At 43.7% G+C, this 72,089-nt stretch overlaps 1 protein-coding gene across 1 annotated transcript; it reads left to right on the top strand.

Moving 5' to 3' along the window:
• The first annotated feature begins 36,824 nt into the window (after positions 1 to 36,824).
• On the top strand, positions 36,825 to 61,341 carry CNPY1 (canopy FGF signaling regulator 1). The gene is given in 5 exon segments (XM_075022519.1): positions 36,825 to 36,926; positions 37,855 to 37,941; positions 37,944 to 38,006; positions 39,732 to 39,899; positions 61,198 to 61,341. Coding segments are annotated over 5 exon segments (564 nt in total).
• Positions 61,342 to 72,089: the final 10,748 nt, after the last annotated feature.

The raw sequence follows: 72,089 nt of genomic DNA, 5'->3' as shown, positions 1-72,089 counted from the left end.
TTTACCAAACTCAGGGCACTGGCTGACAGAATAGATTTCCAGTATAACCATTAATATCTGATTGGTGCAACCATTGGACCTATATGGAGTCCTACCACAGAACAAATCTGGGAAGTAATGTAGACCCACTAAAAAATTTTAACCCCACCCAAACAACCTAACTATAAGATACATTATTAGGTGTACTCTTGTAGCATTATGTTTTGTAAGAAATATAATAGTGGATCATTCTGATGGTCAGAAGGTGCTGGAAGTGAATGAGAACAATGTAACAGATCTACCCTATCTCTTGCAGCAAAAGTACAGCCTACAGCTGCTACTCCATTTCTGCCATCAAAAAGCTGCTTGCAGGCAAACGAACTCCGTGGTTAAACTACTGAGGAGCTCAGGCATCCCGGCATGGCCACACAACTAAAGCCTTTTGGCTGCAGAGCTGCAGTCTGTGCCGCTGTGGCAGGAGAAGAGAAGTCCCTTCCCGAAAGCGCGGTGATCTGCAGTGCGGCAGACGAACCTCACAGGCTGTGTGGAGCGGTGAGACCAGAGGCACATCGTGGGTGTCCACGGGATCGCCCTGGAACAAGGCTTGGGCTTCTGAACAACATGTCATTTGCTTTAAATAACTTCCACGGAAATTCAGCCACTGTGGGAACGAAATGTCTCCATGCGTCCTTTGGGGCCGGGATTTTGTATGCTTCAAGGTATAACAAAGATTAAAGGCAATATTCTTAAATGAATAGGGAGATGCTACGCCAAAATATACATGAGTAATCTAGAGCATGATACAAAAATGCAAATGCAAGAATAGAAGGAAATCAGGACACTGTAATGCATATTGCTTTAATTTGAGGAGCAAAGGGATTTGAGTGGATTTCTAGGGTATAATGCAATACAGAATAATAGTGTTTATGTCAGATATAGCTGATGAAAGCTCCCAACAGATCAATGCAGGAAAAGGGTATAAAACAGTAGTATTGGAAGATGCCACTTGAGAGCAAATCTATTCTCAAGCTAAGGTAATATTTTCTGATACTCCCTGTAGTTGAATACAGTTAATGTGAAACAACGTGGGAGAGAGAAAAAATAAATCCAAATGGCACTTGAAGGGAAAATGGAAGTTTAAAATATCATCCCCAGGATCCATCTTCTGCGCAGAGGGCTTTGGGTGAGAGAGAGCACCCATCCCATTAGCAATCATGAAGATAAGGCTGCAATGGCCAACTTTGCTGCTGGGACAGAGGTGAACTTCTGTTTGCTCAGGGCAGGGGAGCAGCACCCTTTGCTTAAGCACTGCCTCATGGTGTTGCTCAGCTCTTGGTTCTGCAGACAAACCTCTCCTCTAACAGAGAGGCAGACACAGCGCAGCTGAAATGTCGGGGCTCCCTACAGGAGTGTAGGCAGGCGTTGCTCGTGAAAGGAGCAAAAGATGTCACCGCACATTTCCTTCGCCTTACATTATCTCATTCATTTTGACTGTTAAATCACTTCAAGTTAATGTGCTGTATACTAGTGTATGATGATGTAAAACACCGCTTACAAAAGTATCTGAAACAGTCTGCTTTCTGTTGAGCATAGACTTCACTATGAGCAAAAAGAAAATGAATAAACATAACTAAGAAAACTACTATTCCTGTCTCCAGTAATTGCTTCTGCTTCATCATCTGTTTAGTTTTAATATGTAAATGAATGGAGAGAGCCTTCTGGCTTTGCAGTTTCTGTGAGCAAAGGTTCTTGATGACTGTCATGGTTTAACCCCAGCCAGCAATTCAACCCCACACAGCCGCTCACTCACTCACCCACCCCACATCGGGATGGGGGAGAGAATCAACAGGGTAAAAGTGAGAAAACTCATGGGCTGAGATAAAGGCAGTTTAATAGGTAAAGCAAAAGCTGTGCATGCAAGCAAAGCAAAACAGGGAATCCATTCCCCACTTCCCATGGGCAGGCAGGTGTTCAGCCATCTCCAGGACAGCAGGGCTCCATCACGCCTAACGGTGACTTGGGAAGAAAAATGCCATCACTCCAAACGTCCCCCCCTTACTTCTTCTTCCCCCAGCTTTATATACTGAGCATGGCATCATATGGTCTGGGATATCCCTTGGGTCAGTTGGGGTCACCTGTCCCGGCTGTGTCCCCTCCCAGCTCCTTGTGCCCCCCCAGCCTGCTCGCTGGTGGGGTGGGGTGAGAAGCAGAAAAACCCTTGGCTCTGGGTAAGCACTGTTCAGCAATAACGAAAACATCTCAGCATTATCAACACTGTTTTCAGCACAAATCCAAAGCATAGCACCATACTAGCTACTATGAAGAAAATTAAGTCTATCCCAGCCAAAACCAGCACAATGACAAATATAATTTTGGAGAAAAAGGGAATTCACTGTATGGTGAGCCCAAGCTAGGACCCATTTATACTGGTTTTAAATTGCTGGACTTATTTTTGATCATCACTGGTATGAAATCAGACCAAGGGAGCACTGACAGAACACCTGGTCTTCTGCTTGGGCTGGGTTCCTCCCGTCTGTGCTGCACGCCTTCCTGCAACGTTTTTCCCAGGGTTGTTGTAATATTCTTCCTACAGTAAAAGAAAAGAGAAATATGAGTAGGTCATCATGGGTAGAAAAAGAGCTGGCTGCAGCGGAGACGTGTGCCATCCCAGCCCCCTGGGGCACGTTTGACTGCCTCAGCTGAGCACATCACTTCGCTCCTGAGGTTGTGCGTGTGAAGGCAGGAGACACAGGCTGGGTAATTGCCGCTTTTCTCTCCAAAACTCGGTTTAGTAGTACTTGTAGGGACATCCTGTTCTTCTCTGCCTGCAGGAATCATTTTACATGTGTCTGCCTGCTTTAGCTTGCACTTGATTTCTCTATCTACCTAGAGCTTGGAGTTGAATAGATAGGTAGATAGGTTTGAAGTTATCCTCTTGTGCATGAATGCCTGTTTTTTTCAGATAAAATTCTCTGACATCTCAAACTTCTATCTTGAACATATATTAGACAAGTTGCTTCATAATATATATATTTTTTTGCAGTGCTCACAAAGTGATAGCTCCATTGAAGTTTCTGTTAGAAAACACTTTTTTCCTGCACAGACTGGAGGCAAGGGGAGGGAACAGGCTTGTAAACCAGCCTCACAAGCTTGCTCTGACCTGGAATTCAGTTCACTCCAGGGTGAATTCTCAAATGCAGAGAGGCAGAGAAGATAGTCTCATCCTTGGGCCACCAACCCGGATTTGAGATGCATGGTTTCCACTGCCTCGCCACGTGCCTGCGCCCTCCTGTGCCTCCAGTGTCCCTTTTCTGGGGGGAAAAAGAAGCAGCTACCTGTCCACCTGCCCCATGCCACGATTCCTCATCTTTTTGTGGAGCTTCTCAGAGCCTCTCCTGCTCCATCACCTGATGGTAGAGCTGAGATGGTGTCCTGGAGGCAGTTCCACACCAGGGACCATAGCAGACCCACGCTGGGAGGTGATGTGACCTCCTTGCTCTAGTCTGCCATTCACAGATTTTCCCCAGGTTTTGCATTACCCATTTTGCATGCTGACTTGCGGCTGGTTCCAGTGCAGCCTGCGTGGAAGCTCATCCAGCATTCCTCGTCTGCTGAGGAATTACTTCGTGTCTGACCGCACCGATTGCCCACGTGCAGCTCACCAGGTGATGCAGATCACCCCACATCCGTAATCTATCTTTTTGCTGTTAATCACATATCCAAAGTCTGTGCCTTCTGATGATGATCTTGGTTTTTTCCTCAAATGCATAACATGAGAGACCAAGGACTTAGAACAGGGACTCTTTCAGAATTACTTTAATCTACTGGTAGTTTTCTTTTATCGTTACCTTTAAAGGCCTGTTGTTTAAACATTTTCCCTTCACCTATGATGTGCCAGGTTAATTTTTGTTTGTGTTCAGTACCTAAGCTGTCACAGAGTACCGAGCAATTTATTTTATAGAAGTCTGTTACACGTTAGAATATAACATCAAGTTAGCAAACAGGTACCTTCATGAACACACACTGCATTGCATTTGATGTATTATTTTTTATAACTATTATGAATTGAACCCTGAACCAGCACATCATCGTTCCCAGGAGCTGGGCCAGCCTAGGGTTTGGCCAGGTCATTTTACTTTTGAAAAATCAGTATTATGTTGACAGTCATCCAGCACCCTGCAACTTCCAAGACTTATTGAAAATTCACATTAACGTTCCAGTGTTACGGCTTTTGGGTAGGTTCTCTTACATTTACATAAATAAACGTTTAACATGGCTGAAACTGAGACTAGCTCTGAGGTGGGAAGGGAGCAAAGCATGAGTAGGGTAGACAGGAGTGCTCAGCGCTCAATAGAATCACTAACCAAGAGCCTTGTGGTGGCTTTGAGAAGGCATCAAGCACTCAGGTTCAGGGTAAAAGAGCTGCTAAAACTCGAAGGAAGACTAACTTGGGAACTTTGCTCCTCCGTCTCTTCCAGCACTGCAAACTGGGAAAAGACGTGCTGAAGGAAACCCTGAAGGAAACCCTGGGAAAGGAAATGGGGATCAGATGCAAAGTTGAGGGCCATGTCATGGTGTGACTGGGGAGCTCAGAAAGCCACGCACCAACTCCCCAGCCCTCAGACAGGGGCTGCAACTCCGTGTTCCTCTGTTGGGGGGGTTGGATCGTATGTGCATAAGCCCTCAGGGAATTTCGAGATTAAATGTCGCTCTCAGGAATGCGGTAACTTGACTTCTTTTAAATACATTTTCAGCCCTTTGCCGGTGATTAAAGTTCAAGGTCAAGATGCATCTTTCCTTGTGGACATTTGCTTTGATTCCTGATGTGCTTTGCTGAAAAACCTCAAACGTACAGCAAAGGAGGTGACAGCATGTCAGAGAACTACGTGTTTAGTTCTAGCAGTGAGTCAATCAGACATCTAGGCAATTACCCTCTGCTCAGGATGACAACTGAGAGATGTGTTTATTCTGTCTCCAGGAATCTCTGTTATTTTAGGATCCTTTCCAGAGTGCAACCAGTGCTAACTCGTCAGTATGTGGAGACTCTTGTTTATGCTTCGGTTTCCTATCTGGGTGGGATTATTCAGTTATTGACTTGCTGGCCCCCACTCAACCTTTTAAATTCATTTCTACCTTCCACACAATTTCTTGGCAGGAGCTACAGGCTGTCTAAGCCCTAGCCCTCATATCTTCATCTGTGCTGATGAATCTTTTATCTGCTTTTCAAAGGGTATTAGCTCTTCCATGAGCTGTTAGGTGGCACCTCGCTATCACTGCTAAGACTCCTGCGTTCAGCTGGGTTTGGCATCTCCCACAGCCCGACGCAGTGGTTTGCTGGTCCTTCCCAGAGCTTCTCACCACGATGGATGGCCCTTGCAGAGACAGGACTCACTCTGCTTGTGCGGTGGGATCCCCGTGTAAAACCCTGCTCTCCTTTACATCCCTATGAAGTCGTTGACCTCAGAGGCGTCGCTGCAGGTCTGTACGGGGACACCTGAAAGCCAGCTACCACCCGTCCCCTCTATATATACTGTAGGCACACTGCAGACAGCGGCAGCTACAACTCCTGCCTGAATCTGATTAGCAAGCTAAATATTTTCTGCTCCATGGGAGTACCCAGTGCCATATAAGCTGGAGGCTTCCCTCAGGCAATGAACAGATGAGTTTAGCTGGAACAGACTTTGTTATCTTTTGACACTTTATTGGGCGATCAGTTACTTCTGTGAAAGAAAAGGTGTTTCTGATGGTGTTTGCTTTTCTGAGCCATGCAAAGCCTCTGACAAGCTACAGAAGTGAACCCTGCTGCTCAGCTCAAAGGTGGGCCACCATTAGCCCCCAAAATGTCCCTAGCTGGGGCAGGAGTTATAAGCAGCCTACATACAGTGACCTCAAGCTCCCCCTTTTTATTTGAAGAGGATTCAATATAGTCACCTATACTGCCCCAACCAAGCAAGCCTCGGGACCCCCAGCTCCCACCGAGACCCCCCAGCGTGAACCCGGATCAGGTGCTGCAGCATCGTGGGTGGGATGGTCCCCGAACCACGCGCAGAGACAACCCTCTCCTACCCTGCTCAAACCTCTCCCTGCTCAAACTCTCTCCCCACACACCCGCTTCTCCCCCTGTGAGGCTGGAGGACAAAGAGGGGGTTTTGCAGGTTCAGGAGGCCTTTCTTTATTTCTCTTTCTGGAAGCCTGGTTATTATAGCAGTAGCCTCTAGCTACATCTGTGAAGAGGAGCACCTCCACCAGGCATCTCCTGTAATAATGACTTCTTTTTTCTTTGAACTTGCGAGGCACTGTTGTATGACATTAAGAAGGTGAATCCAAAGAGGACCATAGATGTAGGGTCATTCCAAGTAAACCCTGACGGGACACAAGAGAGGAGTAAGGTAACAGAAAAATGATATGACAGCACATAATTGCTGATATGTGCAATTACCAACCACTTATCCAAACAGCAGTTGGTCTTAATCTTACAACCTTTTTTCTTGCTAAGGGTATCAGCCACTAAATTGCTTCTGCTTCCTCTGGGACCCAAAGTAATCTTTAGGCTTGAAATTGAGGTATTTTCCTTCCTTTTCAGTACCTACATTTCTTTGCCTTTTTAATATTTGAAACAGTATTGTTCCATTGTTAATCCTGATAAAAAATAAATCAGAGCTACACGCATTATTAAGACAGAGAAAGAAAAAGGGAGAACGAGAGGGAGAGAATATATGTTCTACCTAGAGACAGACCATTATCTAATCAGGCATTGCACTGGAGGTCCAAATACTGTCCATTGCTGTCCATGGGCTTCTTGTGGGTGCTGGATACCTTCAACTTCCATTGCCCATGGTGGGAACTGAGGGTGGTCAACATTTTGCTGGATCAAGCCCTCACATTGCCAACTTCCAGGAGCAGAGCTTGGCTTACTCTATGTATTTTGCAGCATGGAAAATAGAGATCATACTAGACAAATGTAAATAGAAAAGCCTCTGGAAACATTTGGTGAGCTAGGTCATTCAGCAAATATTTCAGAGGATTGTTGTTGACTCAGATAATGGACTTTTCCATCATTGCTGTCTGTAAATTAAAAGGCTTAAGAGAGTATTTAAGGCATAATGAAGATGAAAGCTTCTTTGTAAACAGCAGCAGCCTTCTCGAGATGATGCTTCTCAGGCCCGGCTTTACATGTCTATTCCCAAGCTATCACTGAGAAGCACTGAGGACCAAGCTGTCCAAGGATACATCTGGAAAGAGGCCACAGCTTTCCAAGGCAGCAGGAGGTGAGATGAATTGGAAGCTAAGACGTCTGAGTCTTCTGAAGTCCAACTCCAAGACGTTTATCTTTACTGTCAGTGAGAACTTCAGGCTCAGGGTACCATTGTTGCCAACAGCAAGAGACCAACTTAAGGTCAAATAAGATTAATAGCTAAGAGAAAGTGAGAGGAGGACACAGTGGCTTGCCTGGCGTTACGTGGTTACTCTATAGCAGAACAAGCGATAGCTCCTGGGGTGGTCCCAGGTCAGCACCCCAACCCTTGGGCCTTGCTGCCTCTAACAGCATGGGTCGGTGTCAGCCTTCAGGAGTGGGCTGATACGTGTGTGCCTTCCTCACGTTGAGCAAGAAAGTAATTTCAGCGCACAAATGATGTCTGGATGCGGGCAAGAGAATGAATGGGTGCCCACACCTGCCTGTGGACACACAGACACACAGGACACGACTGCAGTAGATCTTGGTAGGGTAAGTAAAGCAACACAGATAACTAAGCGTACGTTAATAAAGTCTGACTCTAGCATTGCATACTGCCATTCTTGTTTATTCATATGTTGACCCCAATATTAGCAGTACACATTTCTTAAACAAAATCCATGTCCTGCACCGCTAATTGTTAACATAACAGAGGGTTCGTGAACCCATCTTTCATCACATCACTTAAACATTATTTAAACAGTATTTCATTACATTTATTTCTTCAGAGGTAAAAACATTTCCTTGCTATGCCTGTCAACTTATTTGAAAACTAAGTATCTAAATTGCAGTAGTTTATTTTTCACAATGATTTCTATATTGTTTCAGTATTAGCCTTTGAGAATAAAACAAAAAATGTAGCCCCCTGTTGTCTTAATTTTGGGATATCAGAAGACTGCTTTCCCAGGAAAGAAATATTGGCTGACTTGTTAACAGAATGGGTTTTAGACCCTGTTTTGGATCTTCAAAAGTGAGCAAGGGAGTTAGATGCCCAAACCCAGTGACTTTCAATGAGAAATGGTTACTTAAAATTCAGAGGCCTCCTTCAAAAGCTCATCCTTAATCTCTTCAGAACAATTTCTACTTCATTGTAATTAACTGTGGATTTAGACTTCAGTATAAATTTACCTTGACTAAAATTTACAAAAGCATCCTGAAGTCCTATTTTCGGAATGGCTCAGGCCCAAAAGAGCCCAAGCTCCACTGGAAGTCCCCAAAGTTACTAACGCCATATCTGAAGTGTGGCACTGGAGATCTTTCCTGAGCTCCTGAGTTCAGACGTTTGCATCTGCCACATCCAATTTCCATCCCACAGGAAGGTCTGTGCACCCATCGCCTTCCCTCCCACCAAGAGCTAGGGGTGTGTGGGCTAGAGAAGGGCTGAGGTTGCTTCTGCTCGTTCTGGACCTGGCAAAGGTGACCAGGATGGTGAGCTGTGCAGTGAAGCATACCTGCCCACATTCCCTACATAACCCATGTCTCCCATGGCCGTCAGGTTTAGGAAGCTCAAGCTGCTTCAGTGTTTTAAAAATGTAATTTCCTTCGTCTTTCTAGGGTTTTTGGCCATGATATGTTTTGGTCTGATGGGTTGGACAATTAAAGGAATGCATTTTATCAGGATATTGCTCTTCAACAAGAAGGGAAAGGTTTGGCTTGGTATGAGTGAGTAGGGGTTCATAATTGACCTTGAAGTGGATGTAGGGAATGGATAGATGTGGACATAGGGTTTCTCTTTTCATCTGAGCTGCTAACTGTGTAACATGTAGAATTTGTTTTAAAAGAGTGTCATAATTTTCTCCTGTCTATTGATTGCTCTTCCACTTTGGCAAAGAAAGTCACTGGGTCAGTGAAACCCAGTATTGAAAGCAATGCCAGAAAAGCAAATTAAAACCTTCTCTGGAAGCTTTAAATTTAAGATTCCCATTTCCCTTGGTGTGATCGCAGGAGTTTCAATTCTAGGCTCTGTTTCTGCAGAGTTCTGCATGTTTTTATGCACATGAGCCACGCTGTAGACCTCTATATTATCACAATCCCAGCGTGCTCCTATGTGTTCTCAAAATCAGAGTTGCAATCCAGGGGCTGGCTCTCACTGCTTCACTGCAAATTGCTACTGGGTGGCAAATGGTTTCCTGCCCCAGGAAAGAAAAAAAGAAGTCTTTCAAAGACTCCCCATCCTACACTGGAAAGAAACAAAACAAACAAACAAACAAACAAAAAAAGGAAGCTAAGAAAAGCCTGTGCTTCGTGTTTTCCAGCAGGCCAGTACTGGTAGCTCCTACTGTCTCGTCAGCCCCAGATTAAGATTTGCCATCTACTGATTCACACAAGAGTCTTGAATTTTTTAGGTTGGGGGTTTTTTTCTTTTTTTTTTTTTAATTCAGAAAACACTGATTTGCTGATGATGACAGTTTTTTGGAAGAATCACATGAACCAGCTCTGATAACAATTTCATAAGGGCAAGCTTTTCAGTTCCAGGAGGTCATTCATGTGCAAGGCTGGACTGCCACCTAGACAGAGCAGTTATTTAGAAAGAGGAGGTTAGGTGGGCAAGTCTGTGCTGGTAACCAACAAGGCTAGGACCAGTTCCCTGCCCCATAGTCAAAAGGTGTGACACGAGTTGTGTCTGGATCCATGCTAAACACTCTTCAACCTGAAGCGCTCACTGTATCCTGCACTGTCTCCAGACAAATACCTTAATACTCTTAAATAGTGATATCTGGGATGAGATCAATTCAATAATACGGATGATACAAATCAGTGCCTGAGCCCATGTGTGACACTTGGCAGCCAGAGCCCTGCCTGACTCCAGCTCTCCCTTTTGGGTACCGCGGGAATCAGCAGCATCAGTGCCCCCACCATTGGGGTTGTTGGACATTTTTTGGCACCTCGATCTCTGATTTTCCCTAGCAGAGTATTGATTATTCTGGGATTCATCTTTTTTCTTGTTTTTGAACAGAAAATTCGTCCTAAACCTGAGAAATTTTTTTTATTAAGCTTTTGTGAGGCTTATTACATTCTGTAATCAGTTTTGGTTCCAGCAAATCAGGCTGGATGCCAGTGTGTGTACAGAATAAAATACACCTCAGAGCAACCTCCCTACAAACAGCCCTCCCAGTCAGAGTCTCATCCTACATTTCTGCCTCCGATTTTGTGTTGCTTGTCTAATTATGTTGGCTGCTGTGTAATTATTTTCATGGAACAATAATTTTAACAGCATGCAGTTTATCAGAGGTGCAAATTATACATAATATCATACAGCAATTTTCAGCTAAAACTTTCATAACGTTCAAAAGTCCCTGCATTTTTCAACAAATTGAAGAGGAAAGAATATTCTCCATTTTGTATCCTTCCTTTCTCTTTTTCTTAGAGAAAACAACCTACTGATTATCTTGGAGTCAATTAAACCCATTTGAAATAAAGCACTTTTATTTTGGAACAAGACTGTCCACATGGGGAGTTAATCAAGAATAATTATTCCTCTCTAAATTCACATCCTCGAATAATTTGAATTAAATCCCCAGTATAGACAAGCCCTAAATGTCAGAGGAGGTTAAAAAAAAAGTCAGCTAGAGGAGCTCTATCATATCAGAAAGCAATGAGAATAAAAACCTTGTCTAGGCACCCAGGCCAGGCCGACGAGGAAAGCCATGTCAAGCCTGATTCAGACTCATTCACCACACTTGATTACACATGCACTTGCTCAGTGCTTTGAAGTCAATCACATATACATTTCAGTAGCATCATCTGTACGTACACACTGTGGCGGTGATAGCAGCGTCAGGGAGGGGGATACTGCAATCATCAGAAGAAAGCAAGTTGAAACATATTTCAGGGAAAGAATTTTGCTCGGGGATGCCTTTTCCCCTTGCTTTTCCAGCAGGCTGAAGGCAACACGACTCGCAAACCCTTCAAAGGTGGCAAACTATGGGGAATTTAGGCACTTCCACCTCAGATTTGCCAAACTCAGGTTTTATTAAAACCCAAGCTTTGCTTTCCGATTGCTACCAATTGAGCAACAAGGTTTGTAGCCATTATTTCTCTAAAACAACATTAACGCTGTGGTGCCTTTGCTGTGCCAAGGGCCAGCGGTTGCAGCAGCCTCCGGAGAGTCTGAACGCGGGATCAGGTCCCCCCGTCCTCTGCAGCTCCCCTACAGTAAAAGAAAAATACATTCCCTGTATTTACCTGCATGATACCGCACCCCCAAGCGAACCACTGGCAAGCAAAGCCTAGAGGCAAATCCTGTAGCCATCGTACAAACCCCCAGGGTGGTGGGTGGTAGGTGGCTTGGCCAGGATTTCCATCCACAAAACTTCAAGATGCCACGAATGTCCGAGCTCAAGCTTTTATCAGACACAAGGCGTGTGCCAGAGCAGTACTTATGGTTTGGGGTGATTCTCTGTTCAACAGAGCTTTTCTCACCAAAGTGTACGCCATGACTGGCTCCCCTGCAGGTTTCAGAAGGAAAATGGACCTATCAGGCAGAGATAAAAGGAAGCACCTTTATAAATAGCTTGATGCTCCCCTTATGGGAGGCAAGCCAGGCTAGCCTGCTGGGCTCGGTCCCACAGCACAGCACGGGCTGGGGTCCTTGGGTTTGCTTTTTCAGGGTGGAAAAAAAAACCCCAAACAACCAAGAAATCAGTTCCCTAGGCAAATAGCCCCTTGGCTGGCATTTTGGTGAGAGGAAATGTGCCCAAGGCAGCACCGCATCCCCACAGCTGTGGTTCTGCCCCATCTCTCCCCCTCTCCGAAGGCCAGAGAGCAGCCGGCATTTGCAGCGCAGGAGAGTGCAGACCCCGCTCTCTTCCCCACCATCCCATCCCAGCTTCCCTGTCCCATCCTGTCCCTTCCCTGCATGCCCAAACCCCCAGGAAACCCCAGGTTCTTTCTTGAGGAAGGTCTGTATGTGTTGGGGAGGGAAAACAAGCTCAGTCTCTTGGAGATGAGGGGATGAGTAGCCACTGGAACTATTTTTGGAAGAGTTTCAGCCTCTCCCTCCTGAGGTGGGCTAATGGGGACAAATCCCAGGGGTGGCATCCATCCAGAAAGAAAAGCATCACTGTTGGTGCACAGGGTGACAGCACAGTGAAGAAGAGAGGAGATTGACGGCCTTCACCAGCCTCTGACCAGGCACTAGTGCTGGCATGCAGAGGGAATTCCTTCGGAGGCAGAAAGTCATAGACCAAAAGCTGAGATTAATCAGACATCAGAAAAAAAATCAAGTTACAGTCCTTGGCAGGAGTACAAACCATATGGAAATGGCTAGAGTCCTTGAACGGTGAGAGGATAAAGCAGCGCTCGGCAGTCGGTGACTAGGTCAAGCGCGGGGTCTGGTGTAAGATGCAGCGCTTGATCCCCAGCACCAAGCTCTGCCCTGCATCACACCCAAGGACCGGGACAAGGGGTTTTTTCCAGCTCAGGGGGAAAGGGATACTTATAAGTTTATTCAGAAGAATGTAATTGGATGTTGTCCAGAAAGTTTACTCTCTGGAGTTATGCAACACCACTTTGTCATTCCTGTGCTCAAGCCATCCATGGCAATGCCAAGGTGTGAATGAAATCCTTTTTCAGCTGCTTTAGGTCGAGGCAGTACAATCCTTCTTCTGTCTGATTTCCAGCCGCGTCAGGGAGGAAGCAGCAGAGCAGGGCTCCGTGTCCGACTGTTCCCAAAGGAAGGTGGTTTTCACGTTCCCGTTATGCGCTCCTGCAGACGGCTCTTCCACACCGCATCTGGAGGTCGGCTTTCCCTGTTCCCCTGACATCTGATTGTTACTGCTTGATCTGACAAATGCTTCTCTTTCTGGGTCATGGTAGCATTAACATCGATTTTAAGGAAGAGGAATTCATTGGACAGTTATTGTGGTTTTTAGCCGGGGTTTTTGACTCAAAGGACTGCTGGAGCAAGCACCAAGATACTTGTTTCTGGAGGATCCTGAATTCACGTTCAATGCAGGCAAATGGAGCCAAGGAAGTGAACCTGGGCTGAAGATGAACAGGATTGGATGCAGAGTGTCACCTCAGAAGAAAGTTGACAGAAGATTGTCATGACCATACAGGAAAACAAGTGGCCACACCGAAACAGAAATCCAGGTTTCATGGAAACCTGTGGTGGATGCTGATCTCCTGTTCACATGAGGGTTGTGCAGTAATTCCTTTCATCTCTTCTTCTTGCTTTCTGCCAGCAGATGCGATTGGGAGAGGTTTCCTTGTTTCTTTTCCCTACTGTGAACTTCGAGTGGAGTATCACACTTGCTGATGACACACACATGCTTGTGGTATTGACACCAGCTGTGGTTATCATTTCAAGTCCCAGTTCAAAATCCAGAGTTTGTCTCCAGAATAATGAGAAGGCTCCATAAATCCAGGAGTGATGGCTCCAGCAGCCAGAGCAGTGATTCACGAAGAACCTAAGTCATGTCTGAGGCTGACAGGCTCTCCTGGGCTGTTAGTGTCAGCAGGTCTGATGGGGAGTGCGTAAGCAAACTAAAAGGAATAATATCAGCTCAGCCCAGCTCAGATATATCAGCTTCTCAGTTTTAGGTGGGGAGATGTTGCCTCTTTCAGGTGCTTTACCAGTGTGCACTCCTGCCAAGGGCAGATATCACCAAGGCTTCCATTAAAATAAATTAAATTAGGGAGCTATCCCATCCCACTTTGGTGGACTAGTGGTAGACTTCCTCTGCATCTATCAAGTCCTAAGATGAATGAGAATAAATAAGCTCAGGCCATTTCTCAAATTAATGCCTTGCCACTTTTGCACTGCTCTCCAAAACTGTACAGCAGATAGAAAGACCAAAAACCTCTGCTACTGTTCATCCCTTTCTGTCATATGGGGTTTTCTCTCCAGCCAGTTGTCTTTGCTCTGGATCTTTGGCTTCTTGGTTTTTTCCCAACAAATGTTTTCTGTTGCAAAAACTCATTGAGGCAAGTGTCTGTCAGACCAAAGTATAGAGACGGATGGACTTCTTAATGCTGTCTTGGACACCCAGAGAAGTCAATGAACAGGATTTAATCTAGTGTGTGACATGAAAGGTTGTTCTTCAGCTAATACTTTAGGCAGGTTGAGTGTAACTGTATAGTCAGATCTTGCAGCAGGAGCAAATATTTAAGCAAAATGTCAATTTGGCATGCCACAATGTTACCAGCTTGTTGGGGGAAGAGCTCCAAGTATTAAAACTGTTGTTATATAAATAGTTCTCATTCTTCCCCCACAAAGTTGCAGATGACGACTTTGCAATGATGTTCTGCATTTTACATTACCATGCCAGCTGACCTCTACTTCTGTTCATTAGGTGTAAGTAGAGTCTCCAGACACACAAATTTCAAGTCAGGGACTTCCTCTGAATTGAAATCTTTGTCAAGTTCCATTATTGCATTTTTAAGCCAGATATGGAATCCTGACAACTCTCAAAATAAAAAATTATAGACATTTTTTAAGATCAAGAAATTGTTTTAAATCCTTCATCTAATTAAATTCCAACCTTCAGTAATAAGGCAGGATAACTTCCTAGCTGAGGCAGAGTACTCAGATGAGTACTGGTATGGATCTGTAGGCTGCTTTACTCAAATGAAGTGTTTCAGGAAAGTACATTTTCCTGACTGCCTAAAACGTCAAAATCCCATTTCTTCCTTCAGCACTGAGTGGATGAAGCATTTTGTGGGTAACAGTGTTTATGGATATCTAAGCCACTCTGGCTTCTGCTATAGCTACAAGGTAAGATATGTTGCACTCTTCTGATCTTTGCTACATATGTTGGATAGACAACTACAGAAAATCCACTCTCCAGCTCAGTTAAGCAGATCTGAACATCTTTATTGGATACCTTTTCAGCCAGGGACTCTCTACTGAGTGGATTAAGTTCACTCCATACACAACAATATTTCTGACTTCGAACATGAACAGGGATTTACTTTTTTCTCCACAGCTCTTCCCCATTCTCATTAAAAACAGCACATCGACAACATGGGAGACCAGTGCTACTAGCTTTCACGCAGAATCAAGCACCTATGCCAACAGCAGCGTTCGTATTTCCTAGCACCCATCCCTACAGCCACGCACCCTTCCTTGGGGGGATCATCATAAGGGGTGCAAAGGAAATAATATGTCTGTGACCCGTTTGTCTCCTTTGTGCTGAGATTACCCGCTACGACACTGACTGCAGTTGCTTTTGTGATTTATGTCCTTGTTCCTTAGCGGCACGAAGCAGTGTTTAAAACCGTGGGAGATAAGTATGCTCAGTGTGTATGGATACTGCTCAGTGAAGCAGCTACCAAATTGCATTTTGAATAACGTCCCTGAATTTACTAATCTCTGCTTATAAAGGCAAAATATTTACACTACTGAGTCAAAGGCTGGGATCTTCAGTTTGCTCAGTGCTGTCTCAAGTCTGTTCCTCTTGGATACAATGGCAGATTTACCATCAGCTTCTCTGGGAGTCATAGTCAGGCCAAAAACAAGGGCTTATGGAAATACCATCCATAGTTCCTAATCCTCTGCTGGAAAACTTTCCAGAAAGGCTGTACTGTCAAGCCCCCTTCCCCTTCCTCAAAAAGATATATTTGCATTTTATGTAATGATCCTTTAGTGAAAAATCTGAAGCAAGCAGAGATATTTAACTTAGATACAGCTAGCAATGTATTTCCCTATTCAAGACTGGAAAGATTTTGCTTTTAATCTAGATAGAGCCACTGGTTCAGGGCAAGGATATATACTTTATGAGATGATATAACTGGATATTACAAGTAAAACTATATTTCTAGGCTTCCAGGTTCCAATATTTCCTTTGCACACTACAATTTTATTTGTTCCAAAGCCAAAGTAAACTGGACAGGTAGCATAAAATTAATTCCCTAATCCACAGGCAGAGCACAAGTCTTCCTTGTAATTCTCCATTTGTTGTTCCAGTTGGTAGCTTGTAAATCCTGTGCAATATGCAGCTCTCCCTAAGGACTGCTCCCTATAGATCATCAACTCAACAGCATTACCCCACCTCTCAGCAACTGCTTTATGGCCCCATTTCTGCCATGGACTGTATACTGTGGTACTGCAGGCAGGATTATAGAGTATGGAGAGAAACATGTTGCCATAATAAAAATAAAGTCTTCATCCAGAGTAGTCCTGACTACTTCTCAGTGTGATGAGACCTGTAACGTAATACATTTGGACCTCTTTATTAGTTCCTTCATATAGATGGGTTCCTTATTTCTAGCATTTGCTATCAAGATATCCAAGATTTATCTGTAGACTTTAAGCAGTAGGGTGTGTGGACTGCCCGAATCTCAGTGCTTGCTGAAGGTATTTGCTGCTTCATGCAGCACTGCTGTAAGCTCTTTGCACTGCCTCTTCTGTTTCTCCAAGCTACCTTTCAGACCCTAGCTTTCCATATTTCCTAGCCTGAGCTCCCCTGAAGGACCAAATCAAACTTTGGTGTTTAAGAAACTCAACAGACATCACTTTCTCTGTCATCAGGTCTAGTGTGGTTTGCTCACTGGAGCTGTAAAATGCTCTTACGGGCTTGGCATGTGAAACCTGGCTCTGTAGTAATGAAGCTTATGCTTTCTGTCTTCCACAGCAGAAATCTGCAAGCTGACTTCTGAGCTGGATTTTTTTTTTAACCCTACAATGGGACTTAACATTTTTGAGAGATTTCAGTTTGCATTCAACAAATGAACCGATTCTGCCTTCATCTGTCAGAAGTCCTAGGCACTTTAGAGCCTTTAAAGTGAAATGATCCAGGAGGCTTGGCAGGCATTAAAGACCTCTCATTTACTTGCCGATCAGTTATGTTGCTTACAGTCTTCCACAAACAGATCTTAACTGGGCTGTGGCAGCAAAAAGGGAAAAAACTTTGCTCTTGACATTTCCCTGAACACCCTTCAGCAGTGCTATAACCAGCTAGTGAGCGCATCCCTCTCTCGTGTTTTTCTTTAATGAGGATCACTTCCAGTTATTTTCCCCGCAGTGCTGCATTCTTACCTTTTTTTCAGGACAAATACTATTCAACTTCTTGCATATGCATGTTTTCCAAGAATATTGGGATTTGTCCTGGTTTTGCCTGGGATAGAGTTAATTTTCTTTCTAGTAGTTGGTACAGCGTTATGGTTTGGATTTAGCATGAGAATAACATTGATAACACACTGATGTTTTCAGTTGTTGCTAATAAATGTTTGTACTAAGTCAAGGATTTTTCAGCTTCTCATGCCCAGCCAGCAAGAAGGCTGGAGGGGCACAAGAAGTTGGGAGGGGACACAGCCAGGACAGCTGACCCAAACTGGCCAAAGGGGTATTCCAGACCATGTGACGACATGCCCAGTATATAAACTGGGGAGAGTTGGCCTGGGGAGGGGCAGATCACTGCTTGGGAACTAACCGGGCATTGATCGGCAAGTGGTGAGCAATTGCATTGTGCATCACTTGTTTTGTATATTCTAAATCTTTTATTATTATTGTTGTCATTTTATTATCATTGTTATTATTATCATTCTTATTTTCTTCCTTTCTGTCCTATTAAACAGGTCTTATATCAACCCACGAGTTTTACTTTTTTTTCCCCAATTCTCTCCCCCATCCCACTGGGTGAGGCAGAGGTGAACAAGCGGCTGCGTGGTGCTTAGTTGCTGGCTGAGGTTAAACCACGACAATGTTTTATCACATAGTCCATATACTGATTGCTTTTCTTTGTTACCTGTCCCCAAAGTCCTCTGTCAGGGATGCTCAGGTTTTCTGCTTTGTGTTTCTTTGAGCTTTTTTGTCTAACCTCAGGGCATTGCAATTTAGACCCTTTGATATTCTGTGAGGGCTTCACAATGAAATACTCATCAACTAACTGCTCTGACTTAAATGTTGGTCTAATCTGGGGTTTAGTCTGACAAATTTAGCAGCTGACCCATCTCATGTCTTACTCTGCCTGGACTAGCTGTGGGACTGACTCCACTGGACTGGGATGATGGGTCTGTGTAACTCAGGATGGAAAAGACCATCCCAGAGCACAGGGGAAGGCAGCTCAGGCTCTGGTGTCTCCCTCCATGTGCCTCTGCTGTGTGCCTGGTCCAGCCGATTCCAGCTACTTTCACAAAACCATCACGTAACTGGGGTTTTGGCAGCCCCCGATGCAAGCCAGGAACAGCCAAGCAGTGACAGTGCAGGACATGCTAACCTGTGTCAGAAAAGCTCTTGGCTTAAGTCAGCTCTGAAATCTGCAAAGCTGTAGCACATGCTAACCTTTGTTTGATCTTTTCTTAACACTGCCATCATCCTGTTCCTGGGCAGGATGCCCACATGCAGCCATATCTTCTCCCTCCCCACATCCTAGGTGAGAGGAGACTGACTTGGACTTCAGTGCCCCAGATGACAAGCTCTGGTACAACAAGAAATTGCTAGAAGCAGTAACTCTGGCTAAGCTTTGCTGATGTCTCCATAAGCTTTTGGAGGCATTTCAGGACATACTAACGTCATGACATTTGAAAGTAACTTCTGCTCCTGTGCAGAGCATCCCCTTCTCCCAGTGATGTGCGGAGAGCAGGATGGGTTCCTTCCTCTTCTCTGTCATCTCCTTACTCCCCACATTAGACAGACATTAGTGTCATCTTTGGGATTCTCAACTCCTATGCATAGAGGTCCCATCAGCTGTGTTACACTAACTCTAGCCTGTGACAGCTCCCCAAATGCCTTTAATCAGTACAGGAAAGACATGGACCTGTTGGAGCTGGTCTAGAGGAGAGCCACAAAAATGATCAGAGGGATGGAACACCTCTCCAACAGTCTGAGAGAGTTGGGATTGTTCAGCCTGAAGCAGAGAAGACTGGATATACCTTATTGCAGCCTTTCAATACTTAAAGGGAGCTTATAAGAAAGATGGAGACAGACTTTTTAGCAGGGCCTGTAGTGATAGCACAAGACATAATGGTTTTAAACTAAAAGAACGCAGATTCAGACTAGGTATAAGGAAGAAATTTTTTACAATGAGGGTGGTGAAACACTGGAACAGGTTTCCCAGAGAGACGGTAGATGCCCCATCCCTGGAAACATTCAAGGTCAGGCTGCATGGGGCTCTGAGCAACCTGATCCAGTTGAAGATGTCCCTGCTCATTGCAGGGGGGTTGGACTAGATGACCTTTAAAGGTCCCTTCCAACCCAAACCATTCTATGATTCTATGATCCAGTTGGCCCTGCATTGCTGAATGAATAGAATAGAACAGAAGAGAATGGAATGATTAAGTTTCAAAAAGATGTTTAAGATCATCAAGTCCAACCATCAACCCAACACCACCATGCACACTAAACCATGTCCTGAAGTGCCCCATCTATGTAGTTTTTTACCACCTCCAGGGGTGGTGACTCCACCACTTCCCTGGGCAGCCTGTTCCAATGCTTGACGACCCTTTCGGTGAAGAAATTTTTCCTAATATCCAATCTAAACCTCCCCTGGCACAACTTGAGGCCATTTCCTCTCGTCCTATCACTAGCTACTTGATAGAAGGGACCAGTACCCACCTCACTACAATCTCCTTTCAGGTAGTTGTAGAGAGCGATAAGGTCTCCCCTCAGCCTCTTTTTCTCCAGACTAAACAGCCCCAGTTCCCTCAGCCGCTCCTCATAAGACTTGTGCTCCAGGCCCCTCACCAGCTTGGTTGCCCTTCTCTGAACACGCTCCAGCACCTCAATGTCTTTCTTGTAGTGAGGGGCCCAAAACTGAACGCAGTGTTTGATGTGCGGCCTCACCAGTGCCGAGTACAGGGGAACGATCACCTCCCTGCTCCTGCTGGCCACACTGTTTCTGATACAGCCAGGATAGCTGAGCTTTCCCTGGGCAAGATGACTTGGCAGGACCAGTTACTTTTCAGAGGTGGGTGACACAAATGTCCTTGGTGCCCATCCTTAACACAGCTGGCCAAGGCTCAGCTGACCCAAAGTCTGGAGCCACCTCCTCCTCTGTGAGATGGGAAGGTGAGATCTGGGAAGGTAGGACTCCTCCGGTGCAGTTTTCAGGAGAGAAGTATTGGCTTATTGAATTATTCCTGTCTGCTGCTCCTGTTTTTTCAGCACAGCCTTTTTCTCCCACTTTGCTTGTATGGTGATGTCTGTCTTCTTTTCTGTTTTAAGAGAGCCCTCATTGTTACACAAAGTCTACAGCTCTTCGTTGTCTGTTCTTCGTGATATTAAGCTTACTCTGCTTACCCCTCCCCACCACTGCTTCCAGCCTGGTGGCCCTTCTTTTCCAGTCCCTCTGCCCTGTGGGAAAGCCGGTCCCTACCCTGCGGTGGAGCAGGCAGAAGGGCTGCCAAGTCGCCTTTCCCCAGGGCTGGCACACCCCACGTCCCCCATCCTCTTGCGGGAGCAGCAGTGCCCAGATTTGCTGCACTGATTGATGTAGAGGCAAGTGCGAGTCCACCAGGTCAGCTCAAGTCCTCTGGTCCCTGCTGGTCTTCTCCTACCAGACAGTGCTCACTTCTGTCTTGTTCCTACTTTAAATTCCCTGTGTGGCTCTGAAGAGCTGTTCATATGTTTCCCTATCACCAAACCGGCTTCTTTGTTCTGCCTTTGGTTACCAGCTGCAGTTGCTCTCTGTGGGGAGGAGGTATGGGAAGCCACCCCAGCTGGGCTGCTTGGGCTGTTGGAAGAGAAACACCTTCTCTGCCAGGTTATATACACAAAAATATAGCTGTTTCCTATTTCCATAGTGTCTATCAAAACTCATTAGTCGTACATTCGTGGTTTCTTTGCACTCCCATGTTCTCAGTGGCGGCTGAGGCTGGGAAGGGATGGAGGAAAGTGCGACACCTTTTGGGTCAGAAGCATTAGTTTATGACTAATTGGCAAGTTGGACAATTCAATAAACTGCTTAAGGCATTGCAAAGGGCACAACAAAGAGCAGCTTTGGTGCAATGTGTCCTATGGGCTTGACTAGTTACCTGCCTGCCTTCTGGGGGGGGTGCGCTGCCGTACACCACCCATCTCCCAGGCAAATAAACCACCTGCTGTCCTCCCTATTGCTGCCAGGATTTGGATCCTGGGAATCCTCATCTCTGTCTCCTTGTGGTGCTGCTAAGCCTCCTAAATTGATGAAGACTGGTATTGGCTATTACCTGGAGATTTTGATACAGGAATATCAAAATGTTAAACAAGTTTCCATTTCTTTGGAGGCTCTTTGGGATTTTCATTTCCTGTGTCTAAAATGGCATGTGATTCAAAGTGTCATCTCTCTGGCGTGAAGTCCTTGTTTCCTATATGCTGCATGATTTGATTGCATTGGTCTTTCAGCCGCAAAAATATCCGGCACGGCAGATCTTGCTCTTGCAATCAAATAAAGGCATTACTCTGTTATAAAAGACTGGAAAAATGACTTGTGCAGCCATCGAAGCATCTCATAACAGCAGCAGGAAATGCCGAGATGGCACATTGCGAGCGGGAGAGACAATAAGGGGTGAAACAGCAGCACGTTGTGCTGGGATCAGTGAAAGCTTTTCACAGTCTCTGCTGCCGGGTGTCAGCCCTGGGATTTGCCTGGGCTGCAGGCTCCCAGACCTGCCAAGGAGCTTGTTGGGTTTCCAGTCCTGGATGGTGAAACAAGCAGGGATGTGATTTGGAGATGCTGGAGCAAAGCGTCTCGGGGGCTCGTCCAGTACACCTGGGATAAGTGGGCTCTGAAAATTGAAAAGAGAAGGAGTTTTGCTTCCAGTTGCAGCATGGAGCTGTAAAAAGAACAGCAAGTGTTCTCTTAAAAACAACAAACTGCAAACCCTCCCCTGTATTTACATATTTCACACGCAGGAGCTTAAAGTCTTAAGTGCACATTCCCATTCTCTCGTGGTTTACAAAAAGATAACTGAGAGGAGCTGTGAGGTTTCTCCGAAGAGCCTACTCTGGACAACAAAACCCACTCTATTTATGCGATGGTGATGTGTCTTCATCCGCAGAAATGTGAAGCATCAGCCAAAAACCTAAAAAGCCCCACTGAGGCACCCGGAGTGCGGGGCTGCGCCGGGGCTGGACTGCACTACTGCCGTTACACCTCTGGGCTGCAGGGCAGGCACTCTTTCAGGGCAATGCTTCCCAAAAGGATGCCCCCAAAGACAGCCTGACCTGCACTAAGAGGCAGGGGGGGAAGCAGTGATAGGGGTTTTTTTAGCCTGGCATGCATCTTTTTGCTCTTCTTTTTTTTTTTCCCCCACAAAAAAATAATCAAGGAAAAAGATGCGCTTGGGTTAGGTGAATTGCGGGAGGAGTTGTGGAGTTGAGGCACTAAAAAATTTAGCTTCTGTTTAAAGAGGAGCTGTTCTGCCATATATTTCCTTAACTTAAATAAATAGGCTTTCTGAGCTTTCCTTGCCCATTATTCTGATCTTGCAAAATGGAGTTAAAGGGGATAATGCTCTTATAAGCATCACTAAAATTATATGGTCCTGTAAAGTGTTTATTTTTCACGCAAAAAAAAATCTTATAAAGGAGTGGCTGTTTCTCTCTTATTTTCTTCAGGAATCTCCTGCAATTCAGATTTAACACTCTCGAAACAGACCCGTTCTGAGCATTTTCAGAGTAGCTATGTATGACTATCATTTTCAGAGTAGTTACAAGTTTTCTTTACACCACCAGCCTTAAACTTTCAATGAATCACTGGTAATGTTATAAGGCAAAGAGGTAACTATAGCTTTTCAATTCCTGAGATTCCTATGAGTCCTTCTGGGTCTATATGATTTATTGACAACCAAGATCAGATGGGCTTCGGTTGCCTTAATCCAGACTGTAATACATATGGCTCCACACGTATGGATTACAAACAGTAGCTGATACTTACTGCAACTGTTGTGCTAGAAAATTTGCAACAGAGTATCAGGAAAAGGAAAAGTATTTCTTTTATTTCTCTCCTTTCTGATAATTTGGGATAATCCCCCCCCACCCCCTTTTTTTTTTTTTTAGTCTTCTTGATCAAAATATTGTATGAAAAGCAGTTTTCTACAAAACTTTTCCTGGAAAGAAGAAAACACTGGGCCAAGCCTGGGTTCTGATAATGCCGCACACGTCACCCAAGAGATGTGGCAGTGGCTGAGCTCCCTGCTGAGACTGAGACCTGCATGTCTTTTGGCAGGGAGAATATAGCCTGCTCGATGCTGCCAAGGGCAAGCAATAGCAAGACTGGGGCAGCCCCATCCCCCCGGTCCAACCTGAAAAGTTGAGTTTATCAGGTGAATATATGTTGCACATCCCACACTCAATGGAATGAGTTGCAGGTGGAAGATTTGCAATCATTTTCTTGGCTTGACATCCCTCAGGCCCTATCCAGTGCATTATTTTAAACAGCATTGTTAACATTAATTTATATGTCAGTGTCCAACATAGATCCATATCTTTCATGCTCTGTAGTGTAATGGAAGTGGAGGCTGTGGGTGCTTTTAGCAGTGTTCTATAACAGCCCTGAGGACAGCCTCGAAGGCACTGCTGCATCCCTGAGAGATGCTGCTGAGATCCTGGAGCACATTGGAAGCAAACACATATAGAGCTGAGAGGTAAATATTAACCCAGAGACAAAACTAACCTTGACTGTAGTTGGAGGAAAATGGAGGCTGGGTGGGTCTACTGAAAAACCAACCAAGAAAAAAGAAATCTGGCCAAAACTCAACATCTGCTACTGAAGGTACAGATCACTTATAAAATGCCACTCTCTACCTACCTGTCAGCCTGGTTGGTTTTCATTATTCAACGGAGGCAAGAATAACCTTTGGTGGTGTGTGCGCACACGGCATCCAGCACAGTTGCTGTGCAGTCCCAGATGGAGAATTGCTTGTGTATGTACATACACACATGGATATACATATATATATGTATATTTAATGTGCAGCCTGTATTTGAAATCTCACCTACGTCCACACCAAGCCAATTTATGGGTAGATGATGGAAGGTCATAATTAGAATTAATTAATCCAGTGGGAAATCCATTCCCAGGCAGCTCTCAGCAAAAGGCAGATTGGCAATGTAAGGAGGATAAGCTGTACTTCTAAAGGTCTTCTTAAGATATTCTTGTCACTTCCAATATCCCTCGGGGTGTGAACAGGTCTAATCTCCCACCCTGGGAGCCACCCATTTTACTGGTATGCACTTTCTTGCAAGGAGGAGAAGCTAAAGACATAGTCCAACACCTTAAAGATGCTTGTGAAATATAGACATAGAGCATCCTTGCAGTCTGCTTCCCCAAATCCCTCTAAACAATCCAAATGGAAATAAAAATCTCCATGTAAGCCCAGCTCAGCCCCTGGTGTGTATATAGAAGCAGGGTTGCTGTTTCTGAACATTTTGATGGGCAAACAGAGGCATAACTGACTCTGTGACTCACCTGGTTGACAGTGGAGCTAGAACCTGGAGCCGGGTGCTACCATCTACTGGACCACCCTGTCTCCTATATGGAGAACTGGCACCTGGCTTTTTGGAGAAGGAAGCAGGTGCTTCCCCACTCCCAGATGTTTCCAAGATTTTATTGTATGGAAGCTAAACAGAAAGTTTCAGAAGAACTGGATTTTGTGTTCTGTTACAAAGCAAATTGGGTTTTATTCAATAATCCTGTTCTGCAGTGTTTGCACCATCTCTCCTGAAGCAAGACGCACTAAAGATGCACTAAAAAGTTACTACCATTTAGTGCTGGCACCTCAGTAGTACCAATAGTCTTCATCATGGAGCAACCAATTCTACATGACCCAGCATAAAGACATTACAGAAAATCAGCTTTTGCCCAAAGGTGTTTCTAATCCAAATAATTTTAATAATAAAAATAGGTAATTTTTAAATAGGAGAAATCAGAATTTGCCCTGAAAATTTGTAAACTGAAGGATAAAAGGAAAAACCATTCCATCAGAGAAGATAAAATTAGCTGTGGTCTAAATTTCACCGCAATATCTCATGAGCCTTTGGTGCTCTTCAAATGTCCCACACGTATATTAGTTTTATACCCACTTGAGAATGAAGTCATTTTCACATAGGATTTTTAATGCTTAATTATTCTTCTTTTGTTCTTTGTTCTTATCTCCGTCACTATCTGAGTTTAAAGTTGTTTAGTTGCTCGGTGATTAGAGTTTTTTAGTTTCTTGAGGAGAGAGCACAAAGGTGTTGAGGAAGAAGGTCCCACTGACACAAATGGGGATTTCCAAGAGAGGCACTGCAGCCGACCCACCGGACCCAGGCTTCCAGGGAGAACATCAGCACCCAGTAAATGCCAAATTCAAACTCACGAGGATTAAAACCTCTGTGTGTCCTCACCCAGTTGCATCTCTACTGGCACCAGCCTCATACCTCTGTGCACACAGGGACATTAACATCCTGTCTTTAACAGCCAACCACCATGCAAGCTTCCCTCTGAAATGTAATGTTGGTGACAAGAAAGTCCAGACTGGCTGCACTTATCTCCATCAAAAATTCTCTAGAAACTACACGTGCTTTATCCTCATTCATCTCAAGCTTGTAAAAATGTTTACATCCCATGAAGTCCTTGGGAAAGCCCACAAGTCCATGAACATTCCAGCAATGCATGCCTACCCCAAACCCTTGTATTTCTTAATCTCACTCCCTTACATATGCATTTTTAAATGTTATCTTTTTAAATGAGACAAAATCCCAGGGAAAACATCTGTATAAAATGAAGATCAGTGTTGAGAATGTATTTATAGAACTTAAGGGCATTTTCCTAACAGGTTGTAATTATCCTTAAAAAGAGCATAAAACCCCCAGGAAGTCCAGATATAAATATACTCTACTGAAGAATTAAAAGTGTGTTAAGGTAATAAACACACAAGTCTCCGATGACCTGATCCGGCTCCTGTCAGATAGAGAGTACTATTGCTGTCAATGAGACACAGATCCTGAATTAGCCATAGGATATCAGGGGCAGAGGGACAGTTGTTCGAATCATTGATCATGGGAAGTCAATAGCAGCTCACCACAGATGTTGAAAGTTGATATCAGTTTTGTTTATGTGTTCTGTGCTGCCTTTCGCTACAGTTTTGGGTATTGTCATGGTTTAACCCCAGCCAGCAACTAAGCACCACGCAGCCACTCACTCACTCCCCACTGCACCCAGGGAGGTGGGGGAGAGAATCGGGGAAAAAAATAAAACTTGTGGGTTGAGATAAAGACAGTTTAATAGAACAGAAAGGAAGAAAATAAGAATGTTAATAATAATAATAAAATGACAAGAATAACAAAAGGATTGGAATATACAAAACAAGTGATGCACAATGCAGTTACTCACCACTCACCAAACAGTGCCCAGTTAGTTCCCGAGCAACGATCTGCCCCTCCCCAGGCCAACTGCCCCCAGTTTATATACTGGGCATGACGTCACATGGTGTGGAATATCCTTTTGGCCAGTTTGGGTCAGCTGCCCTGGCTGTGTCCCCTCCCAACTTCTTGTGCCCCTCCAGCCTTCTCTCTGGCTGGGCATCAGAAGCTGAAAAATCCTTGACTTAGTCTAAACACTGCTTAGCAACAACTGAAAACATCAGTGTGTTATCAACATTATTCTTGTGCTAAATCCAAAACATAACACTGTACCAGCTACTAGGAAGAAAATAAACTCTATCCCAGCTGAAACCAGGACAGGTTTTTTTACACAGCTTTATAATGGCACACATTTGTTTCTTGAAGTATGTAAATTATTTGTGGATTTTAACATATTGACCTAGTTTTTAAGGAAATTATTTTCACTTGGCCAAGATGTTCTTAATAAGTGCTTGCAGTTACATTCCCCAACAACTGTTTCTTCACTGAAAGAGGCGAGGCAATCTTTTAAAACCACTGCCCATCCAGCATCTCCCATCAAAATGCATTTGACAATGGCACGACCACTTTAGGACACAACTCCATGAACCCACCAAAGAAATGTGAGATTTTAGCCTGCAAGTGACTCCCGGGGCACCGTGGCCGAGGGGGCTGGGCAACCCCTTCTTCCCAAACAGGCGTAGAGGGGGGACAGGAGGTAGGCTGGCTCTCAGCCAGGGGATGCCAAAATCCTTCAGGAACCTGCTGCATGTCAAACTGGGCGAAGGAAGGGGATCTCTTGATAGGTCTAGGTTAGCAGATTTGGGATGAAAAAAGGTGATTTCCAAGAAAAAGCTCCCAGACATTGCTGAAACACCCTGAGCTGAAGTCTTAAGTCATGGTCAAACTTCTGATTAATAGTTTGGACATTTTACCAGTGAACTACAAGCCCAGGAGTGGCAATTTTTTGCCAATTTTTTTTATTTTTAAGGTTGGGTGGTTTTTTTTAATTTACGTGTTAAAAATTAGATCTAGCCAGGACCCATGTCATTATAGCTCTGTCTGGGGAAACATCTCACAGGTCGCATGAATACCTGCCACTCCTGCTGCAATGGCTTTGGTAAAAAAAGGTGATTTGGAAAGGAAACGCTCGGGAGAAATTAAGCCCTTTTATACAGGTAATCAACTGAAGTGAGTGAAAGGGCTTTCCCTCCCGAGAGCTCCTCGCCCTAGTGGAAGCGATTCTATAGATGCTATTTTGAAAGCATGTCATATCCATTGTGTTTTGAAACATTTAATTATTTGTGACTCCCTTCAGCGTGGGAGCCTTTCTTCAGCACTGCTAGGTGGGGTAATACTCTCATAATCATCTCTCGAATATCACGCGGAGTCTATCGCTGTGGGATGGGGAATCGGTGACAGCCAGATATTTGGGGGTTGGGTGCCTGGGGTTCAACACAGATTTATGCTCATGGTATTTAGCTCACGGCACGCAGGTATGCCTGGTTTTATACTATGTTCTCGTGTATGCAGTCATGCCCACTGATTTGCATTTGCTTTGAAAACAGATTACTTTGGTGTTTGTAGATTTGTATGCACTTTTGCTGTAGAAAAACACTCATGAATGCTTACAGTAATCTGGAAAAGTTACGCAGCTGTATCTATCTAAGGCATTATCAAATGTATCCTTAAAAAAGATGGCTCATAAAAATATGCATGTGCTTGGAATATTCTACCATCCCTAGAAACAAAATTCTAGAAACCAAGCTAGATGTTAGAAAGGCTTAATTGTAGAAAATTAGGCTTAAATCAAGAAATCAACAGCTCTCAACTTTTTCTTTTAACTAAAATAACATCCAGTTGTATCAAGTACCTTCATGCACTGAACAGAAAAGCAGACAGACTTGGATTTTGTCCTACCAACTGTACACAAGGGATGCTTCAGGGACAACCATCCCCTTAAGATAAAACCAGAAAGTAGTTCTTACCATTAATTTCCCTACATAAATGTTTCTCAGTGCTTAAGTAAAACCAGCTCTTAGTTTTCTGCAGAATGGGGAGTTAACTCCCTGGAGAAACGCTGGGAGTCCCAGCAAGCCGCTGGAAGAAGCTGACCTTTGGTACCTGTAAGTGCAGCAGAGAGGCGGCCGCTCCTGCCAGCTGGGGTGATAATCCCCTTTGCCTCTGGTAAGCGATAGCCGATAAGTCTGCACAGAATTACTTGGTGATGTTTATTTATCAACTGGGGCTCTTTTAACCACTGCTAAGTTACTCAGAGTCAATTTTTTTGTGTAGGGAAGCTTAGTTTAGATTGCTCATAGGTGAGGTTATGAATTTCTGCTGGCTTCCCCTGGGCAGGTATGAGGGTAGATGTGTTGGAGGGCAGCTCTAAATGTTTGCAATAGATATTTTTTTTGAGAAAGAAAAAGCAAAAAACCACCCAAATGTCAACATTCCTGGAATACCTTTCGCAAAGGCTAAATGCCCTTGTTTTTGTTCAGGCTGACCGAAGGAAAAGGCAGTACCTGGCTTTCTCGTGGCTGCTGGGATGCTGGCGATGCTCGTTGGGGCTCGTCAAGGAGCAGTGGGGAGGCCTCTGGCTTTCGTGCTCCCTTTTCACGTCCCAAACATCCCAGGTTTGTGTCTGTAGTAGGAGGGAGGAGCAGGGCTCTGAAGCTGAGACAAGTGCTCTGCTCTCCCTAGTTTTGATTTATACCATGCAAGACATAGGCTGGGACTGTGCATTGCCATAGAAAATCTGGTGTAAAATAGGCAAAACTCCTGGGTGGCCAATTGCTCTTCTCTGTGTAGAGCTCACCTGGATCACACTTGCTCTTGATCCATCATTCAGGTAGCCTTAAACTACACTTGGACATCCTTTCTCAGGATGGGCACACTCACAGCAATTTTGTGTTGAGAAACTGGAGTGAGGCTTTTCTGGACCTTCTGGATCCAGCGCCCTTAGATACCCCCTTCAAGCTTGACACATATATTTAAGCATATATATATATATATATATGACATATATAGTTAAGCATATAGGTATATGCTTATGTTCCATTAAAGTCAAAGGATCAGTGCTTTGAAGTGCTTCCTGTAAGTGGAGAACAACATGATGCTGTGCAACGCTTTAAAATACGCCTCAAATGGACAATTTGCCATGGCTTTATATTACTTTGTGACCCAGCAATATCTTTGAACAATACCTCCTGCTCACTTCTTGTTTGCTGGACATTCGAAAACCAAAGCAGCATGCAACTGAAAGCTCTGTTAAGAAATAAAAAAGAAATTATGTGATAAAATCACATGGCAACCCAGCCAGGTCTGCATTTTGTTAGTAAGCCTTTTTTTTTTTTTTGTCTGCTAATTTATGGGCCTCTCCTGAAAGCGCTTTGTGCCACTAGGCTGGGATGGCTTAACAGAGTTGGAAAGAGCTTTCTCAGACAACGAAATGGTGTATTACCGTCTATCCAGGAATAGGAAAGGAAAAAAAAAATCTCTTGCTGTTGACTGAGGACAAGCAATATCACCCCAAGCTGCTGTCCACAAGGACTGTGCGATGCATTTCGTCATTCCTTGTTCAAGTGGAAATGTGCACATGGGACCTTGAGGACAGAAATGACCCCGTCGTAGGGGGGGGGCACAATAAATAAGGCTGTCAGAAGTGGCCCTGTGCCAAGGTCAGGGGTACGTACGGAGCTTCAGACACACGAGGAGTGAGTGGGGATGGAGTAGGCAGAGCAGACACGCAGTCCGGCCCCTGAGGAAAACTGGAGAGCTATCACAGCTCTGGCTCAGGCACCATCCATGCTACTAATGTCATGTTAGATGTTGTTTTAAGTGAAAATTAAACTGTTTTAACTGCATCCCCAAGCAAAGAGAAAAGCCAAGATAAAAGTATGTAGGAATCATCATTTATGTTTTTCCAACCCCTTGTACTCATGGAGGGAAGAGTTTGGGCACTGGAGGACAGCCAGAGGATAAGCAATGTGCCGGTAAAGTTGGCAGAGTTGGCGGCTTCTGCTCTGGGGTAAGCTGGGATGGGATTCATCGATCCACATCCCTGCTGACACTGGGGAGACATAGCGCAGCTTAAACCTGTCCCAGACGCAGTCAGTGCTCAGACAGTGTGGGCAAAACCCAGGGATTTCAGCTGAAACCTAAGCAGGAGCCTAGGTTAACCGCAGTACGAAGTCATGGCCAGATGGTTACCATCCAGCAGAGGAATAATGAAGGTATTAAGGTTAATTTAACAGGCTTAAGTCTATAGGTGGTCTTAGAAGGCTGCAGTCAAGTAGCTGAAACCTGCCACCCTTCACTTGCCCTGGAAGCGTGCAAGCAGCAGCGGTGGATGGAGGCTCGTGCGATATTCCCAGTGCAGGTTTAGTGCTGTGGAGGATGTGCTGGATTTCCCCGGGGAGCACGGGGGGGACTGCAGACCTGCCTTTCTGAGCGGAGAGTGCTGGGGGAGGAGGACAGAGGAATCTGAGAAATTCTGAGCTTTTAACAAGGAAATCTATGAAGCATAGAATGTCCATGGATTAGAAAATTTTATCTACTGTCATGTATAAGACTAGTTAAAAATTTCCAGCGGGGTTTTCCTTTATCAGTGTTATTTCCTGCACTGTAGTCACAGCCTGTCCCCTGACAGGCGTGTTGCTGCTTTAAAATTACAACTTTAATAGAGCAATGAGAAGAACCTGCTGTTTTGTTTTGAACATGGGCGAGTAGCAACCCTTTTGACTCACCTGTTCATGGGGATGGAAAAAGAGGTTCAGGAGGCGCAGGGTGTCACCTCCAGGGAGGAGGTGGCACAGCCGGCATCCGTGGGAAGAGCCACCCCCCCAGCTGGGAACCGATGGCTCTGGGGATGCACCGTTACTCAGCTCAGATCTGCACCCCGTGGGAATCCCAGCCGGCCAGCACTTCATCTTAGCTCGCTTTCCCTAAATGAAACTCCACGACGTGCTCTCCAGCACCGAGGCCTCCTGACGAGGGGTGACGTCCATCTGTGTGCTCCAAGGTGGGGTGTCCACCTCCAGCCTGACCCCCTCAGCCCTCCACCCTGCAGACCTCCCCAGCTGTCCCCACCAAGGAGCTGGCTCAAGCCCAAAGACCAACTCAACAGCGCAGACAGTCGTGTTTCAATACCTGCTTCGGTGCCTGTTGAGTCCGTTAACCCATATGTGGCCCATGGGACTGAACGCTTAAACCTTCTCCAGCACAGCAGACTACCAAACTTAATTTTTTTTCATATTTTCTCTCCTTTGCTAGGGACTCAGTCACATACATGAGTTGTTCCCAGTTTCTCTGCCCAGTCAGCCTTTCTTAACAGCATCCAGCGTCCCTTGCAGGTAGCCAGCCCTTCGTTAGGAGAGCTCGTTTTGCCTGGGGAAGAGGTGGGAAAGGATGATCAAAGCACGTGGGTTCCTCCTCAGCCTCTTTTTGCTTCCTGAGTTTATCCGGTCAGCGTTTGAGCGCGTTTGAGTCCATCCTGCAGAGCAAGGGAGGAATAGGGCCCTTTGTTTGCTTGTTGCTAAAGCACCTTAATTCTAATTAACAGAGTGGTTTAATTAACATTAGGCAGAATCCGCCTGGTTTTGTTCCCTTAGGGGATAAAGGGAGGATAGCAGGCAAGGCAAACAGGTAACATCCTCTTCTGACACTAATTCTCCAGGGCACGGTCCTGATTTCTGAAGGCTGCTCCAGGCTATCTTCTCCAGACGCTTTGAATCTAAGGAAGAAATACAAAACCGGAGTGTGAATAAAGTTCACATTTGGGGAGCAAGGTTGGCTTTGACTGACTATTTGTTTCTTCAAGTGGTGGTGGGGAGTGGGGAAATTTCTGAGCGTTCGCAAACAACTTCTGAACAGCTTAGAGCAGAACTTGGGAAAACACACCCAGTGATTTATTTTTTTTTCAGCTGAAAATGATGTGTACAATGTCATCCTTTTCTGCCGTGCCGAGATCCTCATTATCCAGAGGAACAAGCACTTGCTGCTGCAGATTTTAAGTCTATGGATCAGAGAAGTGTTAATGGACGTCTACTTGTACCAGCTGGGTCTCCACCCAGAACTAGGTACAACAGTTTTATAACACACTACATGAGGCATGATAAGTTTATAATATATTCACAATATCACCTTTATTAAGTCTGGGTGTGTCGGATTTTTGGCGTTGCAGAGAGCATCTCTGTGAAGCGTAGGACCAGAGATATTTGGATACGGCACAAAGAAATGAAAATTTTCCAGGTAGCTGCAGCCTGGCTGCACGGACACCTTGCCTGGCTGTAGTCTGGGTCGTCTTCTGCCTCTCCTCCCCAGTGGGGCTGGCACAGCACTTGCCTTGATAATGTGCTTTTTTGGTTTGGTTAAATCTGCAGCTTTAGTTGGGGCTTCTGGTTCTTTCTTAATGGGTTGCTACTGATTATTGTTGATGGGGGGAAAAAAAAGCCCTTCTCTGAATGCTACATTAGCACAAAGTATCCTGTCTTTATTATTTTCAATTAATATTAAGATTGAATAGTGCAGCTTTGGCACAGTCTAAAGTGTGAACAAGGCGAATTAGACGAGAGATTACACATTTTTGGCATTCTGGCATTAACTAAAATAGTTTAAGCTTTGTCTTTAGTGGTGGTCTTAAAGCAAGCGGAATGTGAGGGTGGAATTCGGGACTGGCTCCGGACTACCCTGGTGTGAATTTCTTCCTTTAGAAGAGAGTGCTTAATTCCACATATTAACATGTTGGGCTATCTTACCAAAAGTGAAGTTACGCTGATTAGTTACACTACAGAAGCTAAAGTATGTACATCTGCTTGAAGCAGGCATTTAATGGCAGGAATAATGGCTAACTTTGCTCATGTAACGTTTCACTTTAAGCATCTCGAGGTGCACATAACTGACGCTACAGCTGGGAGAGGTTTTTTTTATTTATTTTTATTTTCTTTTAAATAAGCAGAATTCGAATTGTTTATTTCTGAAGTTCTTTCCTCCCCTCAGATTACAAGAATTTCACCTCCTTCCTTATTACAAGAATTTCATCTCCTTCCTTGCTAAAATGAACTCTCCTTCTTCTAAAATAAAGCTATGATGAATGGACCTAGAAAGGTAAATTCTTAAACTTTCTTTAAAATATGCCATTACACAATAAAGTTCCCGGTGCTGATTAAGCCCAGGTGGTCTGCTCACCCAGCAAACAGATATTTTACAAAGCTTTATTATGCCTCATTAGAATTCACTCCTTTAGAAGATTTCTAATTATATTGTCTAATAAAACTAAACCTTCCAAGCTATTTGCATATTATATGAAGAAATCTCATACAACAAACTCACAGTGGATTCAATTAACATAATAGCTAATTATATATCCCATCAGCCTTTAGAGTAGTTCAGCATTCATGTTGCTCCTGTTTTAGCCTAGAGCAAAGGAGGTTTGAATTTTCACTTCTAAATATTGACTTTTAACTAATATCAAAAATGATTTGAACACTTTTGTGGATGAAAAGATAATGATTAAACTACATGAAACATTTTAAATGACTTATTTCCAAGTCTTTGAAACAATTCCTATCTAAACCTAAAGCTTCGCTTATTATCCATTCCAAGTCTGTCTATATTTTATAAAAAAAATGACCAGATATGTCTAATTGTTTTGACAAATGTTTGATTGACAGCTCAGTTATTTTGAAACTGCCTTCTTCCTGCAGTTACATTTTGTATATTTTTCATTGCACTTTGTAATGCAATTGTATTCTTGGCCAGTTGTGGTATCTATCAAGCAAGAAATTTAGGACTAGATTAACAGAGACATAGTAATGAACAGGCATTTGAGCACCCTATAATTGACTGTTATTAAGGTGTCGTCACAGTACTCCGTAATGAATTCTCTTGTTTTGTTTTGAAATTGGATGAGATATTCTGGAAAAAAAAACCAGACAACAAAACACAACCAAAAATAAACGTGAAAGTTTCCTTCAACCTTAAAAAAAAAGCCCCGAAGAAACAAAGGCCTCTTTTTCTTTTCCTTTTTAAAGATTTCAGATGATTTGAAGGTGCTTCCCATTTTGAAATGCTCAGTAGAAAAAGCAGGGAGGGAAGGATTAGATGTTGTGACTTATTTTAAAACTTAACCCCCTCCCCGTGTTCATCAACCTCCTTGTCAAATGTAATGAAAAATCTGCTGGATATCATATTTATATTTTTACAAAAGATAGCAGATAAAGTTTGTTGCCAAGTAAATGGTTTTCTCCCATTACAATGATGGCTGCCTTTTCATTCATATTTTAATGAGGTTAGTATCTCTGAGACAGCTTTTTCGGGGTGGAGGCCCATGTCTCCGGTACAATTACAATAGGAGTTGCTTTATTGACAAGTACTATTCAAAATCTTCACAGTATAGAAAGAAAGGCTTTAGTTTTCCACCACTTGTCCAAATACTTATTCCTCTCTTACTATTAAAACACTTTCAGAAAGAGCACTCTCAACTGCCTAGAGCCTTGTACGCCCAGGCAGAGCACAGCTCAGCAAAAAATACTTCCTTTAAATTCAAGTTGCATTTATTTCTGCAAAAATTTCCCTAGGCAAAACCCAACAAATAGACAACAGAAATTAATAGATTATCTTGGCAGCTTCTGCATCCATGGATTTACAAGAAATGTGCTCATATAATAATAGTTGCTACCCAAAGTGTGAGTCTGCCTCCAAACAAATGAGAGAAGACAAAGTTATGCAGACATTACGCATCCAATGTGTAATTTATTAAAGAGAAACAAAAAATGAGTAAATCCAACTGTTGGCAGGTTATGCTCTTACGTTTTTATACATCTTCTTTATGTATATGCTATCTCTAAAATACTTTTCATTACGGTAGAAGGGAACACAGCCCAAATCTAAACATGATGCTAAATACAAGCCATGCTCTGCCTGAACCACATCGCATAGGTGCCAGCGCACGTACAAAAACTTTCTTGCGCATCCCAAAGAAAGCGCACACAGCAAAACCATTTCTGTAAATTTGTGGGGTTTGGCATATGGATTTTGAGGGTTCTTTTTTTTTTTTTTTCAGACGTTGGATGCATTTTCTCCAGGGTGGTTCTTGGCTTTGCTGCACACGCTAAGGTTCAGGAGATGTGCGTGCCCTGTGTTTGGGCAGGGTACCCTGTGGCATCACACTCGCAGCGCTCCCGAACAGCCAGGAAGCCACGGGAAGGGGCTGCAGAGGGACAGAAGGGGATGTGACTGCGCACCTGAATATCGGTTGGAGTATAGGCATGGAAAAATCTTTTTTTTCCAGTATTTGCAGAGTAAAACCCTTCTGCTTATGATAATATCTCTATGTGTAAAGAAATACAGCCATGAAAAGTGGCTTTCCCCATCAGCTGACTTAAGTTACTGTCCTGGAAGTAGCTTAAAAGGGTGATGAAATTTAGTGCAATTTATTGCTATAGCAATCAAATTGCAAAAAAAAAAATCCCTCCCGGAGCAACACTGACCTCAATAGAAGCGATGCCAGGGCTGAAATTAGATTGTGAGGTTGAATCTCACCTTCTGTCGTAAGGGCTGTAAAACCTTCCTCCCACGTTGGCAGGTTATTTTATTTTCTACCTGCAGAAACTGCCACGTATTTCTTTTTTTTTTGGGGGGGGGGGGGGGGGTAAGTGCTTGCTCTGTGTCTGAGCTCCACCTGAGCCTCTGCACTCCCCGCCCCGGCGGGAGGAAGAAGCAGCAGAGTTTGGAGCACAAGTTTCAAACCCCACTTCTGCCACCGCCTTCTACCGCCACCAGCTTTTTTTTTCCAGCTTGTGGGACGTTGTGTTTTCCTGAAAAAAAAATATTTACGTCCCACTGGATGAGATGGACTTTTAATAGCAAAATGCGGTTTTGTATGAGCCTGTCTTTAGTGTAAAATAGGTTACATTGCCCTGCAAACAGGGTTGGGAGTGAAAGATGGCAGTCTTTTTTTTTTTTTTTCTGTTTTTTTTTAGGCACTTTTTTCCTTTTCCCAGACTTTTTTTTTTGTCTTTTTTTTTTTGTGTGTGTCTTTTTATTTGCAGGCACTTTTTTGCTTTTCCCAGGTTTCATAAAAAGTAGACTCCCCATCCGTATGCAACTGGGGGAGGGAGGGATTTCATAATGGGCCCCGGCGCAAGAAGAAGACGAAGGGGGAGAGAGAGAGAGAGAGAGGGGGGAAAAAAAAAAAAAAGCCTCTAAGCTTTAATTTTAATTCTCCTGCCTTTATTTATCTGATTTGTGGCCAGATGGTGGTGAAGCAAGGCAACCCCTTTGTGCAAATGAAGCCCACATGTGAAAGTCCTTCTGTAATGTAATCATTGAGACCGGAAGGGTTCATACTGTGTCTGAAAAGAGACAATGGAGCCGGGATATATCAACATCGCCGAAATCGAGTTCATTTGCGATGCAGGCCCTTTGACTATGGTTGTCATGAAAACTTCCTACTTTGATCAGCAGAGGGTGGAGAGAAAAAGAAGAAGAAGGGGAAAAAAAAAAAAAAAAAAAAAAAAAAGAAGTCTTCTAAAGGGGCAGGGATGCGGCGCGGGTGTTTGCTGTGCACTTGGCTCCGGTTCACGCCCCTTTCCGGAAGACGCAACAGGGAGAGGAGCATCTTGCACCTTGACCTGTCTAGACGGGGCGCGAAGTTTGGGGTTTTGTTGTTTTTTTGGTGGTTTTGTTTTTTTTTTTGTCCCCGTTTCCAAGGGCGAGGGTTGCTCTTTGACCCCCACCGCCAGCGGTGGTGGCTCTCGGGGCGTAGGTAGCGGCCGGAGGTTTCCTGCCGAATTCTCGCCGCGGCCGGGAGGGAAGGGGATGGACAAAGACACGGACCAGCTGTTCGGAAATAAAGCTGAAATAGTAGAACCTGGGAGAAGCTAGGTTTTGTAAGCTATTATTTTCCGCACAAAACCCCTGGGAGGTATTAAACAGCTGCATCTGAGCTGGCGAGCAGCGGCTAAAAGACAGAGCAACAACTGAAAGCCCGGGACTTTGGCAAACTCCGCTTCAACTAGAGAAACAAGTGGCTGGAGCGCCAAGGGCTTTCGTGGCCCGAAAGCCCCGCCGCCGGCGGCCGTCTCCCTTCGCCGCCGTCTCTTCGGGCTGCCGGGAGGTTTCGCACCGGGCGGCCGGCTTCTGGAGGAGGGCGAGGGGCGCGAGGGGCGCGTTGGGTGTCAGCCGGCAGGTTCCGCAGGGCCACCTGAGCTCGAGCTGACGTTTTTAATTACGTGTGTAATGTAATGTGTCAACAGCTCTACAGAGCGAGGGGGATGCTCTTTTTCTCTTTCCGCGACCTGAGTAGGCATTATCTGTATGAAGTGGGGGGGGGGGGGTGGTGATGTAATAAGCAAAAAAAATCAGTTTTTGCCTCCGTGAGGTTCCTTTGGCAAAGTCAGAGAGCAACTTAGAGGAGTTCTTGGGACAGGAAAGGAGATGGGAGAGGTTTGCTCCTAGGCAAGAAGAGAAAAATCTATGCAGACTTTAAAAAAAAAAAAAAAAAAAATCCAGGTTTAATCTGATGCTTACAAACCTTGGAAATTTGCCGTAAGCCAACATAACAAATGAGTAACCTTTTATTTTCCAGCAAAAGCTGTGTCAGTGTGCCCACTCTTTCTCCTCATTAGGAAATTCATGCAGATCGTGCCTTGTTTTAAGATTTTTGCCATATTTTAACATACTCCGTACTGGCTACTAACAGAAACCGGCTGAGCATTTGGAGATAACACTGCGTTTTGTCAGATGCTTTATAACATTATTTAGAAATGTATTCAGATCTATTTAGGGCTTCATAAATATGAATAAAGCATTTACAAAAGGCACGTCACTTGCAGAAGTAACTCACGGATTATACCAGATGCTTTATACGTTACATATTTCCTAAACTCCAACAGTCCAAAACTACATTTTACTTGGGGATTTTTTTTCTAAGTGATTAAATATAAATCAGCATTTCCCAGAAAAAATATCTCTGTTGATTTATGTGCAGGAAATAAGGGAATTGTACTAGTGGCTAAAAATCCAGATTGCTACTAAAGTAGTTTCAGGTATTTATGGACAAATTAGGGGAGGAGAGGAGGGATGTCATCTTTTTTTTCTTAGGCCTCGTGGCGCAGGGATGGATTTTTCTCAGCTAATTCTGCTAAAAACACTGAGGTGCTCTGCCTGGCTTCGTGCCAGCACCTTCCTCAAATACATATTTTAATTTTTTTTTAATGCTTTTGGGGTCTTTTTTTTTTTTTAGCTCTAAATGGAAAGTGTGTGTGTGGGAAAAAAAAAAAAAAAAAAAGACCCCCAAAAAAGCCATGGGGTTGTGCTGGCCGTGGCCTTTCAAGCAGTTGGAGACTTGAAAGAGGCAGGCGAGAGAGCCGGCGTGCACGCTCCGAGGGCCGGAGCTCCCGGCCAGGAGCGGAGGCAGCAGCTCTGCCTCGGTCACCGGCAGCTCAGGCTTATTGCACGTCCTGGCAGATATTGGTTTGATTTTTTTTTAGCAAAGCGCAGCAAAGGGCCTTTTTTTGTGCGTGTACTGAGCACGACTTCCAGCGAGCGGGTTTTATTTCAGTATGGTTTTTTCTCTACCCACGTTAAAGGGCTTCCCCTTGTTTATGGGTCAAAGTCTGGAGATTTGGGGACAGGAATTCCCTCGTATTATGCACCCAGGCTTCCTAAAAGGTACCAAACACCAGGCTGGATGGTGCACCCCCTCGGAGCCGTGCTCCTCCGTCCTTCCCGGGGGCTCAGAGACCCATTTTGTGGCACTGAGGAGAATTCCCAGCAGCTCCCTAAATACTGGGGCGGGGGGGGCTCGGCGGTTCATTGCTGTGGACTGCTCTATCTGAAGTGAAATCAGAGCTGCATCTGCATGGTCAGGGAGCTGTATTTATTGCACATCGTGACCGCTAATATCAGAATACAAAATGGGCTTGCTTTATTTAAATTTCAAGTGCCTCCTCCCTGAGTCCATGTTGAAAGGGGGGGGGGGGGGTCGCTAACCAAGTGAAATGCCTTTTGGAGGGGTTTTCCCCCCCAACCCATGAATGTGGATTTGAAACAACAGTGAGGCTGGGCATAAAGTTTAAGTAATATTTGGTAGCATTAATTCTCGGGCAGCGCCCATTCATCCCCGCGCTGCGTAGGGCAGGGAGAGCAGAGCGAGCCGGGGGCTCCTCGCCGCAGCGTCGCAACCGCCTTGCTTCTTTCTAGCTAAAAAAAAAAAAAAAAAGAAAAAAAAAAGGCACAGTACGAGTATCCTCCTTTTTTTCATCCTTACAGTGGGAAAGTATCGTAGAAGAGTATGAAGATGAAATATTCTCACTTATCGCCCAAGAGGCAGACTATCTAGCTGACAAGCTGTGCAGTGAAAAATCAGGTACTGTGTCTGATGTAACATGTGCTCTCTCTACAGCGGTGTGGGGTTGGGTTTTTTTTTTCAAACCCAGCGTACTGCTTTGGAGGAGAAGTGGGCTGTTGTTGAATAAGCAATGACACTACATGACTTTTTAAAAAACAGCCCTTTTTTTTAAAGGCTTTTAATTCTTTTTAAATCTTTCGTGCATATTAATGCAGCATAATTTGAGCATCCCTGCTAACGCGGTGTGTTTTCCTCCTGGTGTTACATGATTTTTTGCTCCTTATGTGTCTGCGCTGTCATTTCCAAGTCAGAAATGAAACTAACCCTCTTGCAACAAAATACAGGGATTTGTTTCTCCCGTTTAATTGCTAATTGTGGCCACTAAGCTGAACTGCGAGCCATGAGAGTGCAGCTTTAGAAATGTGCCGTTCATTTTTTAGATGAACTCTTCATTGCCATCAGACAAGAGTTGTCCTTAGAGGGGCTGGCCAGCCCACTGCCCCATCACCTGCTAGGGAGGATGTATTTTATGAATGTTTTCTTTCTCTGTAAAATGTATAATTTCAAGTAAGGCCTCTTTTCAGTCCTGACGAAGTAAGAAAATGCTTGCAAAAATTAATTACAGCTTATTTAAAGTCTTCCTCCATTCCTCCATTTGTTGCCCTCATTTTCAGTGTTTTTTTTTTTTAACTTTTATATTCATTTCTGAATCTAAAAAGCACATCACTTAAGGCACTAAGTACTATGAGATTATAAATGAAGTTGGATTATCCTTCCTCAACATGCTGCCTTTAGTGATAGAATATGCATGAAAATATTGATCTCAGAATCAACGCCTGTGAGTATTGGTGTGTGTTTTGAGATTTAAAGGCTGTAAGCATTATTTGGGATGTAAGAAATAGAGCCCATAAAAAGTACTAGAAGTTGGTGAAAGCTGACTCACTAGAAGTTCATAGAAATAAGTTCATGTACTTTAAAGCATCAGTGTATTTTTAATACTTATTCAAAAAAGCATAGTGCAGAGCACTGGAGAACTCCATCTGTGACGACACAAAGTTCTGTGTGGACAAATAATTCCAAAAAATAAACTTTCCAGGACGGGTTTGATTTTTTTACAAATATTTCTTATTTGTCATATCTGCCATAACAGAGCTACTCTCTGTTGTGCCAGAAGAGCAGACACACCGAGTAGCAAATTATTTTGAAAACAACGTACTTCCTCCAAAATGGACAGCAGGATTTCTGGTAGTGGGACTTGTACAGAAAAACTTCCTGGGCATTTCAGAAACATAACCCAGAAGGGTCCATGGGATAATGTAGAAAAATCATCATCTTCCAGAGAGATTTTCTCAGAGAAGAGGAGATTGGGATAAATCCCCTCTCCTCCTTGGGTCCCCTCATAGCAGCCTCTAACCCTTTTGGAGAACAAATTGCAGTTTTGTGCATCTTCAGTAATACTACAAAAATATTTGCCAAAGGTGCATGCAAAATATTGATATCAAAGCTCGCATTGTTAAAAATATCTTCTTTTTTTTTTCCCATGGACCTGCTCAAAAGTGCTTTTTTTTCCCTTTGAAATCACATTTTGGGTTTAAAACCCACACTGTGTGCTCATCCAGCCTTCTCACATCAACAAAATAATTTTCTCGCTTCTGACAGAAGAGATTGCTGTAACCGCACGTTCGCCTCATTCACGCAAATACCACTCTGCATTTGTGCAGGGCTGCTCTTCCTAACTATAAATAGTGGTCCGCAGAGAGGAAAGAAGTTTAGTTTTCTTCCTGGCAATTAGCACAGATAAACAAGCTGCCATTTAATAAAGAGAAGTGTAAGCCCTCATCGTTGCAAATATAAGATGCTCGCAAAAGTGGCAGGAACACTACAGAGCAATCGAGCTATCCTGGCATAAAAACAACGGCAAGAAATTAATATGCCATTCCCCGTATCACCCCATTGCCCATTTAAAAAATGTCAGTATGTTAAAGAATAAATATGAAAAAAAAGGCACAGAGACTTTTTTTTAAGCTAATTTGCTCTATGTATAAAGTGGGATGAAAAGAAATTTATTAAATTTCATTAAAAATAATGAAAACATGTTTCCATGAACTCTGCAACAGGCAGGAGCTGGCAGAGGAGCACAGTAATACCTGACAGAGCAGGAAAGTGCCTGCCTGGGTTTTTCCAGGGAAAATAAATTCAGGCTCCACTGGCATTGGAAATGGCGAGTCTTCGAAATTGTGTCAGGATTCACGCCAGCCACACAGCACTAACATATAACTTACCAAAGCCTCCAACTCACAGAACATAATGAGAGTTATATTATTAAGTCTTATCTATTTTAGAATGGCAATTTTCATTAATACATTATATTAAAGCAATATTACACTCTTATCGTCTTACTGTAAATTATTGGCTCTTTTTATTCAGAGCTCCATGTGTTCACTCAGAATGGCATTTTTAACTTTTTGGTGGGGGGGAGGAGGAATTATCATACTAACTGACAGAAATAGTATAGAAAACCTCTCCACGGGCCAGTTGCAGATTTTGATGCTGTGGATTTCATCATAAAGCAGGAAAAAAAAAAAAAAAAACAACAAGTCAGTGATGTATTCATTTCATTATTATGCTTTTAATTCTGTTTTAAAGGCTGTGTATGTGAACATGCCTTATTTCTTGTGGCCCATTGCAGACTTATTAATATTGGTGTAATCAAACCCTTTTTATACTGTGCTATGGTAAAACAGTAAGGGTTGCAGTTTCCTTTCAGCCTACAAACGTGACATTAATGGAAGTCCCATATTATAGGAAGAAAAACCCTTATCCGTAAGTCATGTTTAGTACTTTTTTTTTTATTCTAATATCATATCAGACCTTTTTTTATGGCTGCTGGAGGCGGATGTTTCTTGTTTGATTAAAAAGTGGGAAACTTCAATAAAGTCTTTTAGCATGATCAAACCGTTTGATATTTACAAGCATAGATCCGTTTGCTGTCATGTATTCTTTGATCAGGCAAAAAGTCTCAGCACTAGACAGGCAGGCAAAACCTGCTGAGACACACCTTCAGATCCTCTACTATTTTTACAAGCTTAAAAAAATCTAAAAGTTAATTTTCAAGGAGATTACCCCCCTTTTTTTTTTATCCCCCTCAGACAGGAGGTGCGGTTCCCGGTTGGACCAATGGAATAATAGAGGGGTTTTTAATTGCAGAGCGCTTTAATTTTTTTTTCCGATTGCAATCATTTTTCTGGGTTTATATATATTTTTAGTTGTGATAGTTGGGGTTCAGTACCATGCCAGCAGCGTTTCATTCGGGGTTAGATGGAGTTATGCGAAGACAAGTAAGAAGCCAAAAACCAGCTAAAGCTTATGCTAATGTATAGACCACAGCCAGTTGATTTATAAGTGGAAAATAATTTAATACCGCATCTTTTATGAGTGCTGAAAGCTACTGTTTAAGTAACACCAGGACTTCTGCTATATCTTTTTTTTTTTTTCTAATGTGCTCACAGCTATAAAAATGTTCTGTTTGGCTAAAATCTTCCAGTCCCCATTTTATCTTAAAAGTGACTTAACCCCTGTATTTCTTTATTTAGCTCTTTGGAAAGTTTGACTATAATTTAGGCACCCGATGTTGAGTTATACAAAAGTGAAACAAAACGCTCTTATTCAACTGCAAAGAAATCCAGAAGTCTTTTTCTGCACAATTATCGCTCGAACTATTGTGTTTTTGCAAACTGATACTTTCTAGGAGGTTCGTTCCCAGTGAGAACTACTCTCCTGGAGAGTTTAACAAAGCTAGCAGCTACATCAATTAAAAGCAACTAAAATGTCTGTTATGGGTATGTGCAGAATATTAAACTGCCATTAAACCATTTACCATTTACCTTAATACCCTCTGCAAGATTACGGTTAATAAAGTCAATATATGGGGTACGAAGCTGTGGTTTAATGCTGCCACAGCACCCTGGAATTACATATTTTCTCACATTTTTCTCCCCATGCAACTAGGAAAAAGAACAGTATAGAGAGAGATTAGCCTTTGAGTCCCCTGCCCTGCAACAGGATCTGTGAGCACAGATTTCCCTGAACGCTACAAGGGATTGAAGGATCCATATCAGTGGGGTTTATTAAAGAACTGGGCCGTGACACTCCTTGTTTTAAAATACCACGTTTGATTAAAAAACCCACAGATTTTAGCTGCAGCTATAAGATTATACTGGGAAGACAAGGGAAAGTGAATTTAAACGCTAATGTGAGCCCCTCTGGAGAGTGAGATGGGATATTTTCTGTGTTTACTGCTGCTGTTAAATTTTTCTTAGGGTGCAATATGCTGGGGTCTGTTCTCCAAAGTCAATCCATGGCCAACCCCATCCAAGGCTGCACCAGCAAGTGCCCAAAGCCAGATGTGAAACCCACCTGGGCAGCAGCAGGCTCACTGTGAGGGCTTGGGCGGTTCCTGGCTGGGGTTTCTGGTAACTATTTCCCCATAAACTGTGGGTTTGTGATGTGAAAATCATTAGAGACCTGGGCATCGTGGGATATTTTTTCAATTAAAATGAGCGAGAGTTTTCGGGGCTCTGCAAAAATGCCACCTTGCGTGGGGATGCACGGGTCGTGTTTGTGCCTCGGAAGGGAAGAGTCAGACCCTGAATTATTTAACACATTTGAGGATGGGGGTTGAGAATAGATTGCTTTACTCTAGTTTTAAAAAATTCTTCTTGCTCTGTTTCAAAGAGTATATCTAAAAAAGCCTGACTCGCTATCATTGTGTCATGGTTATGCCTCAAACTGTGCCTTCTTCCTGATTTATTGGGCAAAAGTAGTGGAACGTGCTTTAAATTTCAGCTTAACACTTTCAGTGGTGGACGTGCTTCAAGAAGCAAACCTGTCTTTTCTAGTTTGAAAAATAGATATTTTTTATTAAAGAAATAGGTACTTTTAGCAAAGTGTTACTGTTCAGGACATAAGTAAATCGCAGCCAACTTTTCCTTCCTTAGGAGCCTGTGCAGAGGCTGCTGCTCGCACAGGGTTAGAGAAGAGATCAGCTCCTCATTTTACAGAGTAAAGTAAGATGAAAACACCATTTTTTTCCTTGTATAATCATTTCTTGCCATTGTAATATCTCCCGTATTTTCTATTTTTAACTTTCAATGTGCCCACATTCCCTAGTCTTTTTTTTTTTTTTCATTTTAAGGGGTTTTCTATTAAAGTATTTTGAAATGAATGTGCAGAGGTTTTGGTGAGAATGTGGAGTTTAAGGGGTAACTGGCTATTTGACCTTATTTCTGTGTTCAGGTTTTTATTTACCCCAAGGTACTCATCTCAGTTGTGCTGATTTTCACAAAACCAACATCTGATTGTAAAAGTTAGAGTCTGTAAAAACTGAGCCTCCTGCTCCAGCAGAAAAAGATAACCAAGATAATTTCAATAAACCTATTATTTTTTCAAATTCTTGTGTTTGTTTTAACAGATGATCAATTCATCTGTATTTCCATAACAGAAATAGTTTAGAGTTTATAGCTAAGAGCTGCTAAGTTTGTATTGCTGCTGTTGAGATGGCGATGGGAAACTTTCCAAATATTTCTCCTTTTAAAGGTGAAATAACGTAGTGGAATGTGTGTAGTTTCTTTAAAACAAGCCATTCCTTTAAAATTTCCATATCAAAGTCCTACTGATCCCAATATAAATGTTCACTCAACCTGAGAACCACTAGTGTAATAACTTTTTTAAATTAAAGCTTTCTTGCTGAAGAAATGTCAAAAAAACATCAAAATATTCCCGGCAGGGCTTATGCCTTTCATCATTGGGGGGTTTTTTTGGTCCAAAATATTTATTAATCAGTATAAAATATTCGGTCATAAATCTCACCCAGAGCTGGGACTTACTTCAGGTTGTCACTGTGTCCCCAGAAGATAAAGTGGGAGAATATCTGCTTCAGGCTCCAATACTCAATGAAAGCTCTGTTTAAACAGACTTTAACTACTTAACCATGGGTTTAAGGTAACAAGGATAGTTCATTCAAAGCAGTAAAATATTTAGAGAAAAAGTAAGGTTTGTAACCAAAAAAAGAATTCTAAAATTATATATGTCACTTTTACTGCAGATTGAGTAACTACTGAAGAATATAAAACGATGAATCATATTGTGGCAAAAAAAACCCCACACTGATTAAAAATCTGTTAATATGTGTCACATAATTTTAAAGTTTATTTGTATATTTTTACAATATTTGTATTGTTAAATATTTCAACAATAACATAGTCCATCCCTCAGTGAATATAAATTGTTGGAGCTTCACAGAACCCATTAGAGCAATACTGATTTACAACAGTTTAACATCTGGTCCCCTAAATCTGTTACACAAGTATTTGTTGCCTGGTTTAGTGTTTTTAAAAAGACACTTCAGTTTTTGCTCAGGATGGAATATTTTCTGCCCTATCCTACTGACAGACCAATTTTGCAGAATACTTTGTCAAAGTTATAATTTGAGTATCGTGGAGCAGCTATGTTATATAAAATGGAAATGCCTTCAGTATTTAAGGAAGACTTTCTTCACACTTAATCCAATTCAAAACTTTCTTTCATGTGTATGTAAACATCGATTTTTAAAGAAGCTTTCAAATATTTGAACTCTCTTTCTACTTCATTCTGCTTCCAAATGGCCAATTTATGCCGAGGTGGGGTCTTCAGTATGGATACTGAGCTCACCTCAGATGCAAAACCTACCGTCAGCTGGCTCCGTTTAAAGTCCGAGAGCAGGAAAATCTTTCTTATACATTACATATAAAACTAATACATACACATATAAATGGGATAGGTTTGGATTGCCCTCCTATTTCCATTCTGTGAAATCTGCTGATTTTTGAGTGGACAGAAAAGACAGATTTGACCCAAAGTGTGTTTAAAAAAGTTATATTACCGGGTCACATACAAGGAACACAGGTGCTGAGAATCTGTGCAGCTATTTTAAAGTCTAGTTAATTTTCACCTTATTTGTAATCATATCTTTTTTTTCCCCAAATTTAAAATTTTATTCCCTGTCTCCAGCATCCTCTTTTTATCATTCAACATGAAAAACCCATAAAAGCAACAAAGAAAATTGATTATCCAGGAGAACAGCATAGTGCAAGCACCCGACCATTATCAAAACATCAAAATAAACACACCAAGATGGCAATAGAGAGTAATTTGTGGGATTTTTTTCCTTTTTTTTATACAATTACAGGGAACTTCTGTGCTTTCTGTAACAGTGACTGGTAAATTATTTCAGGCGGGTATGTTAGAGTTTTCTTTTCTGTCTTTTTAAAATTTTAGTGCTGTCTTGTATTTTATTTGATATGGCCTCAAAATTGATCACAGTCATGATATGAAAGAGCTCCTGACTACCTGCCTGGGTTGTTTTACTGAGCCATAAGTCCTTTCGTGCCATGCTCAATGAGTGCATTCAACCACTGAGGTTAGTGTGGTTTACGCTGAGAAAACACAGCTAGGTGATAGTATTGATATACGGCCCTCAGAAGGAAAGTCTTTCTTTAAGCTATAATTTGCACATTTGCATTCTGTCTTTGAATTTCACAGTGAAAAACTACCAGAGGATTTTTGTATCTGTTCCTTTTTGCATCAATGATAAGATACGGGCCAGATTCATCCCTGTATCACCCCAGTCTTATCCTGGTGTAACTTGGGTACAACTGGAGCAATGCTGTAGTGGACCACATCTGATAGGTACTGTCAGCAGCCTGGGGTATTTATCTTTGGGGTAAATACTCAGATTGTTTTGTTGTGGCTTTATTGAAGCAGATACTGAGAAGCAAACTTAAAATTTGTGAGGCCCTTTGTGAAGCCAAACTCATCCTGGGTTCAGTAAGAAGTGCTCTGTCTGAAAAAGGATTCATGTGTTTTATCTTCTGTGAGTTAGCAGACTAGGTAAAATGATTTGATATGACATGATATGATATGACATGACATGACATGACATGACATGACATGACATGACCGGCTTGGGATCCCATCTATCCAGATATTTACATAGCTGTCCTCAGCTGGTCTCCTCAGTTCCCTCCACAAGATGAACATCTCAAAACCTATGTGGAAAATCAGAGAAATATGTCCTGACTTCAGCCCCTGCCTTTTTTCCCTTATTTATCTCACCTTACTCTGATGGAGTCAGAGACGTATCCAAAGGCATGATTGAGCCTTTTATCAATGCAACAGAAATGTAAAGGTCATTTCTAGGAAAGAAGGACCAGATCCTTGACCAAAGCAAGTAGCTTTAGTCTGTTGACTTGGGATACAGCTGTTACATTTGACCTAGGTAGACTGGGGGTCCCCAGTTCATGAGGTCTGTTAATACATTCTGTTTAAAATGGTTTATTTCATTTTCCATGCCAAATATACCAGGCAAAGAGCACTTTCCTGGTGACAGATTTTATTTCAAATGTGGCTTATGCTCAATGAGTTGAAGTCACCAACTTCATTTCGCTGAGGAACCAAAAATGGATGAAGCAAGATCCTGAATGGGCAAGATCAAAACTTTATTTACTAAGGTAAGCCCTAAACCAAGGTTGTTCACTAACTAGTCATATTTTTTATTCATATTTGTCTTTGTGGTCTGACATTTGCTCATACTGTGATAGCTTCATCAAAATACAGATTTTAGAAAATGCTTATTGCTTGTCACTGTTTCATTGACATAAAGAACAAGCATTGTAGAATTTTATGAGCAAAATATTAACTTGTATGGTGTTCCTAATGCATACCAAGTTTACTAGAAATGAGGAGAGCCAGATATGTATTAAATGAAATACTATTAATGGGTCTTACAGCGGGAGTGGTGAGGAATACCTCGTAATTATGGCATACACATCCAAGTACAGCATACTTTGTTCTGGAGGCTTAAGTAGGTAATTAGTATTGCAGTTATGGAGTCGTGAGTGATCTTAAATTATGTCGGTCTCTGAAAATTCTCCTTACTTTTAGTGCTGGGCTGGATACGGTTACTCTGAGAACAAGTCTCTGGGAGTTACCCACTGGGCAGGAGCTCCTCTGCCACCGGAGGGGTGGAGGGGGCAACAGGAGACCAGCCAGGGGAAGGGAAGGGAGCGAGGGGAAAAATGCTCCTGATACGTTACTATGGGCTCAGCGTAGATGTAAAACTAGCACCTACACCTTATATTGTCCGAGCAGGGGATTTCTGAGGCTGGATGAAAAGGAGGAAAGCTTTTGGTAAGGGAAGAGCGTGAAAGGTTAGCAAATAAATGCAAGGTGGTGTTGCTACGCTCGGCAACTTCCACGCAGCTGTGTCAATGCCGGAGCAGCGCTGCAGCAGCGTATATCGCTGTAAGAGCGTTGATTAACAGCAGAACTGTGCTTAATGCAATATAGGTTAATACAGAGTCTTTCTTTAGGAGTGCCTCAACAAGGCTGCGTGCGAAAGAGTAAGAGAAAGAGAGAGACCAATTCACAAAGCTCATTTAAACTGAGCGAGAAGCTTTGGAAAACAAGGGTGTCTTCATGCCTTTAACCATATTTACAGACCTGGCTGGTTTAATGGCATTCAGCAATAAATTCCATCGCCTTCGGGAGCAATTGATAAAGGTTCTGGTAACCGCCTGCTCCAATCTACTTTGGGGAATGTTAATAAACCGGTACCCAAGGACTCCTAGGTGTGTGCCGTGGAATAGAGGGAGCTAAATGTCAGCTAATTAAGCAGAGCTGAGACCAAGAAAGATCTTGTGAGTTAAAAGTTAAATATTAATATCAGTTTCAAACTTTATGAAAAGCTGGCTTAGTGGCAGGGTAGCAGAAGGGATATATATCCAGCATGTTCGTGACATTTTCTATTTCTAGTTAACCTTGCAGCTGCATTCAAAACTAGCTGAAGTTTTCTTAAAGCAAATTCTGGAAGAGCAGCCAACAAGGAATTATAACAACCCTTGAGGTGACACAGACATTAATGAAGGAAGAAAGAAAAAGATTTCGATATGGCAATGTTTCTCAAATGGTAAAAAAAAAAAAAAAAAATCCCTGTCATATTAAATGTGACATGAACAAAAGGTGAGAGTTCAGAAAGCCTTGGTGCTCGGCAGGGCTGTATTTATCTGACTGCGCGTGTTGATCGGTTCTGCTAATTCCTGCAATCAGGGCTGAGCTCCAGCCGGCATCAGCATCGCAGAAGCACAGAAGCAGCACCAGGTTGCCGCTGCTCAGACCTGTGCCAAGGGCCAAATACACCAAAAATAAGATCTGCACCAGCCATTTGCTGTTGAGCAGGACCAAGGGTCAGGTTGTAATTTTCAGCGTGACACTGGTGCTTGTAAAGAGTGGGAAAATGAAGGTTAAGCACTGTGCAAAGTGTGACACACGGTGAACAGGGTACCTTGAGCTGATCTCTTTTGTCTTTGAATTTCATTACTGTTGTTGTGCATTATGAGCTCTGTTAGGGGGGTGGCTCTCAGCCCTGGTCAGGATTGGGATCCCATGTGCTTGGCCTTGTATGAGCAGCAGAGCTAATTCACCTGGAGCTCTTACACTTGTCACCACACACCAGATGATACAGGAGTATTGCTTCTACATTTTCACAGGTTGAGAATGGGCACCGATTAAACAACCTGCCCACCTTTGGCCTTGCTGTGGCCAGGTCTTAACCACGCAGCCATCTTTTCAGGCCTCCATGAGGATGATAAACTATTAGAAGGTATTATTTGGGGATACAAAAGAGTGATTGAATGCCTGTTTGCTTGTACCAAGAGAGATGGAGGCTTGTCTCAACTTCTCTCACTGTGTAAGCTATATCCTGGCGACTAATGAATATTTCTCCATTGCATTTAGTTGTGTTAGGCATTTTCTGCCATGCTCAACTGCATTGGCCAGCAGCAGGACAGCATGGTTGTGCCCCCAGCCTGCTGCACGCTGCTCTGGCTGTTGTGGCACATGAAGTGAACCACAAAATATACCTCTTTCATCCAGCGAGACACTCCTGGCTCTTCTGGAAGAAGAAGAACCAGTCTCCTTCCTACACTGAAATTTATGACTGATGGAGCACCCTGTATGAGCTTCTAGGTGCCCTCTGCCTACATGGCTAAAGGCAGGGGGGAGCTGGAGCTGTGCCTCCTATGAGGCTTTGGTTATCAATATACCCGCCATGTGTTCTTCCCTTCTAATTCCCCCATTACCACTGAATTTCAGAATATAAAACTGAGCTGTCTAGGTTGGGTAGATCTTACAGTTTCAAATACCTTCCTTCCTTCCAGTCGCCTGGGCTTAATTCCAGTATGGGCAGTGTTGCCAGCCCTCAGCACCCAGCCTGTGACTCTGCCTTTCCTAAAGAAGCTTCCCATGCAGAATTAAACCCTAACACTCAGCTTGTGCTTTAATACTAACCTGCCTGGAAGAGGCTTTGACTTAAGCCACAGTGTCTCCCGGAGCCCTCCTGGCCGTGCCTTACACCCACGCGGGACCGTAGGAACTCGTGGTCACCTGAGGATGGTGCAGCCTGGGAGGAGAGCGATGATGCCTGAATCCCAGGGAGTGGGAATATGTGAGGTTGGTTTTCTCGGGGTAATTCTCCTTTGAGTTTCAAAGGCTTCACTTTGCATGACCAGGTAAGACCATAAAAAGAATTTCAAGATATTTGGTGTTTTCTGAGCCTGAGTCATCTTTCATACAGTCTTTGTGCTTTTCATCAGAGCAACCTGAACAAGCCAAAGCACTTTACCAGGGTGAATAAGCACCTTTACCCACAACTTAGAATAACAAGGAGTAGAGACAAAATTTGGCAGAAACGGGACTAGAAATCACACATCCTCATTCCTTGTCCAACACCTGGTTTGCTGCACCACATTACTTAACATAGGTACTGGGCTGCAGACATACGTTGATTTTATTATTAGCTATTAGACATACATTGATTTTATTATTAGCTATTATAAAGAACTTTATATTTCCATTGTGTGGGCTATCAGGAAACTTTGCATTGAAAGGTTGTGGCGTGCTGCACCAAAAATCAGGACTGACTTTCTCCTTTTCAAAGGCCTCGATTACACTGGTCCAGGTGAGAGGAGGACTGCAGCACACCAGATGGTCACAGTTTACCTGGATTACTGGCCTTCATTCCCACCAGACACAGTTTTCCCAGTTGTGCTCGCTTTCCAGGGTGGCTAGCGGTATCTCTTCTCTTATGGGCTTTTTCATAGAATGAATGTCAGGGCTCTAGTAGCTGCTTGAAACTAGGCTGAGAAATAACCTGGTGGTGCTGAGCACAGCCAGGACATTTTGGGACAGCACACTGAAGGATGACAGCTGAGCTCTTTCTGGGCTGAGCCACCCTTGTGCTGGGGTCACTCGGGAGCAGTGGGAAGAGTTGGGAAAGACGTAAACTCAGCGGTGGGGGGGTGTTGCCATTGCGAGGCTTTCTCATATGATAGCATAGCATGGTGCACAGGATAGATCCAGATTTCGGATTGCCTCATCTCTGCAAAATGAGTGACTCTCCTGTTTTCCCCATATTTTTGCTTCTCCTGTACAGTCAGTCCTTGAACTCTCAGGAAACCCACCTGTCTGCTGTCTTCCAGATTCAAAAGAGGGACAGACATGAAGATCTATCTGCTTGCAGCCCTTTCCCACCCAGAACCTGTAAGGAATGAGAAAGTTGCATCTTCTCTCCATGGAGAAGTATTTTTAGGTTAAGATTCTCCTTAAGGGGGATCTTGTCAGTCTGTTTCTTTCTGCCCAGAGCTACTGCACTGTGGAGGGGTTTTAAAGTACTGGGGAAGAGGCTTGGAGTATCACATGTGGAATAAGAGGGAGCTGCTCCCTCCTTAGTGGGAGCCAGAGGCTGGGACACCAGGAGGCACACGCTGTAGGCACGAGCAGTCACTCACCTCTCGCTGACTTTGCAAAGTCTCCGTGGTGGGAGATGTTCCCCAGCCTCTAGGAACAAGCACGTGTTTTGTGGCTTAACTTCAAGTGTGTTTCTGCTCCGGGCAGAGATGCAGACCTGGCAGCTGCAGCACAGTCAGGGTGGTCATGGCCACTGCCACGTGTTCTTGTGCATCCTCTGTGTTTCGCCGCAGCTCCTCCATCAAGCGCAGTGCTCCTGTGGAGCACCTTGGGGCTGGCCACTGTTTGACCCAAAGTTCCCAGAGGGGAACTCAGGATTTGCTCCAGAATTTTGCATTTGAGAGATTCCTGGCTTACCTTCTCTGATGGGTGTGCAGGGCTCAGTCTGTTGCTCTGTTTTATATTTAGAGACTGTGTCTTCTTTAGTCACTGTGGACTTCCCCCTTGCTTTTCATCTTTTTTCCTTTTTCCCCTCCATCCTTCAGTCCTATCTGCTTATTTTATCCACCTGTTGTCTTTCTTCAAATAGTAAGGGAAGAGCTTGTGTTTTGTATTACATGTTGGTACAAAACTTAACATCATGGGCTGTCTAATTCAGGGGCTTCCTGAAATATCACCAGCTCTGGCTGTTTCTCTTCAGGGAGGGTCCTCCATCTCTCCTGAAAAGCCTATAAACAACCCTGGATACGTCTAAGAAAGCCCTGCCCTCATGAAACTGAATGAACAGCTCTTTGATTCATTTGAAGATGATGATAAAAAGACAAAACACAAGTAGCTGAGATCAGCCATCTGATCTTTCACCTTTGTGTCCAGATGAAAACACAGATTCTTAACCTTTGAGCCCTTCAAATGATTTCCTGATGAGCTTCAGCAATGGCAACAAGACTTAAGCTGCCACAGTTCAAGGAAAGTCAGCTTGAAAGCCTCTTTTATACTTCACAGCTTTGGGATTTAGTTCTATATGACAACTGGTTTTAATAAAATATTCGTTTACCTTGACAGGAAGCTGGGTTTTCATGACTGTATTCAGGAAGACAGGTAGGTTACACTGCCTTAGCAGGGTTCTCAGCAATAACTTGGTGTCTGCATGGACAGTAGTGCTACCTGCCCCATAGAGGTCAAGATCTTGTCTTGACTGTGCAAGAAATTAGGAAGAATGACTTCTAAGCACATGAAACACACCGGGCAAATTTTTTTCCAGACACTTCCAGTTGTCAAAAGCTGTAATTGAGGAGTGATTGTATGATCTCATGGCAGACCTGTCCTGCTGGTGGTTTATTTACTGGTTGACTTAAGGAAGAAAAGCATCTAGCTAAAGTTTGGTGGTACCTGGGATATAACTTGTGTGTAGCTAGAGCACTGCATGTAGCAATGTGCTCTGGAGCCACTCAAGTTACTCTGAGATGCTCTTCAAATCCTCACGATGAGTTACCACTTACAGCAATGCTTTCAGGCTTTTTAGGCTCTGTGTAAGCCACAGGTTTGTATGGAAGGTCCTGTTTGGATAATGTTTATGGGAACATCTCCAGAAGGTATCCAGAACATTTTTCAAGTAGTGTATACTCTCTTCCAGTTCCACAGACACTGCAGGGAAATGTGGCATGTGTTGTGACATTGATATCACTGTCCTAAATGCTGCAAGTGCCTGATTCTCTTCTTGCTGAGACTTGTTTTATACCAGGAAAATTTCAGAGATTTGACTGAACTTGCTCTTGATGCTCCCAAAGGAGAAGTAAACCCAACATCTTGACATGGTTACAAGAAAGGGTTTTTCTCATTGACTGACTGAAGGCAGTTCTAAGAGATGCTTCAGACAGAAAGTAGGAGATATCTTAGACTTTTTGAGAATGGATGATTCCTGGAAAAGCTAGCTTATATAGAAAGATATAAAGAGCTGAGTTCTGTGTATAAAACTTTATTACCAAATCAAGGCAACTCATCTAATATTTGGAGCTTTTCTTATTCAGGTTAAGAAGAAATCAGCAGAATTTTTTAACTGACACTTCACGGACATTGTCCATATTAACACGAACATCTTTCTTTTTATCTGCAAGTGCCCAGATCTAGGAACAGTATTCTCAGCACCAGGTCCCATTTATAGCAGCTCTTGTTCAGGACTACATCTTGGATGATGAATGAATTATACCTGGGATACACAGGTTAAGTTTTCTGGGGTTTAGCATGTTTTCCCACTTCTTTCTCCTACAGAGGGGCAAGATCTGAAAAAAAAAACCCTTACTTTTGTGAGGGAAAACACAAAGTCCCTCCAGCTCTGCTCCAGGATGGGAGGGCTCCAAGCTTCCTGAGAGACACGATCTTTCTAGATGGAAGTCCTTCCTTGAGACCTCACAGAAAACAATAAGAATGGGATTTCTCAACTTTACTTCTGCTTTTTCTGCATCTGAGACCTGGCGTCACAAACTCCATCTCAACATCCAGCTCTTCTGCTTCTTTTGTAGCAAACCCAAGATCATTCAGATCAGAAGCAGCTTGGCCACAGAGACATTTCTAGCTTCAGAAAACATGGGTCCTTCCACACAGAAAAGCTGTGGGTCCTGAGGATGGAATGGTGTCAGACAGAGGTGTCTGCCAATGGAAGCACCAAGCTTCTGCATCCTCTTTCCTAGAGCCTAGACTGTGACTGATGTTGATGGACGTATGTTAAATAGCTATACCACTATTCAGCACTAATATTTAGGTAGAGCTAATTTTTATCTACCCATTCCTTATTACTTTCTCAGGGTTTGAATACAATAGTACCAGAAACTGATATCAACTTTTTAAGGAAGCGTGTCTCGTGTTCTGTATAGAAGTAGACTACTTATGAGTGCATAAACGGCTATCAGATCTGTGAGATCCCATCTTACTGGTTGATACCATCTTATTTGATATTCTGACAGGAAAAATAACTTTATATTCATACCACAAATTTTTAGATAAGACAATTTCTTACTTGCATTTAATCTCATCTGCTTCCAACTATTTCATCTTGCACTTGTCCTGCTGTCAGGAGGACGTGTATTTTGGAGTACTTAATACAAATCCTCCAGACAAATGCTTTCGTGACCATCCATGGCAATAATTTGTTTGCGTGTGTGCATTTGGGGAAGGTTGTCAGCCTCACCTTTAACCTGAAGAACCCAGTTTCAGTCCAGCTGCTGCTCTTTGACTCTGCCTGGATGAGTTTCCTCTGGCCCAGTTTCCTCACTCCTGGGGATGAACAGGCACAGCCCCTTATTTCAAACAAGTTACCAGCTTCTTTGGATAGATATGCCACCAGAAATAACAACTTTTACTGGTCAAAACTTGAATAAACTGAAGGAGGGCGGGATAGGACTGACTGGCAAAAACCCACCTCCCCCTGTGCAGCTGATGGTGCACGGAGTGGCTTGGATTTGTGGTCATTCAGTCCAAGTCTTCCAGAGTTTGTGGCACAGATGAGCCCATGTGGGAAAGGAGAGAGTGAGAAGGTCTGTGGCCTAGCAAACCTGGAGTCCCAGCCACGCTTCTGAGCAGCGTTGCCCATGTGTCATGGCAAGAGGATGCGATGCTCACTCTGGCAAAGCAATTTTGCAGTAGCCGTTTCACTGACAGGTTTCAGACTTGCTTCTTTTGGAGGCAGTTACCTCTAAGAAATCTCCTCCAAGTCATGATCAGAAGGACAATTTTGAAGTTATTGAAGTGTAATCCTTGAAGCAAATTAATGTTCTTCACCATGTGAAGGCTTCTGAATTAAGGCAAAGAACAGAGGAAAAACTAAGGCAGAGCTAGGGCACAGTCTTACACTACCTAGCCTGTTCAGTAACATGTACTCCAAGGTTCATGGATGTCTAAAGGTTTCAAACTTGGTCCCTGCCTTTTCTAGAAAGGAAGACTTTGTGCTGTTGTCCCCTCTGAGTCAGTTGTGTCCTGCTGAGTGCTTGTGTCTTTCCAGGGAAGGCTCTGAAACCCCAGGGAGAAGCAAAGAGGGAAAGTCCAGGGAGGAGCCAGGCTGTAGAAGAGAAGTGAAGGGCTGGGGCAGAGTCAAGAAGGCTGAATAAAACCTAAGGAGTGAGGACATATGAGAAGAATAAAGAAAAGAGAGAGAAAAGACCTAGTGTGGATCAGGGGTTAGAGTAGGGCTGCACGAGGCACTGGGAACTGGAGTGGGGAAACCCAAACCAGTTGAGCACATGACAGAGAGGAGTTGTAGGTGTACCAGGGAAAATTAAGTACTGTTGGGGTATCTTTGTCAAGAACGACTTTTAAATTATTTTTTCATAAAAACAGGCACTAGCAAAATTGTTAAAAACAAGAAAGTGTTGACTGTCCCTCCCCCAAACAGCCGTGACAGTAGTGCAGGTGGCAGTGTAGCATCTGCTGAGGGATGCAGGAAACACTGGGCTGCATTTCTTTTCCCCTAAAATGTGAGAAAAGTTATTTCCAAAATTGAAAAGAAACCAAGATTCGCAAAGGAAATTAAATAGAAGGTAAGTATAAACCAACTTACAGGGAGAGAAGAGGAAAAACTCAGGTTATTGGAAAAGAACAGGCCAAAATGCAAACTCAGACAGTGATACCGGGTGTCTGTTACACAATGGTCCCATGATGGAGCTGGTGGTGAATGTCCAGACCTGCCTTGGGAGCATTTCATGCTCCATTGACCTGCTGCAAGATGCAGACCTCGCTTCAAAGGTGTCATTCTCCAAAATGGAGAAACCTCTGCAGAGACTCCAGCTGGCCCGGCTGGGGAAATGGGTGAAGATTTGGGGACCCTAATTCTGGCCCCTTCCCTCTGTAGCAGCAAGCCGAGCACACAGGCGTATGTAGATCCTTCTTGCTGCCCATGCGCCAGCCATCCCTGTTCTGTTTTACATATTGGAAATACATTTAGGAGGCATCCCAGGCGTGCTCTGGAAAAGGACGGCTTTTATGCTGACCCATTTTCCCAGTGCGCCTACCAAGAGCCCCATGTGCCACGCAGCGGTCCCTGGTATTGGGCATCCCCAGCACAGCAGCCTGCATGATGGGAGGATCTTTAGTGCCAAGGATTAGGGGTCCCTCCTTTCTTAAGGCTTGCACCAATGTTTCTGAGGAAATAAGGATGCCCTGAATCCTGCCAGGAGTGGGACAACTCGAGTGGGTGGGCTGGGGTGGGAGGTGGGAGGATAGCCAGCTTTGGAGGGAGCCAGGAGCCTCGTGGGGATGCAGGTGACAACTCGCTTCTCCCTTGGGGGGCCTGCCCGGAGGTTCACGTGCTGCCCGCCCTCCACCTGCAAGGCTGGGGGAGAGGAAGGCCTTCATCTTCCTCTTCACTCGAAGACCGACATGTTAAATCGATGGCACCGTCTGAAGCACAGCAAAGTTTCCTAGGGGTGCTCAAAATCCATCACAGCCCCCGCCTGGCGTGCCGGGTCCCCTCCTTTGGCAGGGGAGGCAGGGCTGGAGCCTCGCCTCTCGGTGACACCCGGCACAGCAGTTTTCGGGAGTATTTTGATGTGATGGCTGCAAGAAACCCACTGTCAGTCACACGCGGCGTGCGTGCACTGCAGGTCTAGAGGTCTTGTACTTATTCATTCTTGCCACAGCTCCAAGTCTTCATTTTCTTGCCCCAGGAAATACACTTAATTATTTATTTTTATTGGACCCAGGCTTGTAATACTTGGGTGCACACTACAAAGCCGCATGCGAAGAACTATTGCTGGCTGCTGTCACCCATCAGCCCCCTGCTTACCCCAGGCCCCTGACAAGATAACTAGCCCCATCGACTGCGCATTAAGATACACATTAAGAAAAAAGAAAAGTCAAGTCCTCCGTGCTTGTAGCCCTGTTGAAAGCAATGGAGCTGATGTGTCTGGAAAAGATAACCTGCAGTGAGCCAGTTCCTCCTCTGGTGCACCCTAAAAATGGCTTCAGCAGGGACATCCCCTAGGATTTGGCTGGGGCAAGAGGACAAAGTTGGCTTTGCTGTGGGTTCTGCCATCCCCAGCAGCCACATTGACACCCAGCGAGGTCCTGCCCAGGCTCCTGGGCAGCCACGGTGCCACCTCCATCAGCTGGTGGCCATCACGGTGTCATCCTCCTGGTGCTGGGGGTAGGAGGTGCTACTGGGCACCAGGACAGCAAAAAAAGTTAATTAAAGCAGGTGGGTTTGGAATTTAATTAATGCTGTTTGCCCGTTTGCTGTAGGATTTCAGCCTGGCAAGCCTGCAATTGCAGTGGTGTCACCTGCTTTTGTCCGGGCAGCAGCTCTGCGGGCACGCTGGTGGCTCTGCCCTGGGCTCAGTGCTCCGGTTTGTGTCCGCCTTTACAGATATCCACAAAAATGTCCCCTCCACTGACCTTGGGATGCCTGAGAGTTTGTCAGACGGCCTCTCTCATGGCGTGCTCCTGGTGGGATCCCCACGAAGCCAGGTCTTGTCTGGAGCGGGTCAGAGCTGCACTCCAGCAGTTTGGGGCTGGACGAGCAGGACGGGAAGCACCAGGGAAGGCCAGTGTCTGGGTCACTCCTAGGTACTATGGGGAGCCAGGATTCAAGCCGTGATTTGGAGTCAGACGAGAAACCCAGGTTACCCCGGGTGTTCAGCAGACCACACGTTAGGGTGGGTGACCCTCACCTTGGAGCTGCTCTCTGTTGGCTCACCTTGGAAGAGGGATGGGATTACATCTCTTTGGGAAAAGCCCTCAGTTCTGGCAGGGAATCGCTCCCACAAACATTGAAATACTCACGCAAAAACCTTGCATCAAGGATAATTACCGCAAGGACTCTCCACACAGCATGGCCAGGACTGGACCGCCTTCCAGCCACTGGAGACACAACCACCGAATGTGTTCTTCAGCTCCCTGTGTGCTGGGCTGGGACTGCCAAGTGGTGGGAACACCCAGTGGGTTCACCAGCATCCTTCTCCCAGCTGACCCCTCCGGTATTCCCCCATCCAAAGCAGACCCCAACCCACGGCGTAGCCGCTCTGCCCATGCCACGCTCGTAGCTGGGGTCCCTCCAAGCAGCCCCCCGTGCTCGCCTTCCCCCCCACCTAACTAACCAGAGCTCTGCGCTGCAGGCGATCACAGGAGGAACCTCAAGAGACGTCTACTTTTTATCCTAGCTTTGGCAGTGATATTTTTCTTACTCTTAAAGAATAAGAGAAGCTGCTCCTTTCTTCCAGCCCTTGCGCAGTTCCTTGCCAGGGGATGTGTGTTTTGCAGCTCTCTGCTCAGCTAGCAGCGCTGGCAATCAGTCGTGCTGGACCATAGCAAGGTTTTGCTCCTCCACGAAGAGGAGCTGGGATTTGAGCAGCAGGACTTATTAATCCTTTTCAGAGGATCTAAAAAGCAGTGTGGGTGGCACTGGGATTATGGCATGGGTCTGGGAGTCCGGAAAGCTCTTTGCGCTGCCTGGCTCTGCCACCAACTTCTGACATGACCTCAGGCATATCACTTTGCTGCTGCCTACCTTGATCTCCCCATCTGGCAAGTGGAGATAATACTGCCCTGCCTCGTATGGCTATTGGGAAGATAAGTTCGTCATCATTTTTTGAGGCACTGAGATGCTACGGGAGATGGGATAATGAGACAGACAGAAAGATAGCTAGATAAATCAATCTCTTCTCATTCAAGTGAAAACAGGCACTGCAGGTGCAGTGTTTGAGATTAATCATCAGAAAAATTAGTTCCCTCAGTATCTTTTCAGGAGGAAGAAACAGCCGTAGGGCCCAGTCCTGAAGAGAGTTATGCACATGAGTAACCTTAACTTGAATTCAAAGGGAATGCACAAGGAAAACTACCCACATGAGCAAGTGCGCACTCCAGTTGCAACTTCCAAAAATGCCTAAATAAATGATGTGTCCCAACTGACACATGTCCCTAAGTCACCAGGATGCTTTTAAATATTTCCCTCAGACATTAATTTTTGGCCTTTATTAGCCAGCTGCTTTATTAACAGCTGACTTTCTGAGAAGCAGTGAGTTCCAGCTTTCTTTGCAAATAAAATGAAACAAAAATAAACACAAATATGTTGCTGGTGGACCTTACATATAATGTGATTTTATATATACTATAATTGTACTATTAATTCAGACTAAACTGTTACACTTTCAACATCATATATTATATGTTTGCCCTATGTGAAACCTTGTCAAATATATTTAACTTCTTTTTTTTTTCTGTCTGTCATATTAGAAAAGGGAAACTTTAAAGGCAGCTAAGTGTTATTTGAACTTCTCTACCACTATGTCCTGTAGGAATCACTTTTTTTTCCTCCAGACCAGAGCATGGAGCCCTTTAATATGCCAGACTGGAGTCAGAAATTGAATAGGGTTATATATTCAGTTGCCATAGTTGCCATATGGTGCCAACATTGAATGAAATAAAATAAAAGTCCAGAAGGACTGGAAGTCAATATTGGGGCAGCCCGCACGACGCTGACTCTGGGACAAAACCCCCAGCCCCAGCAGAGGATGGCAAAAAGACCCAACCCCGAACGGCTGAAAATCTGCTGCGAAGGCAGGGGAAAAGTCTCACCGAAGGGGAAGCCAAAGCAGCGCCGTGTTGGGATGCATCTGCGCCCAGGAGACGCGGGAGAGCCAACCGAGGCGGTACGGGCAGCGGAGAGAGAAAAACTCATCCGAGCGTGAAGTGGCGAACAGTCCGAACAATTGTCACAACAAGAAGAAACGCATCTCAGCCCGGCTCAACCTCGCCTATCCCGGATGAACAATTAACCGGCCAGAGTCCGCTGGCATGAAAGGCGGCTCAAAGGAAACCGGGGGCGAAGGCTCTACGGAGGAAAAAAGAGCGAGGGACTAAAACCAAGTGGATGTAAACAAATATGACAGGACTGTAAGGCATCCGATGTGGGCTTAGGGATGGGGAAGATATTATAAACCTGCTGGGTTTCAGTGCATGTTGTGAAAAAGGTGGCTGGGAATGTGGTATTTTACAGATGCGAGAACAAAAGGGTTTAGGTGGTAATGGTAGGTGATGGAGGAAAAAAGGCGGGAGGGGGAGAGAAAAAAAAGAAAAAAGAAAAGAAAAGAGAGAAAAAAAGAGAAAAAAGGAGAAAAAAGAAGAGGAAAAAAGTAGCCCCCCAATTCTATTTAAAATTTCTTATAGTTCAGCATTCACAAAGAGTTAGAAGATGCTCGCTAGGCTGAGCAAAATTCAGAGCATCCTCATATCAATATTTCTTCCACTTTTAGTTAACAGAGCCCTCCCATTCTAATTAAAATAGCTTCATGAGGACTGAGAGTTGATTCCAGAAACTCAAGCTATCAACATTTGCAGGTTTATATATAGAGAAAAAAAAAAAATTAAGCTACCAGGAAACCAGCACCCAGGAGTGCCAATATTATCAGGAAAATTAGAAGGGTTTGAAATCGCTCCCAAGTGTCTTGAGGAACTTTGAGCCGCATCCGCCGCCTGCAGAAAGCAGGTCTAAGGGAGTAAAAGGCTGCAGAGGTTTACGCCCATGCAGGATCTGTCCCTGGTTTCAGCTATATTCAAGTGAAATATAAAAAATGTGCCAAAACTTTGGCTGTGGATCGATTGTGACCTTGTAGCTGTGTTTGCTGGAAAACGATTTAAAAAATCAAGTGCTGAAGCTAACAAAAGGAGCAGCATCCCCTGGTCCTTCTGGAAGCAGATTTAATGCCAGAAACAAGGCAAGGGGCAGCAAAAAGCCCACCTGGATGTAAACCCATAGGCAGGTATTTTTATATATCAATGGGGGAGAAATCTCCTGGATCTAAAAGGTTGGTACGCGCCGTGCATACTGTATTTAACAAAAGTCTGTGGAGGAGGAGGAATACTGTACAGCCACCAGCGTGAGGGGAAGCAGGGGGACTCCTGCAAGAAACCATAATTAAGCTGCAAGAGACTCCTGCTCCTCTCAAAATGAAGAACGGAGAGAACAAGAAGCGGCCAATGTGGCTTCATAAGGGACTGTGCAAAGATCTGAGGCTTTAATTTTTTTTAATTAAAAAAAAAAGAAAAAAAAAGCTGTAGTCAAAATTAGAAAGCAAGAGGGGGCAGGGAAAGGAATCAAACAAGCATACTCAAATTCAGTTAGGGATTATAGGGGAAATAATAAGGATAAGGGGAAAAAAAGCATTTAAAGCTAACCAAAGAACTTAAAAAGGGCTTTAAAACCTATATCAAAGGGAAAAGACATTCTGGAGAGACAGTAGGCCCATTAATTAATTAGAAGGGGATTAAATTAAGGGTGAATCAAAAATGGCTGGACAGATGAACTTTTTAAAAAAAAATTATCTAGCCTTAGTAAGAATAAAAGAAGTTGAGGTGATTTTTGTAGGAAGGTCAGAAAACTTAGTAGAATAAATAAGCAAGCAAATGTAACAACAGTGGAAAAATGTACAGCAAATTATCTGTTCAATTTTTTCCTGCTTTTTGGTCACAAGCTGTCTCAGAGGGTATTATAGATTTCTGAGATGTCTGTTATTAAATATTCTTGCACAGTGTTTTCTGAAATATTATTTGCGAAGCGTGCATCAGTGCTGACTTGTTCGCTATGAGCATTTGTTCCTCCAACCTGAGGCTGTGTGGGTTCGTCTGAGTGGACAGGCAGGTCAGGGTTTGTGTTGCTCTCGCCTGAGCAAGTGGGTGGAAGCCTCCCTGTCATCAGCCAGCCTTCTTCACCATCACAGTTTATTTTCCAAAAATATTCTTACATATATGCTTGAAACTGGCTTTTCACAAGTAGTCCTACGACAAACCTGTTTACTCAAATAACTACAGGATCTGAGCTGGAATTTCTTAAGGACAAGCAGAATAAATAAGGCAATTCAGTTTGATTCTACAAAATATGACCATATATAAACTACCTAACCTGGATTTCTTCACCGCTAAGGGAATTAGCTAACAAATGTCCTAAAGCACTGCCAATTTCTTTTCTTTTCTTAATGAAAAGCTGAAGAGTTACAGGAAAAATAGGAAGAAAATGTTAACAATGCCAGAAGAAAGCTGGTCCTGCTTGTTTTCTAGTAAAGATAACAGACCTACTGTACCAATTCAAGTAAAGGTACAAATATTATAAAAGAAACATCAGTTGGGGCTTGTCTATGTAGGGAAATTGGCCAATATAAGCCATTCTGCCAAAAAAAAAAAAAAAAGGAGGCTAAGAAATAGCTGCTCTGGAGCACCTCCCCATGGGGGCAATGTCGCCCGATAAATGAGGTTTTGGTTCCAAATAATCACTGTGTCTTCTGAGTGGAGCTTTCCAGAAGCAAATGCCTTTTACTTTAGAGCAGATTATCCAAAGAATGTATTTCAGATGTTGGGACTGATTTTATTTCACCGTAGATACTCCAGACATTTTTCTCCAGGTAGATAAATCCTTGCAGCCAGATCTGAAGATGTTGGGAGTCAAAGGGCATCTTTCCATTGGCTTTGGTGGGATTGGGCACTTAGAGGTTAACAGAGTAAACAAGCAGCATGGATTTATGAAAAGCAAATCTTGACCAGCAAACACTGAGTTCCTTTTTATAGAAATAGAAAATTTGTGAATTCAGGTCTGACACTCAAAATATGTGGGATTATCCATGTGAGCACAGTTCAGGACTGCTCAGTTGGGTCCTTGGATTTTAATAAAACAGTCACTGCTGTCTCCCGGCGTCTTACTCCCAACATTAATTCAGATTGACGTGGTTTCGAACATCTCTCAGCAGAAAGAACTGAGGAATGGCAATGAGCTGATCTGGGGGAGCCTCCGGTGGCATCTCAACTGGGCAAGACCCCGACGCAAGCCCCGGCCACACAGGTGAGGACATGTGGATGCACTTGGCAGCCCGTGATGGGTTCTCTTCACCAGTGATATTCAGTGCAGCTTTTCCTCTGCCCCATGTCACCCTCTCCCTCCCTGCTACAGCCCCACCACAAATACCTGCTGCTCTTCAGACATGAAGGATGCTCTCCCTATTACAATCAAACTAACGAGCGTGCCAGCATGCACTTTATCACATACCCGAGCCCTATTGACTCCTAAAGGTTATAAGCATGTGCTGAAATGATTTGCTGAATGGGGAGCTTATTTGCCAGCTATTGTAATGATCTAAGAGAAGTAGTGAATGGTTTGTTGATGTAATGTGCAAACTAAACTGAGGTGGGTGGATTTGGAAATCCCAAAGATGAGGGCAAAATAACGTACAGGAATCTGAAAAGGCAGGAAAAATGAGTGGAGAATAAAATGAGATTCAACATAGAAAATAGAAGCTACTACATTTGTGGAAAAATAATCTAAACCCCAGATATTCAATCAGTGATAAAAAACCAAGAAGCAGTAATGCTGCAAGAGATCTACAGATGATAGTGTGGAGTAAATTAGACATGAGTTTGCCTTGAGATATGGCAGCAAAAAAAGGCCAATTTGATTTGGGGCTGAAGACATCACATCACAGCGCAAGAAGGTAATAGTCCGTCTGCATATGGCTCTGGTGCGGTAGCGCCTGCAGTATTTAATTATGGGCACCACATTACCTGAAAGATAGTGACAGATTGAAAATTATTCAGAGGAGAGCAATAAAAATAGTTCAGAGGCTGGCAGGATTGAGTTATGAACAAAGGCAGAGTAATACGGACGCAGAGTCCGTGCCGGCGAGGTGCTTATCCCCACAAGCAGGAACGGGTGAAGGCAAAGCTGGCTCTGTCTTTCACCATTCCTCCCTTATTTTGACACAGAAGTGGTGTGTTCATGGGCCCCAACGCCAGCAACAGCTGGTGAGGGAGCGGGCATGCAGCAAAGTGGCTGCAGGACCCACTTGAGATGTGTGTTGAGAAACAAGAGCAGAAAAGAGAAGGAGCAAGAAAAAATTCAAATATTGGAGCTGAGGTTCATGTCACTGGCTCCTCTGAAGCCTCCGGTTTGGGGTGCTGAGTCAGGTGGCAATGAAAACCCCGGCTGCAGGGAAGGGAGATTGAAACCCAGGTCATGGCTTGGTGGACACCCTCAAATTTAGCACCCACTCTGCCTCCAGCCCAGGGAAGGAAGGAGGCAGCAGAACCACAGGCTGAACACACGGCTTGGTGCAGCCAGACCTTTCTCCATGTGGCTGCTCAGTCTGTGAGCTACCACGGAGGGAGGGATGGGTGGAAGCTTCTGAGCAACAGCAAGTCAAAGAAAAAGATGGGAATGAGAATGAGAAACGGAAAGGCATCATGCAAACAGCAGGATAGAGGGATGCTCAGGGAATAGCAAGAGAGGGGAAGAAACGTTGAGGATCGAGGGGTGGAAGACCAGAACATTTGCAGCTCTAATACCCAACCCAACTGAAAATCTGGAAAATTGATACTCTTGTGCCTGTTTGAATTTTCTTTTTTTTTTTTTTTTTTAATGGTAGGATGCATGTGTATTTGTTGAGATGGGAGAAAGAGGAGAGAAGGTGCTTCACAGAAGCCGGAGGACAGGAAGAGGAGCCGGGCCAGGGAGCCTAGGTAATACAGAAGAGGCTTTGGAGTTGATAAAAAGGTTTGTGGAGGGGAAGAGGAGCCTTGTTTTGCTTTCTTTCTAAAAAAGGAATTTGTTGGGCAGAAACAGTAAGTAAGAAAGGGCCACGATAAGAGCTCTTTGTTACAGTTAGGGAAAATCTGGTACAGAAAATTTTGAAAATATTGGCAACATCAGGGACCGAAAATATAATGTAATGGCGTACAGTTCTGAACAGAGGCTTTCTGCTACCAGGGGCAATTGTGTATGTTCCTTTCCAAAACCTTCCTAATATCCTGAATCACCTTTTGATGCACCTTGTCAATAGAAACGGTGAAAAGCACAATTTAAACCTAAGAGTAGTGGGCAAATATCTCGTAACCAGTCAGAAACGAGCTATCCTGCGCTGGTGAGGGACCTGACAGTGTTGTGTATCTTGAGATGACCTGACTGGGAGCTGATAGCACATCACTTAAACACAGTTCCCTCGCTTCCTGATAGCACCTATGGGTATTTGTTTCAGTATAACTCTGTTCTTGCTGATCTATGTTCCATTTTTACTGTGTAAGAGAAGTGTTTGATTTAATGGAGAGAATACAGCCGGGGTCTGTTTGGCACACAGACCCTGGCAAGCAACTTTTCTATCAGATACAGTTTTATTCTGTGTCTGAAAGTATGATGGCATTGGTGCTTGACAGCAGATTCATGCTGTATCTTTAAGATTTCCCTGGATTTGGGGCATGTAGATGCCACTTTAAAAGCACTGTCATTTCCCGTATTTGAAAGTGACTCTTTTCTGAATAGTATTTCACTGGGGATTTTCTTTGAGAAGAGAACAGAGCTGGATGAAAAGAGTGCAGATTTACACACTTCTCAAGTTGAGCCACTGTGCAAATGTACTCCATTCACCTCTCCCTTTCCATTTTTTTTTTATCTCGTACATTTAAAATACATTTAAAGTTTGTACAGGTTTTCAGCAGCCCTGATAAAGTCAAAAAGGCATTTGTCCTGTAACTGGAAAACTGATTACAGCGTAGGGTGAGAGGCTGAGCCTGCACCGCTCTATGCACAGCCAGTGCCCTTCATCCCCCAGTAAGGAGCCTCACCAAACCCAGTGGCTTGGTCACTGGCTAAAGGGGAGACCTGCTTCTAGCCTTTCCATATTTTACCCACTGATGGTTTAATATAACATACAGATTCAATGCAAGGACCAGGATCCTTTCTCCCAAGCGACTGCTCTAGCCGTTGGGCTATGAGCTCATGAGCATCTCTCCCACGGCGACCTTGCTCTCCCTCTCCAGCCATCCACAAAGTCTGGTGCTCATGGCTGTGACCTATAGAAAAAATACCCCCATCAGCTCCCAGCTTTGCCCCACAGGCAGGGATGATGGGGATGCATGTGGCAGGACACATGCCTCCGTGCAAACCGAGGCGTGGGAGTGAGCAGCGATCGTGGCAGAGAGGGAAGAGCATGGCAGCTACCGGCTGCAGGGTCAGGCTAAGCCTGGAAGTGGAAGTCTCATTCTTGATTTCTTATAGTCTTTTATTGATATCAGTGCTTAATGCCTCATGGTGTACCATAATAAATACTTCTCTTGTCCATGTGTGGTTTACTTTTTCTTTATGCATTCCTAAGAAAGCCAAAGCTTTCCTTTCCTTTCCTTTCCTTTCCTTTCCTTTCCTTTCCTTTCCTTTCCTTTCCTTTCCTTTCCTTTCCTTTCCTTTCCTTTCCTTTCCTTTCCTTTCCTTTCCTTTCCTTTCCTTTCCTTTCCTTTCCTTTCCTTTCCTTTCCTTTCCTTTCCTTTCCTTTCCTTTCCTTTCCTTCCCTTCCCTTCCCTTCCCTTCCCTTCCCTTCCCTTCCCTTCCCTTCCCTTCCCTTCCCTTCCCTTCCCTTCCCTTCCCTTCCCTTCCCTTCCCTTCCCTTCCCTTCCCTTCCCTTCCCTTCCCTTCCCTTCCCTCTCCTTTCCTTCCCTTTCCTTTCCCTTTCCCTTTCCCTTTCCCTTTCCCTTTCCCTTTCCCTTTCCCTTTCCCTTTCCCTTTCCCTTTCCTTCACTCTTCTCTTTTTACATCAGAAAAAATAAGATTTCACTCCTTTTTTTTCCTGCAAACCCCCTGGTGTGGTGGGATTTTCAGTGCTCCATAGTTCCTAAGGGAGTTCATGGCACCATTTCAAACAGGTCTCTGAGAAAGTTCCCTTCTGAGCAAGTAAGTTTTACTATAATAACAAAAAGTTGCATTTTGCCTGCAGGAAGAAGGCAGTATTGACCAATATCTCCTTGTCTGAGAGCATGAAGTGACCTTGGGGATACAGTAGACTTCATTGCTGAGAACTGAGACATTTATGAGCCATCCCACAGGGAAAGGCAAGCTTGGTTTTGTTGCTGGGCTCTGGGGAACATGTACTGCAGGTGATGCTGGCAAGGTTTGCAGGCAGTGAAAAAATAAGAGGCTTTTTGCTTTTACACATGTATAATGTAAATTCTCTTCAATGAAGGGAATGAATTGATTTTCCTATTTAAAATATATATATATAAAAGTATGTATGTATGTACAGATTAAAATAGGGACTGACCTGAGAGGAGAAATGTCCAAAAAGTGTGGGGAGAATGCCAAAAGAAAAGTATTCCTCCTGATGCTGAAAACTGAAAAATGGGCTATTTCAAATAAAATGCCGTGGTCTGACAATCCCAACCTGACCAGACCGTTCTGCAATGAAGTTAAATCGTTTGATTTCTATGGGGGCAAATGGGCAGTGCTGCAGGGCTGGGTGAGCCCTGAAGGACACGCCGTGTCCCATGCCCGAGGCAGCTCCCTGTACCAGGAGCATCCCTTACTGCTCCTCTAACCCAGCCTCAAAAACCTCCAGTGCCAGATTTTTTACAATACTCCCAGGTAACCTCTCCCAGTGCTTAACTCTCTTTATAGTTTGACATTTTAGCTAATATCTAACCTACATTTTTTTTTTTTTTTTTTTGCTGCAAATTAAGCTGATTATTTCTCGTTCTTCCCCCAGTGGATCTGGAGAACAACTGATGGTGTTTTTCTCTGCAACAACCTTTTACATCTTGGAAAACCATTACCCGTCCTCTCTTTCCTAAATTAAACAAACCCAGTTTCCTCAGACTTTTTTCACAGGTCAAGTTTTCTAAACTTTTTCTTCTTTCTTGCTCTTCTTTCAACTTTTTTAATACTTTTTAAAGTCTGGCATCCAAAACGACACACAGTCCTTGAAATCCAGCTGCTGCTCAGTCCGATATTAACATTAACACATTGCAGGAAGGGATGTGTGCTGGTTTTTCCCCATTTTTCCATTTTTTTCCCATTGTTGCCTATTCAGTTTGTGGTTCAGCACAAGCACGAGGTCCTTTTCTGGAATATCCCATCTCGGTAATGAAACTCCAAGGGATTTTAAATGTGTTTCTCGGTCGTGATACCACTGAGGTTTGTGATACAGTTGAAAGGAAGGTGAAAAAGCTCTACCTGGTGCAACACAAAGGAACGTACGTAATCTTTTTCATTTCAGTAAACTCACTTTTAAAACGTCTAGGTTTTAGCATCAAAGACCTAATCCTCTTCAGAAATATATATTACAACATAATAAGTATTCTTTAGGGCTTTGGAAGTCATCCCTTAATAAAGTCATAGCACAACTTGTAATGTTACAGCTGATGTCAGATGTTAGGAACTCTGCAGTATAAATTAACATACAAAATCTTAGCGTACGGATCAGGTTTTCCAGGTAAGTGGAAGGGCTTGCTCTGGTTAATTTGAAATACAGGCGATGCCTTTCATGCACTCGTCCCTGTTTGGCTTGTTAAACTGGGCAAATTTTTTTAAAACTGAGTGTATTTATTATTTCACACTTTGCACTTCACTGCTTGTGGACAATTTCTCTCCAAACTTGCTCCACATACATCTTTATAATAAAAATAATAACATGCAAGTACATTTTCCTCTTGCATTGTGTGTTGAAATTAATTTAATTCAGGACAACCCTTTAAGGCATTTCAAATATGTTCAAGTCTTTTATTTATGTTCACTGATTGTAATTTTGAGAATACTTATACGTAAAGATGCTCACACTATTAAAATAAAGTTAACACAATCTTTTTAACGAAACCAGCAATTGTAATAATGCCCAAAATCATGTGCAGGTCAGATACTTTATGTTACCTTGGTATAATGATAAATCCAGCCAAGAAATTAAAAGCAAATAATATCTCTTTTATTGCTGTGTTTTCTTTTTCATTTATTAATATCATTATTTTCCAGATTTTTGGTAATCCTAAAAGAATCTTAAATTGACTTTTTATAGCTTTAAATCACTAGATGTATTTAACAAAAACAAAACATTCGAGGGAAAAAAAAGATACAAAATGATGAGATTTATTGTCTCGGAATAAATAATTATAAGGGCTCTATTTTTGGTTGAACTGTATCAGGATTTCCCTTTAAAGGAAAAATAAAAGTTGCTATTTTTCAAGTTGTAGGACCCCAAAACCAAAAAAGATACTTGTGCGCTGACTAGCAATTCCTTTTCAAACTGTAAGATGAGAGCAAGAGAGAGGAGCGATCTTCTCACCCTCCGTGGGGTCCAGAGGGGCTGCGCAGAGCCGGGGGCAGCGCCACCAGCAGCACCCACCTCTGGGTGGCTTTGACCCTCTCAGAATAAAGCCTTCCTGCTGCCATACCCTTCTTGTATATATGGACATACACATATGTAATAGAGATCACACATGGGAAACCACTGGTGTACCTTCTTGAAATGTTTTCATCCCATCAGGATTTATTGCCCGTGTTTTTCCAATGAATCATCCCCATTTTACATTATCCAGTTGGTGCATATCATGTATTGGCACAACCCGAGATACACTTTCTTTTTCCCTCACAGAGAATAAATATCAAAAAGTGGTCTATCTTTCTCCAAATGTAGTTTTTCTTCCTCTTTTTAATTATATTTTTTAAATTCATGGAGGCAGTAAACAAATACCAAGGAGACCATCCAACTTCAGTAGCTCTGTAGACACAATGATATTTTCACAAAGCATTTTATAATTACTGTAACAGAGGCATGTCTATCATGATCGGAGTGTATCAGCTCTCGTGAATACTAGAAATGTGGCTGGTAAGATGCAAGTAAGAGCTTTCCAAGTAATGGGGGTAATTTATGCACCCTTATTATGGAAACATTTTCAAGCCATTGTTCGATTTGGGTGTAGTTTGCTTATTTAAGCATAGAATGTCACTCTGTCATTTCACACTTCTCCACCATCCTCTCTTGATTACACTTTGTCTGAGACACATGAAACAATTAGTTATTGATAGAGTTTAAGGCTTATGCATAGCGGGGGAAAAGAGGCAAATTTACGCATTAGGAAACATTGCTGTCTCGCTAAAAAAGAATGTTGCAAAACCATATAAGAATATTCATCCTGGGAATATTCTTTCTGGGAATAGTCATCCTGGGAATCTAGTGAGTATGTAGAGCAAGCGCAAGGAGAAGGACAGCCTCGTATCTTTGCTAGCAGTGTAAAAACAGAGTATCACCACTCGCTCGTGCGTCCATCTAAACTGGTGGGCATGCGATGGGCTTTTGTTTGATGGGGACAAGTGCTCAGCTCAGAGAAAAAGGGGACAGGCAGGAACCTGCCCAGCTAAGCCACTTGTGTTAAGGGGGTTTTTTTCATACTTAGGATTGCACATAAGGTGCAAAGGCATCGCCAAACCGAAGACTGGGTAAATCTTGAAGGGTGTTAGCTCCGTTGGCAAGCCGAGGCCGAGAGGTGGCCCAGGCTGATGCTGATTTAGCAGCTCCACGGGAGGGTGACACCGGGCAGGATGAACCCCAAAGACGTAGGACACGAACCCCACTGCCTCGTCAGCCCTGTGGCCTCTCTCCAACCACCTTGTTGTGCACTGGCCTTTTTGTCCCTTGCACAGCCACGGTGGCTGGTTGGCACCCCAGGGAGCTGGCATACAAGCGACACCATGGTAGTAATGACGATGGCGTAAGTACTTGGCTTCC

The sequence above is a fragment of the Buteo buteo genome, chromosome 2, assembly GCF_964188355.1.
Source record: "Buteo buteo chromosome 2, bButBut1.hap1.1, whole genome shotgun sequence".
Classification (NCBI taxonomy): Eukaryota; Metazoa; Chordata; class Aves; order Accipitriformes; family Accipitridae; genus Buteo; species Buteo buteo.
This window is presented reverse-complemented; position numbering and strand designations above follow the sequence as displayed.